We start from the raw sequence: 72,089 nt of genomic DNA on the forward strand, positions 1-72,089 counted from the left end.
GGTTTTTTGAAGAACTGTTTTCCCAAATTATAGATGGTACTCTGTCGAATTTTCTGTAAAAATTGTGGAGATTTTAAATTAATTAAAAATTTGATTATGACTTAACTTCAATTAAAGGTTTCTAATACCTGTTCAAAATTATCCACCACTTTAAAAAGGAACGGAAATTGGTTTAAAATCCCTTGTAGTGTATTTAATGGGTTATCGGTAGGCAAAGTTCGATAATTTATTAGGTATACTACGGGATCATGTTATGCCTTACAGAGGGGTAAGGTGTGACATATTTTAGTGGTATCAGAGCAAGATTTTGAAATGAGTTTTGACTATGAATTTGAAATATTTCATTGATAAGTACAACTGCTCAAATGTTTGATACATATAGTACATTTACATCATAAATATGAACTAACGAGGAGAAATCTCCTTGTGTAGGTTGTTCCGGGAATAGAAGATTTTGCGAATAGAAATGGAAGAGGGAGATAAGATAGTAGAACAGCCAGCTACAATTAAGACACAAGAGGAGGTCCCAGCTCCTCATAATGTTAGAGATCCAACTGCTCCAACCCCGCCTATTCAAATTTCTGCACAAATGGCCCAGCAGTTGGCAACGTATTTTCAACAAATGGCTGATAGTATGTTGGCTTAAGCTCAAGTACATACCCAACCCCCACAAAGGTCGCATGAAAAGGGTAAGGGTGTGAAGCCTACTGGCCAAAGTTCAGGCAGCAGTTTGGGGAAGAGAAAAGATTTTGGGGGACCCCAAACTCATAGATATGATAGGGATGAACCAGTAGGATAGAGGCCACCAAAATCCAATTGACAGACAACCATGAATTTCTTTCCTATCCATACCTGTGGCATTTGTGGTAAATTACACGGGGGTATTTGCTATAAGGCCACTGGAACCTGTTACAATTGTGGTAGAATTAGGCATTTTGGTAGAGATTGTACTAAAGCACGTAGACCTATGCCACATACTACACCGGAGGAATTAGTCCAAGGTTCTGAGTCTAGAGGTTCATTGATAGTCAGTAGGGGTAGAGATAGAAGTAGAGACAGCACTTCAGGTAATCCTAGCACAATGGACCAACCCGAACAGAGGAGTACACTAGACAAAGTGTATGCCATGCATTGTAGGGAAGAAGCAGAGACTTCAGATGCAGTTGCTGGTACATTCTCAATTTTGAAAAGAATAATTATGTACTATTTGATTTTCGGCTCAACTTATTTATATGCTAATGCTAAAATTTACATGTGCTGCTGCTATTTCCTTGCATGAAAATAAATTTTGATAGTCCTTTAGGATAAGAACTATGATAATGAGGGTGATTGGAATTAGTTTGGAAGAGTTTATTAGCGAAAAGTATTTTTCTAGCATACAATGAATTATAGGGCCAATAAGTGTGTCTAGTTAGTGTAAAACAAAAGAACCTAAAAATAAGTTATAATAGTATAGTTGCCCTAGATGAGGGCAAAGATGTTACTGTTAGTAATTGCTAATGGATATTGTAATCAGAATAAGTTTAGGATATTAGTAGATTCGAGAAGGATAAAATATTGGAAAAAATAGTCTATTGGGATTTAACTTAGTAACTATGTAATGTTTTTGATGTTTGTACTGTAAGCTGTAGATTATAGTACCGACTTGGGATTATTGTGTAGAGCTACGTATTACTCGATAGTACACCAAGATAAGAATAGTTGCAAACGGCTTCTATTTTGGTATAGTTATGACAATATAGAGTTTTTTTATTGTAAATGAGTTTGAAAATCCTAACTCGGGATTTAAAACTCTAGAATTAGAATATTGAAGTGTCACAGTTACAAAGTAGCGAGAGTCGATGACTCAGTTACCCTAGCATGAGTTACAGTACATCAGGAATTACTATAAGACTAGAGATTTCAATATAGTCATAAATTAAAGATAACACCTATAGGGCGAGGTCATTCGGTCTCTGATATGGGATTTATAGTTATTTTGGTATTGCAATGGACCTTTTGCCTAAAGTCTAGTGAAAAATAGTATTCTATTTGTGCAGCAGTAAGACACAAAATATGATTTTGTTCCCACTGAAGGAGATAGGATGCTATGGATGATAATTATAACTTATAAAATGATTAAGAAATGATGTTCTAATGAGAACAGTAGTGTGATAGAAAATCGTTAACTCATTTATTAATTAGGAAGAGCACAATTTTATTGTGCAAAACATAAGGATCAAATTATAGTTGGTGTATGGTAAGGGAAAAAGGAAAGCCTTGTAAACTCCCTTCTTAAGGTATTAGAGGGTCATTTATAGTTAGTAGAAAAGAATATTTAAAGATAAAAACTTGAATATCAGTGGAAGTGTCGGTTAGAGTAGTCCTCTAATCAATTCAGAGTAATATTGAAGTGTAAAGGACTTATTAGAAATGATAAAAGGTACTAGCTCTCGACACGACAATCAGTTCAAGAAGAAAAATGAGACTAGAGAATAAGGTAACCAAAGTGGAATTTGAATCGGTGCCTTAAATCTTTGTGCGTGTGGCATTTCCCCTATCCCATCAGCCATATTCTCCAAACTTTGAAAACTTGCTTGGTATCACGACTAAATCTCAATCTCTTTTGTCGAAAGAAATCCTAGGATAGGTAACCTCTTAGGAAATTCTCCATTCCACCTAAGGGGTAAACCGTGAGGCTCAGAATGGAGTGAGTCGAAGTGGACCATTCCTCTTGTAATTGGAACTTAGGCATGACAGATAGAATGGATCTAACGTTATTTATTCCCATCTTCAAAATGAAGTAGGTCGTATAGGGATAAGATCCATTTAAATTTATAACACTAAGAGGAAAGTTAGTTGAGAAATGCAACCAGAGCAAATAATAATATTAAGCTATACGACAATATCTTAAGTTGTTTTATCAAGTAAAGGAGTGAACTAATGAATAATAAGTTAAATGAAAGAAAAAAAAATATAAATGGTGGAAAATGTTACCTAGATCTAAATCAAGGTAGAGATAATGAAATAACAGTTGTGAAAATTGCAACCAGGCGTTAGGTAAGTATTTCTAATATGACAAATATGATCGTTTTATAAAGAAACATAAATGAAAATAATTGATAGAACAATAGTAAGAGAGATATCGAAGATAATACAAATAATAAAGTGTTTTTAAAGGGATTTCCTCTAAAGAAGATCACAAGATTCTAGGAAGAGTGGGTCCATTAGCACATAAGCTTGCTCTACCTAGAGAATTGAAGTAATTCAAACTTAACTTAGTATGAGGAACTCATAAGAATCTTAGCACATGGGGTGAAGCCATTAAGAAATAATCGCATACCATTGGTTAAAGTGTTATGGATTATCATTCAGACCATGAAGCCATATGGAATATGAGAAGGTCATGAGAAAACAACATGCACAACTATTTAAGGATTAACAGTGGGCAAAAATTTTGAGGACGAAATTTCATTTTAAGGGGGGGAGAATTGTAACACCCCTTTATTCATCAGTTTCGTACAGACTACTATTCTAGTGACTGATGTCTGTCTGGATAGCTGGAATGTTCAGAACCATAATTAATTCACCTAGAAAAGCCATGAACAAAAATTAATGGCAATTATATGAAGGTTGAATGGAAATGAGAAAAACAAAGCATAAAAGGTTAAATGAGCTGAGGCTACAGGGATGGGTGACCGAACCGGGAAGTGACTGCGAGGTCAGTCGCTGCCCTATTTTCGAGTGGGACCTTATGGCACCCCAGGCCTAAGAATTATTACAAAGCTAGTGGAACTATGACAACCATAGAAAAGAATTGAGAACAAGCTCAAATAATTGAATCAGGGTTTCGAAGCTGTTGTAAAAATGGATCAGACCGATAAGGGCAATTTGGTCAATTCACTCTTAGATGTGACTCTTGGCCTAAATATCCAGTAAAATGTAGGAAATTAAAACTATGAAAAACATATTAGAAATGAAGAGGTTGGTGGAAAAAGAAAGGAAAAGAAAATTAATTTAAAAGGAATTATGACATCATTATGGTGATGCAAGCATGACTTAATTAAGAATTTTATTTTAAATTATGAAAATTAAGAGATAAATATAAATAATAGAAATACAAATTAAAAAGGCAAAAAGTGGTCTTCTTCAAGCTTCCTTTGCCATCCCTCTCTCATCTTCTCTCTCCTCCATTTTCAAGCTCACCCAATCTTGAATCCCCCATCTATCTTTCACAAATTTTCCAATTAAATTGTAGAAAACCTCTAATCAAGCTTCAAAGTGAAGATTTGGAGAAAAAGAAACAAGAAAAAAAAAAGTGAAGGATTTTGAGAGTGGAAAAGCTCTATGAAAGGTAAGTTTCTTCCCAAGTTAAGTTAGTGTGTAGTCATTTGAATTGAGTTGAATTTTAAAGAAATAGCATGTAAAATTGATGAAATTAGGTAGGAGACACAAGTATAAATTTCAGCCAGCCATGGTATGGTGGAAAATTGATGGTATTTATTTAAATTAAACATGAAGTAGAGCTTAAATAATGTGGTATGTATGGTTAGTATGCTAAGTTACATAAAATTTCATGGAATGGGGAGAAATTAGGGTTATGGAGAATTAGGGTTTTGGTGTAAATTGGGGGTTTTGAGAATTATTGACCAATTGATGTGGTAATGCTTAAATTGGTCAATTGGTGTGTTTATGAGTGCATGTGAATGCATGGGAATTGAATTGAGATTGAATGTGATGCTGCCCCAATCTGGACAGATTGACCCATGTCCACTTAAACTGTTATAAGTTGAATTCTGTTACTCCAATTGGTGTGAGACAAACTGGAGATGAAAATACGGTCATAATGCAACAATTTTGATGAAGAAACCTTACCCTAAAACTGAACACAAATTAGTGTAAAATTAGGTCAAATCCGGATTAGGTATCCTGCCACTGGGCAAAACTGACCTTATGAATAGTACATGTTCAAATGGTCATAACTTTATGTAGACAAGTCCAAATGACCTAATTTTTATACCATTGGAAAGCTATGACATAGTAGAACAACTTTCATGCAGAACACAATCCCAAATTTTGACCATAACCAAATTAATTTGCCACCCAAATTTGGGTCACTAAATCTGCCAAAACCTAAAAATTGCCCAGAAATCTGGACTTTAGTCAATCCGACCAGTTATTGTTAAATAGCCATAACTTGAGCTACAAAACTCAAAATGGAGTGATTCAAAAAGGGAATTAAAGCTATGACACTAAGGAACAACTTTGATGAAGGGAAGTTAGCCAAATTCCTACTGTAGAAGGTCCAATGGAACAGTAGAAACAAGTGACCCAAAACTAAATTTTTGGCGTTTCACTTAAGGAGCTTAGAAATTCAATTGGCAATCAATGCCAACATAATTGTGATTCAAAATGTGGTATGTGGGTGTAATTAGAACTAAAATACCTATTAAGGATGAAAAAGTCAACATTTTGAGTTGAATAGATAAGTGAATAGTAACCATAAATACAACAATTGCAAAAAACTCAAAAGTTTATAAATTTTAGTGGATAAATTAAGTGTACAAAATTTAATTGTTGGATTTATTAGTTATAAATAAATTGAATAGATATTAAAACAGTTTAATTATGTGTTTCAGTGGGAAAGGAGCCTCCAAGGAAGGAAGAGGAATTGAATCAAGTCAAGTCTAGATAAGAGGTTTGTGCACAACTAGTCTATTTCTATGTTTTAAATTTATGATGGGTTTTGAATGAACTTGATAATTGTATTTTCTCTTGTGTACAAGAACTTTAATTCATTGAATGACTTGGTATGATTTAATTATATTTTCTCCTATGCATTTAAGGATTTATTGCATGGTGTTGAGAATTATAAATTGTGAATTTACAATAATTAAATATGTTTAGTGGTTTGTAAATACTTTTTTGTGAATAGAAGTTGTTTTGAATATGATTTGAAACCACAGTCGGCGTGGCAATGTGATTGAATTCCTCATTGGCTTATCTAATGGAATGAATTGAATTCCCTCTTTGGCTGAAGTGCTAATGTGTGTGCCAGTTGAGTTTTAGTGTAATCATGTAATTATATGTATGTAACCACATTCGAGCAGTTGTACAGAAACACTTGTAATATTATTTTGGGATTATAATCAAATGAAAAAAATTTGTACTATTATTTAGGGACTTAATTACATAAATTTCTTTTGTAATATATATTTTGTTACCTCAATGAATGCAAGTACTTAAGTTTCTTTCTGAGTATCGTATGATAAATTTTGGGATTTATTTTTTATCAGTGTAAATCTTTGTAATGTAAAACTATTATTTTTATTTAATGAAATAGTTAAGTTTTTTTTTTTATATTTTTCAAATAATGAATTGCCGAGATTGAGATTGTTGAAAAATTGAGTTGTGATGACAATAATGGAGTTTGGGATTGAGATACATATATTAGGAGTGTTTTCACAGGTTTTTGAAGAATTGTTTTCCCAAATTATAAACGGCACTCTGCCAAATTTTCTGTAAAAATTGTGAAGATTTTAAATTAATTAAAATTTTGATTATGACTTAACTTCAATTAAAGGTTTCTAATACCTGTTCAAAATTATCCACCACTTTAAAAAGGAATGGAAATTGGTTTAAAATCCCTTGTAGTGTATTTAATGGGTTATCGGTAGGCGAAGTTCGGTAATTCATTAGGTATACTACGGGATCAAATTATACCTTACAAAGGGGTAAGGTGTGACATTTCAAATGCTTCATTCATTAGAGATAATAAACTTAATGTTACAAAAACTACATTTACATGAGTCTCAAAATGAAATACAAATATTTACAATCTCGTAATGTTATAGCAATGGAATAATTTTTAATACAAATTGCTCAATGCCCGTACATCATACATACAGCTACAAAATACATCGAAATGAATTACAGGAGTATACCTACTATATATACCCACAGTCAATACAAAATGCTGCTCCCAAGTCTCTCACTCGGTATCCTTCTCCTTTCTCTTAATTGCGATAGCATAAATAAGCTATCGCTGAGTATATCACTCAATGGTGCACAACTAATAACTTTAAAATTTAAGGTAACGCACAACTTGTCAAAACATAATAAATCATATTTTCCATAAGTATGAAAACATCACAATAGTTTCTAAGTCCATAAGAACCATATATTGAAATCACCTTTCAATTGAGAAATCATACTTCATAAATCACAAATTACGAATCAAAAAGTATAAGCGTTGTAACATCCACACTTTAGCTAGTCCGTATGTTCTACTGTTCTGGTGACCAATGCCGGTCCGGGCAGCTAGAATATCTGGAATTATAATTAGACTAGAGTGAGGAGTTATAAATAAACCAAATAATGATAAGAAAAATTAAGGAAAATTTTTAGAAATGAAATACATTAAGGTTAAATGAGCCACAGCCCCAACGATGAGTAACCAAAACGGGAAGTGATGATGTAGGCCATTAGCAACCCTAGACCCGAGGAAAACTCCAAAAATAATTTTTGGGATTTTAGGGAAGGATTATTGGGTTTCAATGATAATAAAATGCTAAGAAAACACAAGGAAAATTAAATCAATCAGTACACACAATTTTTGCTCATTAATCGAAACGGAGGGCATTTTAGTCATTTCATCTTCAAAGATGATTTTTAACCAACTTGTCCAATTAAGTACATAAATTATATGATATCAAATATGAATAAACATTGCTAAAAATGAAATTAAAAATGAGTAGTAAAGAAAAGAAAGAAAAATAAACTAAATGGAAATTAAAATCAAATAATGACATCAAGTGATGCAATTAAAATTGTTCCAACCAATCACAACTAGATAAGCTTCATCTTAAAAGATAAAAAGAGATTAAGTAAAGAAAAAATCAGCTGCCTTCTTCTTCCTTATCTTTTGGCTGAAACTTGTTCCTCATCCCTCTCCTCCATTGCCATGGTTCCCAAAGCTCATTTCCTTGGTTTTTCTTCAATCAACCCCTAAGTTTCCAACACAAAACCTTAATATTTCATCTTATTGAAGCTTTTGGGAGTAAAAAGAAGTAAAAAGGAAGAGCTTTTACAAGCTTGGAAATTGACTCCATTCAAGGTTAGTGACCAAACTCTTCCTTTCTCTTTAAATTCATGTTGAGGGAGTGGAATTGAGTGGAAATTTACAAGAAAATTTAATAAATATCATGTGTATACCTCCCCCCAAATTTTGATAGCCTTGGACTTGGTAGGGTTTTGAAGATTTCTTTGAGTTAAAATGGCATCATAGCTGCCCTTAACACTAATCTTATGATTAGGATAATGAAATGTAAGTTAATGCATGAATTAAAATGGTAGAGTTAGGGTTTGGCCACAAATTTGAGATTTTGTTTATGTATTGGTGAAAGGAAGTTCTAATGATCAATTAGTGACCATTTGGCTATGTGTGATTAGGAAATGAAGTGAGTTGCTCCATGGGAATTGAAGTTAGGTATGCTGCCCTTGGTGACCTGTAGGACTGGGTACGAGTCTAGCAGATTTTGGTAGCTATAATTGGAGTTGTGTAGGTTAAATTGGTGTAGAGCCAATTGAAAATGAAACTAGATACATAATGGCACAACTTTGGTGAAGAAACCCTACCCAGAAAATCAAACCAAGTTGACCTAAAAACTACCCTAATTCGGATGACCAACATGCTGTCCCTAGAAAATGACCCAATGAACAGTGTTTGTTCAAATAGTCATAACTCAGTGTAGAAAAGTCCAATTGACCTGAAATTTATATCAATGAAAATCTTAGACAATTTAGAATAACTTTCATGAAGAACACTAAACCAAATTCTGACCATAACCCATCTAAATTGCTAACAAAATGTAGGGTATCAAAACTGCCAAAACCACTTATGCCCAGAAATTCTGAGCAAATGCCAATCTGCCCAGTCCTAAAGAAAGTAGCATAACTTGAGCTAGAAAACTCTAAATAGAGTGATTCAAAAAGGGAAATAAAGAAGACACATAAAGGAACAACTTTGATTGAGAACATTTGGCAAAATTCTCATTGTAGAATTGCCTAATGAAATAGTGAACTCTAGCACCCAAAACTGAAATTTTTGATTTATTTCCTATTGGTTTTAAGTATTGATTGGCAACTAATGCCAATACTTTTGTGAACCAAAATGTGGTATCTTGGTGAAATTAGGTTCAACAAATCTATTATAAATTAAAAATTAAACCTTTGAGTGGAAATAGTCAAGTGAATAGTGACCTCTACATTACAAAAATAAATAATTAAATCATTAACTATGTAAAATGCCCTAGTATGCCTAGAATGATTAGTTTGGATAGGTTGGCATGGCAATACGGTTCTGTTAGTAGTACTGCATATGGCTTTATACCATTCTGTGTTTTATGGTCTTACGTGCCATTCTGTGATATAATAGTCTTTGGCTATTTTGATTGAGTTTACTATACTTGGATTTCATGCCTAATAATTATTACAGCTTATTAGCTGTTCTGTTGCACACCGGGAGACACAATGTGACCGATGGTGTGATGGCCCAAGGTACTTGGTACCTAGTGCCAGTTTACCCGTTTATCTAGTTCAGTCGCCCATTTATCTAGTTCAATCGCCTAGTATAGGTTACTCGGGCAATCAAAATAAATCTTACCAAATTTTAATCAAATAATACTACAATAATTGCCAGGAACTTAGTCTACATAAAATGTCAGCATACATTCTACACATCCATTTTATTTTAACTATTTTATTTTATATTGGCACCACTAAGTTGAATTGTTTAGCGCGTCGCTTTTACCACGTGCAGGTACTGGAGACATAGCTGAGGAGTCCAGCAGACCTCAGACTGGGTGATTAGTCAGATCTGCATAAAGTCTAGAGTCACCTCTTATCTGCAGTGCACTTGGTAGGATATTAGGATTTTGGATTGTATTTTGTACTTTGCATTTTGTACTAGTTCTTGATTGTAATTACAAACTCATGAAATCATATAATAATGTAAATATATGAAATTACGTGTTACTGTAAATATCAGTATATTTTGTTAAAAAATAAAATGTTGGGGAGTTATTTATGAAATTGATTCGAATTGTGATATGAACAAAAATATGAAAATTGTGTTGAGATTTGGAGATTAAGTTGATATGTATGTATATTGGAGTTCTGGATCTGAAAACCATATTGGAAGTGTTTTTTTAACAGGTTCAGAAGAACTGTTTTTTCAATTTACAGCCGGCACTCTGCCGGATTTTTGACAAAATTTGTGAAAATTTAAATTAATCAAATTTTCTTTTTAAAGGACTTACATATGTGAATTTTACATAAAAGGCATTTTAATTAATAAAATCAGGAATGGTAATAAAATAAGATAAAGGAAGTGCTCCAACAAACTGTGTGGCATGTTTTACTCGGCTACACTGTAGACGGATAAGGGGTATCATATTTAGTGGTATTAGAGTATGGTTTAGGCATTTCTGGGCCTAGATAGAGTGCATACCATTGCATTGCATTTGTAAGTGTTGAGGTGACACTGATGCAGATCTGTTTGTTTTCTTATTTTGATTAGAATATGGATCCTACTTTTCAAAGAGCAGTTGATGAAGAGGTAGAGAGTCGTGCTCCACCAAGGGCTAAATCGGGAGGTAGGGGAGAACCTGCTCCATCGGCAGCTGAAGCACCTGCCCAACCTCAGTTTGCATTATTTCAGCAAATGACTGAATTTTACCGGCAAATGATAGGAGCAATTCCACCACCATAACCACAGCCACAACCTCCGCCAGCACCACAGAAGTCCCATCTAGAAAAACTACGAAAACATGGGGCTGTAGATTTCTTTGGGAAGAAGGAGGATGACCCCATGAAACAACTTCATTGGACCCCCGAGAAGAACCTGGAGGGTGTTGTGTCCTTACTTCAAGATGATGCATACCAGTGGTGGGACGCAGTATCCAGTGAGGTGCAGCCAGATCAGATCACCTAGGATTTCTTCCTCATAGAGTTCAGGAAGAAGTATATCAGTAAAGTGTATCTAGAAGAGAGAAAAAGAGAATTTATCAGTCTGAGACAGAGGCAGCTATCAGTGGTAGAATATGAGCGTGAATTTGTCAGACTGAGTCAGTATGGGAGGGAGATAGTCCCTACAGAGGCTGAGAGGTGTAGAAGGTTTGAAGAAGGGCTAAATGACAATATCAAGGTCATGATAACAGCATTGGAGATTACGGATTTTGCCAAATCAGTTGACGCTGCATTGAAAGTAGAAAGAGTCAGAATAAATGAGCAAAACAGAAGGGAAAGACAGTAGAAGAGGGGTCCAGGTCAGTCCAGTTCATTCTCTGCTCCCAATAAGAAGTTTAAGGGCCCTCCTGCTCAGAGTTCGGGTCAGCCTCAAGGTCAGGGTCAGTCCCAGGGGCCCAGACCACAATTCAAACCTAGGAGAGGCCAGTCCACACCATCAGTGGGCAGCTATCTAGGGATGGTGTTCAGGAGACGAGCCCCAGCATCTTCTGTCTGTCCATACTGCCAGAAGTGGCATAAGGGGGAGTGTTGGTGAGTGACTGGTGCTTGCTTACGATGTGGGTCTACAGAACATCAGATCAAAAACTGTCCGAATAGGACTACTACAGCTGCCCCAACACAAGCAGATAGGCCTGCCCCTACACCTAAAAGGGGTAGGAAGTCCGGTAAATCTGAGGTAGCTGGTCCATCACAGAGGCCTGCATCTAAGTCAGTCAAGAGGCCAGAGGCCAGAGTACCTGGTAGGGCTTATACCATGAGAGCCCAGGAGGAGCAAGATGCCCCAGATGTCATCAGGGGTACGTTCTTCCTCTACAATTTGCCTGTGCATGCATTGGTGGATCCAGGATCTACCCATTCATATATATGCATCAAGCTACCTGTAAAGAGGGGAGTCTCAGTAGAGGAGAGTGACCAAGACATTCTGGTCACAAATCCACTAGGCCACAGTGTGGTAGTGAATAAGGTGTATAAAGGTTGCCCATTGAGGATTCAGGGGTATGAATTCTCGGCAGACCTAATTGAATTGCCCTTCCACAAGTTTGATGTGATTTTGGGAATGGACTGGTTATCACGTCATCAGGCAATAGTTGATTGTAAACTAAAGAGGATTTCTCTAAAAACTCTTAAGGGTAATGAGATTTCAGTTGTGGGCGAAAGGATAGATTTCCTGTCCAATGTCATCTTAGCCACAGTTGCAAGAATATTGATGAGAAAAGGCTATGAAGCCTACCTAGCACACGTGGTTGATACTAGATAGGCTAAGCCAAACCAGTGTGATATACCCACAGTAAGAGACTTCCCAGATGTGTTTCCTAAAGAATTGCCTGGTTTACCACCAGAAAGGGATGTCGAATTTGCTATTGAGGTAATTGCGAGTACAGAACCAATTTCTATTGCTCCTTATAGGATGGCACCCACTGAATTGAAGGAGCTGAAAATCCAGTTGTAGGAGTTACTGGATAAGGGGTTCATACGCCCCAGTGTGTCACCATGGGGAGCTCCGGTGCTGTTTGTAAAGAAGAATGATGGAACCTTAAGATTGTGCATTGATTATTGGCAGTTGAACAAAGTAACTGTGAAGAATAAATATCTGTTGCCCAGAATTGATGATCTGTTTGATCAGTTGAAGGGAGCCGGTGTATTTTCAAAAATTGATCTCAGATCAGGGTATCATCAGCTGAGGGTAAAGGATGCAGATGTGTCTAAAACTGCATTCAGAACTCGGTATGGGCATTATGAATTCCTAGTGATGCCGTTTGGGTTGACAAATGCACCAGTAGCATTCATAGACCTTATGAACCGTATCTTCCATCCATATTTAGATCGGTTTGTAGTGGTCTTTATTGATGATATTCTGGTGTATTCCAAGACTAGGGAAGAACACAATGAACATTTGAGGATTGTATTGCAAACCCTGTGAGAAAAGAAGCTGTATGCTAAGCTGTCTAAGTGTGACTTTTGGATGAGTGAGATCTCCTTCCTTGGACACATAGTGTTAGCTGAGGGGATTAGAGTGGATCCCAAGAAGATAGAAGCAGTGATGAAATGGAAGCCTCCCAGAAATACAACTGAGGTCAGAAGTTTCTTGGGGCTAGCTGGGTATTACAGAAGATTTGTGAAGGGGTTCTCTCTTATAGCTGCTCCAGACCAAGTTGTTACACAAGAATGTGAAATTTGGCTGGAACGACAAGTGCCAAGCTAGTTTTGAGAGGCTAAAGGCTATGTTGACAGAGGCACCAGTGTTAACACAGCCAGTGACGGGAAAGGACTTTGTGGTCTACAGTGATGCCTCGCATAATGGGTTAGGGTGTGTATTGATGCAAGAGGGGAAAGTGGTCGCCTATGCTTCCAGGCAGTTAAGGCCACATGAACAGAACTACCCTACTCATGATCTGGAGCTAGCAGTAATTATCTTCGCACTGAAGATATGGAAGCATTATTTGTATGGTGAAAAGTGCTACATCTATATAGACCATAAAAGTCTAAAATACTTGCCAACCCAGAAAAAGCTCAACCTTAGACAGAGGCGATGGATTGAGTTCCTAAAGGACTATGATTGTGTGATAGATTACCATCCTGGGAAGGCAAATGTAGTTGCTGATGCCTTGAGCAGAAAGTCCATCACAGCTTTAAGATCACTAAATGCCCATTTGTCCCTAGCTCAAGATGGAGCTATTTTGGCTAAGTTATAAGTGAGGCCAAACCTACTACAGCAGATACAAGATGGGCAAAAGGCAGATGAAAAATTAATGGCTATTATGGGTAAAATCTCAGAGGGGAAGGAAATTGATTATGAGGTGAAAGTAGATGGGTGTCTGTACTACAAAGGGAGAGTGTGTGTACCAGATAATGGGGAAATGACTAGTGTTTATGATATGCACCCGGGAAGCACAAAAATGTATAATGATTTGAAGCCTCATTATTGGTGGCCTGGTATGAAGAAGGATATAGCTGACTATGTTACTAAGTGCTTAACATGTCAGCAAGTTAAAGCAGAACATCAAGTTCCATCAAGACTGCTGCAGCCTATAAGCATACCTGAATGGAAATGGGACCGGGTCACTATGGATTCTGTCAGTGGTCTACCTTTCACCTAGAAGAAGCATGATGCAGTGTGGGTAATAGTGGATAGATTGAAGAAGTCAGCACATTTTCTACCAGTTAGGACTGACTACTCACTAGAGAAGCTAGCAGAATTGTATATCAGTGAGATAGTTAGACTGCATGGAATCTCACTTTCCATCATATCTGATCGAGACCCAAGGTTTACATCGAGATTTTGGAAGAAGTTGTAAGAAGCCTTGGGCACACAACTCCACTTTAGCACGGCTTTTCATCCTCAGATGGATGGATAGTCGGAACGAGTAATCCAGGTAAACCTAAAAAATAATTGAATTCTTACGAATAATAAATTGAAATGATAGTAACAACATGAATTATGTGATAGGTCCTTGAGGATATGCTGAGGACTTGTGTCATTGAGTTTGAGGGGAGTTGGAATAAATATCTTCCACTGGTAGAATTCGCATATAACAATAGCTATCAAACTAGCATTCAAATGGCCCCGTATGAAGCACTGTATGGAAGAAAGTGTAGAACCCCAATATGTTGGACTGAATTGGGCGAAGATAAGATGATAGGACCAGACCTGGTGAAACAGACTGAGGAGAAAGTAAAGATAATCAAAGCTAATTTGAAGGTTGCCTCAGATAGACAGAAATCTTATACCGACTTGAAGAGAAAAGAGATAGAGTATGCAGTTGGCGATAAAGTGTTTCTCAAAGTCTCACCGTGGAAGAAAGTAATGAGGTTTGGAAGGAAGGGTAAGTTAAGCCCTAGGTTCATCGGCCCATATGAAGTCATTGAACGTGTGGGACCAGTGGCCTATCGGCTAGCATTATCGCCAGAACCAAATAAGATCCACAATGTATTTCATGTGTCTATGCTAAGAAGATACCACTCAGACCCTTCACATGTCATCTCCATGGACGAGATTGAAATCCAACCGGACTTGACATATGCAAAAGAACTCATACGGATACTGGCTTGGGAAGTGAAGGAACTGAGAAATAAACAAATTCCACTAGTGAAAGTGCTTTGGAGGCACCATAATATCGAGGAGGCAATTGGCAAAGTGAAGAGATGATAAGGCAGTAGTTCCCACAACTGTTTGTATCAGGTAAATTTCGAGGACGAAATTTTTATTAGAGGGGAAGAGTCGTAACATCCTCACTTTAGTTAGTCCGTATGTTCTACTGTTCCGGTGACCAATGTTGGTCCAGGTAGCTAGAATATCTAGAATTATAATTAGACTAGAGTGAGGAGTTATAAATAAATCAAATAATAATAAGAAAAATTAAGGAAAATTTTTAAAAATGAAATACATTAAGGTTAAATGAGCTGTAGCCCCAGCAAAGAGTAACCCGAACAGGAAGTGACAGTGAAGGCCGTTAGCAACCCTAGACCCAGGAAAAACTCCATAAAATAATTTTTGGGATTTTAGGGAAGGATTATTGGGGTTTCAATAACAATAAAATGCTAAGAAAATACAAGAAAAATTAAATCAATTGGTACACACAATTTTAGCTCGTTAAGCCAAACTGAGGGCATTTTGGTCATTTCATCTTCAGAGATGATTTTTGACCAACTTGTCTAATTAAGTACATAAATTATATGATATCAAATAAGAATAAACATTGCTAAAAATGAAATTAAAAATGAGTAGTAAAGAAAAGAAATAAAAATAAACTAAATGGAAATTAAAATCAAATAATGACATCAAGTGATGCAATTAAAATTGTTCCAACCAATCATAATTAGATAAGCTTCATCTTAAAAGATAAAAAGAGATTAAGTAAAGAAAAAAAATCAGCTACCTTCTTCTTCCTTATCTTTTGGCCGAAACTTATTCCTCATCCCTCTCCTCCATTGCCATGGTTCCCAAAGCTCATTTCCTTGGTTTTTCTTCAACCAAACCCTAAGTTTCCAACACAAAACCTTAATATTTCATCTTAGTGAAGCTTTTGAGAGCAAAAAGAAGTAAAAAGGAAGAGCTTTTACAAGCTTTGAAATTGACTCCATTCAAGGTTGGTGACCAAACTCTTCCTTTCTCTTTAAATTCATGTTGAGGGAGTGGAATTGAGTGGAAATTTACAAGAAAATTTAATAAAAATCATGTGTATACCTCCCCCCAAATTTTAGCAGCCTTGAACTTGGTAGGGTTTTGAAGATTTCTTTGAGTTAAAATGGCATCATAGCTGCCCTTAACACTAATCTTATGATTAGGATAATGAAATGTAAGTTAATGCATGAATTGAAATGGTAGATTTAGGGTTTGGGTATAAATTTGAGATTTTGTTTATGTATTAGGGAAAGAAAGTTCTAATGGTCAATTAGTGACCATTTGGCTATGTGTGATTAGGAAATGAAGTGAGTTGCTCCATGGGAATTGAAGTTAGGTATGCTACCCTTGGTGACCTACAGGACTGGGTGCGAGTCCAGTAGATTTTGGCAGCTATAACTGGAGTTGTGTAGGTTCAATTGGTGCAGGGCCAATTAAACATGAAATTAGACACATAATGGTACAACTTTGGTGAAGAAACCCTGCCCAGAAAACCAAAGCAAGTTGACCTAAAAAATACCCTAATCCGGGTGACCAACATGCTGTCCCTGGAAAATGACAAAATGAATAGTGTTTATTCAAATGGTCATAACTCAGTGTAGAAAAGTCCAATTGACCTGAAATTTTATATCAATGAAAATCTTAGACAATTTAGAACAACTTTCATGAAGAACACTAAACCAAATTCTGACCATAACCCATATGAATTGCTAACCAAAGTCAGGGTATCAAAACTGCCAAAACCATTTCTACCCAGAAATTCTGGGTAGATGCCAATTCGGCCAGTCCTAAAGAAAGTAGCATAACTTGAGCTAGAAAACTCCAAATTGAGTGATTCAAAAAAGGAAATAAAGAAGACACATGAAGGAACAACTTTGATTAAGAACATTCGGCAAAATTTTCATTGTAGAATTGCCTAATGGAACAGTGAACTCTAGCACCCAAAACTGAAATTTTTTATTTATTTCCTATTGGTTTTAAGTATTGATTGGTAACTAATGCCAACACTTTTATGAACCAAAATGTGGTATCTTGGTGAGCTTAGGTTCAACAAATCTATTATAAATTAAAAATTCAACCTTTGAGTGAAAACAGTCAAGTGAATAGCGACCTTTACATTACAAAAATAAATAATTAAATCATTAATTGTGTAAAATGCCCTAGTATGCTTAGAATGATTGGTTTGGATAGGTTGGCATGGTAATAAGGTTCTGTTAGCAGTACTGCATATGGCTTTATGCCATTCTGTATTTTATGGCCTTACGTGCTATTCTGTGATATAATAGTCTTTGGCTATTTTGATTGAGTTTACTACACTTAGGTTTCATGCCTAATAATTATTACAGCTTATTAGCTGTTCTGTTGTACACCGAGAGACACAATATGACCGATGGTGTGATGGCCCAAGATACTTGGTACCCAGTGCCAGTTTACCCGTTTATCCAGTCCAATCGCCTAGTATAGGTTACTCGGGCAATCAAAATAAATCTTACCAAATTTTAATCAAATAATACTATAATAATTGCCAGGAACTTAGTCTACATAAAATGTCAGCATACATTCTGCACATCTATTTTATTTTAGCTATTTTATTTTATATTGGCACCACTAAGTAGAATTGCTTAGCGTATCGCTTTTGCCACGCGCAGATACTGGAGACATAGCTGGGGAGTCCAGCAAATCTCAGACCGGGTGATTAGTCAGATCTGCACAGAATCCTGAGTCACCTCTTATCTGTAGTGCACTTGGTCGGATATTAGGTTTTTGGGTTGTATTTTGTACTTTGCACTTTGTACTAGTTCTTAATTGTAATTACAAACTCACGAAATCATATAATAATATAAATATATGAAATTACATGTTACTGTAATTATCAGTATATTTTGTTGAAAATTAAAATGTTGGAGAGTTATTCATGAAATTGATTCGAATTGTGATATGAACAAAATTATGAAAATTGTGTTGAGATTTGGAGATTAAGTAGTTACTATTCACGTGGGCAGATTCTGACAGATTTGTTAACCTAATTTTACCCAACAATTTGATTGAGTTAAGTTCATAATTTGGCCTTAAGTTCTTCATATGAAGTGTTCTAATATATTTCAGGTTTCCATCGGTTCTATAATCACCTAAATTGGAGTTTTCTAAAGTGAGTTACGATAGTTCAAATTTTATTGTTTACGTAGTTCAAATTCTGCAAATTCCAGGTTCTGGCAAATTCGTTAACCCAATTTGGCTCTTTAATTTGATTGGGTTAAGTTCATAATTTAGCCCCAAGTTCTTCTTATGAAATGTTCTACTATGTTTCAGGTTTCCATTGGTTCAAGAATCACCTAATTTGGAGTTTTTTAGAGAGAGTTATGACAATGCAAAGTTTACTGTTTACGTGAGTTTACTTCATTTGAGTATCATATCGATAAATTCCTAATTTCTATGCAAAACCCTAACCTCTATAATCACATTTCATGCAACCTATACCAATTCAACATATACACACCTAATACCATTTCTAAGCAATTTTAATATTAATTAAACTCATCATACTCTCATACATCAAGGCTGTCCAATTTCACCTTCCCTAAATACTTATCATTTTCTTAAATTTTTATGGAAATTCAACTCAATTTCACATGCTTTAAAAGGTGAAAAAAGAGAGCTAAGTAGAACTTGCACTAACCAATACCAAATCAAATTTAATTCACCCCAGTTGACTATAATTTAACATTAATACATCCTTAGCACTTCATTTTCTAAAACTCCCAAATTTTCCAAAACCCTAGTTTACTATTTCGACAATCCATACCATTTCATTATTTCCATTCATATTATAAATGTCAATTCACACTCAAAGAACTTCAAATGAACATAATTAGGTCTTATAACCCTCAATTGTATAACATAACACAAAAGCTCTAATTTCTCATGAACCCTAATTTTTCATTTATCAATTTATATAAATCCCATGTAATTTCACTACCCCAAACATGTATACTAATTCAATTAAACTTGAATTCATCATCAATTTAGCTAAAACACATCAAACCCTAATTTTCCCCAAGTTGACCAAAAATCACTCCTCTTCATACATGCATGATTCTCATGCTTTCTCATGAAATTTTATCATAATCTAACTTGATTCAAAGCTTGTATAACTAATTAAGCATGAAAGAAACTTACCTCTTAATGATTTTTTTCCCAACTTCCAAATTTCTTCCAATCTCTTGTTCTTCTTGCTTTAATCCCTCAATCAAAGATTTCTTTGATATTTTCTATTAATTAGATAGAAAACCCATGGAAGGAAAGTGAGAATTGAATTTTGAGAAGGTGTTAATGGAGGAAGAAGGAAAAAGAAGAAAGAAAAAGAGAGGGAGAGAGGGAATGTGGGGCGGCCAAATGGAGAGGAGAAAAAGGTGTTTTTTTTCTTTTTTATATTTATCCCAAATTTTAATTTCATTAATTCATAATTTTTATTATATCCTGATTATGTCATAATTGTAAGTAAAAATTTGGAAATTTGTATTTCTTTTCTTTTCACACTTATACTTGAATTTTTCCAAAAAAAATTACTCCATAATTCAATTCATTAATTTCACTTAATTTAATTGACATTTTGGTCAAAAATCAATTCTTAAAGTGAATTGACCAAAATGCCCCTCATCGGGTTATAATCCATCTTTTTCATAATACCTAATGAGTCCTTAGGTTTTTGGTTCACTTAAATTTTTATTGTGTCTATCTCAATTAATTTTCCCTTTATTTTTGGGTCCTCAAGGTGTCATTGAATAGTACTAGTCACAGACCAAAAATGGTATTATTCAGAGTTCGTAGGTCCGAGGTGTTACACATAGGAAGTCCCCTGGGCACATGGCCAGCCATGAGACATAATAAATAGGCATATGAGGCGCATGAGAGGGTGTGGATTAGTGTTAAATGCATCCATGGCCATGAGAAGTGTTTAGGCACACCATAAGCCATGGGAGGCTCACCATAGGTCATAAGACTTGCTATTTGGTTTTCTTTTAGTGCTATTATGTATGTGACTTTTAATGTTCCTAAGATTTTAGTTCATTTTGACTTTGTATTAGGAGAGACATACAACTCAACTCAACTCAACTCAACTAAGCCTTTATCCCAAAAATTTGGGGTCGGCTATATGGATTCGCTTTTTCCACTCTGAACGATTTTGGGTTAAATCCTCAGAAATGTGTAATGCTTCTAAGTCATGTTGTACTACTCTCCTCCAAGTTAATTTAGGAGAGACATGTAAATAGATTATTTTAGGGCTATAAATATAACTTTAAGATATTAATCAATTGATTATTGAGAGAATTTTCTCCTCTATGCTTCTTCATTAAACTTCTCTTATTGACAAGTTTAATTAACTTATAAGAATTAATACATTAATATTCATTGTCCTCTACCACAGGTTGGTAATGCGCATTAAATCCTTTATTTTTCCTATTTAAACTATTCACTTGAGTCTCTACCATAGGGTTAGTTTTGGGTTAAGTGATTTCAAGTAGAAGAATCTGATTATGAGCGTTCTAGGGAATTGATTCATTATGATAACCCTAACGGACTTGCCAAGGAAACCCAATGCGCATCCCAAACCTCTTCCCATGGCTAAATGTGAGCTTCTTATGGTCGAGTGTGAGATATTTTATTCCTTTTACTAATAAGGATGTTATTGGCTCTAACTCATGGCTGAGGGTGAGAATCTCTTGGCTAGGTGTGAGATGTTCTATCTCCTTTGGAAAATAAAGGTATTTTGGCTCTTTATTACCATTTGTTAAAGAAATTATTACCATTGAACACCACCAACTCCATCCATGCACACTTGCGCTAGTATGAGCTATTTGAACTCCTTAAGAAGACTAAGCTTGCCATATTCATACTTCTTGCCAATATATTCTTGAATTAGCCCATATAATTCTCTTGCCTTTGCCCTTGTGAGTGGACCTTTGTAAGCCTCAATAGTATTACTGCCATGATTTCTATCAAAAGTGACTCAATTGAAGGTGCAATGGAGGCACAATTTATGTAATTAGGCAATTTTAATTTTATTAAAGCTAAGTGTCATGAATCCTATTGTTACACTCATTTCATATAGACATTTTAGGGTAGTTTTGCATCCGTTTTGCCCTTATATTTTAGTATATTTTATGTTTTTAGCTTTATTTTAGCTTATTTGTTAAATTTAAATACTTTATATTTGATTTTCCTTATTTTGTTGTTTTTGATAGGATTTTGTGGCAAATCAAGGATCAATGAGTGCATTAGGAAGTGATTTGAAGAAATTTGGAATCCTTTAAGCATAGAGGAAAGTTGAAGAAATCAAGCCTTGAAAGAGCAAACCAGCCGAAATTTGCTTGAGACCTTGCTTAAGGTCATGCTCAGGGTAAAGCGGCAATGCTTAAGGTGCAACACAAGTCAAGCATGAGCAGAAAAGTCCATTTTACTATAAGTCTGCCGAGATTTGCTGAAGGTCTGCTTAACCTTAAGCAGACAGTGCGACCAGAGGCTAAATTTGCTAAAAAGCTGCTTAGGGTTAAGCCGAACCCTAAGCAGAATGCCCAAAACGTGAAAGTGCTGCTGACTTGGATAATTTTTACACCTCATTTCCTATCCACTCCTTGTCTTTTATTTACTTTTAGGGTAACTTTTAGGGACCATATAAATTCATCATTTCCTTATTTTTGCCATAAGAGGAAGGGGAGGAAAAAAAAAAAAGAAAGAGAATTATATAGAAAGAGGGAGAGAAGACGCCATTCTCTGGAGGAAGAGGAGCTGCACGAGTTTGGAGCTCCAGAAACCAGAGACCTTGGTTCTTCCACCTGGGTTTTCCTATTTCAGTCCTTTTATCATGTTTTTCTTTGTTCTTCCATCTATATTTCTTGTAAATACCATAATGAGTGAGTAATTTCTTTAGATTTCAGAGTTGGGAAATATGTTTTAGATTAATTTGTGGTTTTGGATTGGGTATTTCCTTATTTTATATGAATATGAGTTTTGATTCCTTCCTTGTGTGCTTGATTTACTTGCCTAATGTTGGTACCCATTAGGTATTGTGTTAATCTTTGATTGAAGGACCGAAAGGTGAAAGTCATTGATAGTTAATCAAGGATTGGAACTTAAAATCACCTAGATTTAGAAATAAACTAGGACTTTAAGAGGAATTAATTATTGGTTACGAAACTTAATGGGTTTTAAAGTAATCAAGTACATACGAAAGTAGGTTTGGTTATTTTAGAATACACTTTGATTTGCTTGAAAAAGATATTAAAGGGATTTAGAATCAATTTCCTTCAAACTCTATTTTTCCCTAAAAAATTGGAATGCCCAAGACAAATCCCAATTAATTTATGCATAAATCCCCAACTCTGGAATCACTTTTACCATAATTAGACTTTCGTTTAAATTACCCATTGTTAATTTCAGTTTAATTGCGAACTAGAATTAGAATTTATTTGTTTGCTCTTTACCCATTTCAATTAGATTAATCAGTTTACCTTGCTCATTTACATTTACCATTTATTCATTAATCATTAGCCCAAATAATCGCTTCATCCATAGTTTAGTAATCAAACAGCAAATCCTCGTGGGAACGATACTTGATTCATCACTTTATTACTTGAGACGACCCGTATACTTGCGGATTAGTCACATCAAGTTTTTGGCGCCGTTGCCGGGGATTTGATTTTTTTTGTTTGATATTAAACAATTGTTTGTTTGGTTAATTTGGGCATTTTATTTTATTTCTTTTTACAATTTTACTTTGAGAATTTGTTTATTTTTGTTTTTCAGGTGCTTTATTTTATGAGAAGGACAAAAAGTGAAGAAATCAATCTATTCTTTGACCCAGAAATAGAGAAGACAGCAAAAGCTTTAAGAGCAGAATCTAAGAGAAGAAAAGCTGAAATTAAAGCTCAGCAACAACAAGAAAGAGCACAAGAGCAAGAGCAATTACAAGAAGAAATGGCTGACAACAACAACAACAATAACAACCGCTCTGTGAAGGATCATGCCTATCCTAACATTGGAGATTTCATGCCAAGTATCACAAGACCAAGGGTAGAAGCTAATAATTTTGAACTGAAGCCTGCACTTTGTCAAATGGTACAACAAGCACAATTTGGAGGAAATCCAAGTGAAAGTCCACATGTGCATCTGGCACACTTTCTTGAGATCAGTGATATGTTGAAGATAAATGGAGTTTCTGATGATGCAATTCGACTCAGATTATTTCCTTTTTCTCTGAAGGACCGAGCTAGAGAGTGGTTACATTCTTTGCCACCGGGTTCTATCACAACATGGGATGAACTTTCTCAAGCATTTTTGGCTCAATATTTTCCACCAAGCAAGACAGCTAAGCTGAGAAATGAGCTGACTTCTTTTAAACCTAGAGATGATGAGAGCTTGTATGAAGCATGGGAGAGGTACAAGGATTTGCAAAGGAGATGTCCACATCATGGGATTCCTAAGTGGATGCTTGTTCAACACTTTTATAATGGAGTTTCACCAGCTATTAGGAGTACAATTGATGCATCTTCTGGAGGTGACCTTATGGAGAAATCTGAAGATGAAGCTTTTTCCGCTCTTGATAAAATTGCTTATAACAACTACCAATGGAGTTGTGAGAGGAATGAGATCAAGAAACCAGCTGGTATGTTCGAGCTTGATGCCATGAATATGATTAATGCTAAGTTTGATGCTTTGACAAAGAAGATGGACAAGTTAAGTATGAAAGTAGATTCTTCAGCCGGAGGTTCTAGTAATTCACTAGAAATTGGAGCTGCAAATGTCAATTGTGCAGCAGATTTTTCTGCACTTAATCAAGATTTTTCAAGTGAGCAAGTGGATTATGTGGGGAACTACAATCAAAGACCAGGTGGTAACCCATTTTCTGCAACTTATGTAATTAGGCAATTTTAATTTTATTAAAGCTAAGTGTCATGAATCCTATGCAACCATTTTAATTACTACATTAACAATTAATATGCCTAACATATATACCTAACATATAGGGTTACAACTCTTCTAACACCAAATGGTTTTTAGCCTATTTTGCTTTTAGAAAACTTAAGAAGAAGAACAATCATAAACTAGGTTTAGGGATGTCTTACACAAGAGGCACTAAATCACATTCTGCCCTTTGGGAAGTAGATGACCAAGTGTAAGTCCTTTAGTCTAACCACACAAGCCACAGTGATCATGAAAAACCCAACCAAGGTCTCTCTTATGTATCTCTCTTGGTTAGCCACCAAAACCACTCTAGAGAATTGGCCAAACTTTGGGTATTTCTACGGGTTGTTAGAGAAACAATTTCTTAACTTTTAAATCTCAATACTAAGCATATGTCAAGATTATTCATAACAATTTGGAAGCAATTAGGATATTAATCTTGGTAAAAGGAGAAAGTAATTTGCAACTAATAGAGGTTGCAGATTCTTTCTAGTCAAATGGTAAGGATATAAAGTCTATCTAATGTAGGAAAATGTGACAATCACATAAGACCGAGTAAAAGTTACACGAAACCTTGTGATTTTTGCATAGGCTAGTGTGATAGTCACAAATAAGACTGAGTAAAAGTTGTATGAGATTGTGTGATTGTTGCATAGGCTAGTGTGACAGTCACACAAAGCCATATAAAGGTTACATGTCTCTATCTAAAGGTTTTGTGTCTATATGTGGTAGTTGAAGAGTTAATTGGAAAGGTTCTATATGGGTAACAACTATGGATTTCGCTACATAAGCTAAATATTTTGCCACAAGTGATGTTACAATTTGGTTGTTTAGATTCAGAAATTCCTAACTGAATTTAAAACAATTCCTTTGATTGTGTTATTAGTCTTTCTCAACTGTGACAATAATAGTGCTTTTTGCATGTATAAGCTTATATAGTTTAGGGATATGAAAATCTATAACTTTGTGGAAATATCTAGAATTTAGAGATTTTAAATCGCTAAATGGAGGAATCATATTCTCCACTAAGGAGACAAGCTTGATAAATAGCAAACTCTTTTGCCATTTGTCTCCTTATCAAGTCAACTTCAAGATGTGTCACCACCTTATGGTGCCATATGGCACCTCATGCCAACTCACCACTAAGCCCACTAAGCCATAGTTCCTCTCATGACTTCATAAGCCGTATTAATTCTTCTCATAATACAATATAAATTATATCATAATTAAATCCTTTAATTATAAGCTTATATTTAACAATTAAATATAAGTTATGTTTCTTCTTATTACCCATTCTTTTAAATTTAGTTTCAAAACATACTAGGGACTTTGCAATCTAAAACAAATTAAATTCATTAATTTAATTAATTAATCAAATTAACATTATCTTGATCACTTAAGCTCTATTGTGTGCAACTTCTTAAGTTCATAAGTAACTGGCAATGAGAATATGATATTAACTTTTTAATATCACTAGAACTCTTTCATGCCTAGAGTGAAATTCCCTATCCACTCCTTGTTCTTGTAAATCATGGTTAACACCTAGCATGGTGTGCCATAACTACCCAATCAATGATAAATAAAATTCATCTCATTCTGTAGAACTTTGATCATAAATATCATACACTAAAATATTTTCATTACAAAGTCCAGATCCCAAGTAGGGCTGCAATATATGTCAAACCCTAATTGTTCTGAATCTATGTCCTCAACAATGGGTAACTTTGAAGTCAAAAGCTAACCAAAAAAGTTTTGATCCAACCATTTAGCCAAACATTTTTGGTTATTAAAACAGTAATGGATGAACAATAAAACGCTGATAATCAAATGTTATTTACTAAATACCCTAGATTAAAATGCTGGTGCCCGATGCTAAATCACTAACCTTAACGCACAAACGGAGCTTGTGAATATTCCAATTATAGTTTGTTGAGATCTAGGGAAATACCTAAATGAGGGTATAACATATTTTATTCATGCAATAATTATTCGCATTAGAATTTTAAAAATAAATTTAACGATAATATCATATCATTATTACAAACAAAAAACAAATAGAATGTTCATAAATCATTTATATAGAACCAATGCAGATATGAAAGGAAGTAATCATTACAAGATATTACGATTAAACAACATATTTCTGACAAGAACGGATTACAAAACATTATAGAACAAACAGGATGATACAAACGGAGCTACTTTTTGAATTTAAGCAGATTTTTTAATTTCAATGTGAACTTTGATCTCCTCCTGGGAAAGAGAGTATTTTTTCTGCACCTGAAAAGTAGGAAAGACATATAAGTTGAACCAATTACTTGGACAAAGAGACGGACGTGCTGAACAAAGAACAAAAGGATTGGAATAGCAGCAATTCCAGCAATTGGAAGAGCAAACCGGTGTAATCCATGTTTGAAAATAATGAAATATGTTGCAACGAACGCTACCATCATTGCTAAAATTGCTACAAAAAGGAAAAAGAGTCCAAAAACTAATTTTGTAGGCAATGAGAAGCGAAAATCTTCTATTGAGAATCGAGAAGTAAGAAGGGACAGGAAGCATAATACCGAAGAAGCTGAGAATATTAAGGATATTGCATCCGATATGGCAAAAATTTTAAACCAAATCCGGTTGAGTAAAATAGGAATCCCATTATCTGGTCCAATGCCACCAGGTACAGTAAAAGCTGCTGTAAAAACCACAGTGGCAATAAGTGTTGCAACAAGCATGCATGAATTTGCAGTATTTCTCAACCAATTCTCCCCTTGTTGCATTAATCCTTTGTGTTGTTTCAATAATACATCTCTTGGAGTGTCCCCTTTTTTATTTTTTTCTTCCATTTCACGTAGACTAACAACCTCTTTCACTTCCTACAATTTGTACATATAAATCATGTTAATTAGAGAGCAAATCCCTAATGGGTTGTAACATATATTCATAAATTTAATAGAACAGGAAATAGTATAATAATAAATAATTTTGTTTTCATGGAGAACTAGGAAATAATAATTACCTCAAACCACAATAGCTCACGCTGCAGTTGAAGAGCTGCTCCTGGTACAACATTTAGTTGAGATGCCGGTGCCAACATTCCAGCTAAATGTAACATGTTATTCCCGTTCCCATCTCTGTATACGTTTATTACGTCCGTAATTGAACCAATCTCATATATCAACTTGAAGATTTCGACATGCCGATGCTTTACAGCTATATGAAATATGGTATATTTATTCTTATCCACTTTCAATACTAAATCAGGGTATGAACTTATAAGGGTTGCCAGGAACTCCGCATTTCCTTGTCTTGCTGCGATAAATATTAGTTTCTGACCAGAATTTCCGACCATCAAACCAGAAATTCTTTGATCATCCAACAATACTATTTTCTCCCAAATAAATTTAGCTAGCTCAAGGCCTTCTTTCTGCAATTGATTTTTTTTCCCAAATATGTTCAAGCCTGAAACTGATGATGAGAAACATATACAGTGAATTTCCCTCTAATTTATGACATTATTTATAAATAATACAGTAGACTAGATGAAACAAAAGTTAATTAAATAAGTTCCAAGAGGAATTAGTTGAGATTAACTTAATTATAATAACGAAAATGTGGGAGAATACTAACAGAGCCTCATCAATGGAGAACTTGGAATTGCGTGTTTATGATTACAAGGCTTTCGGGCAAATGCATGTAATGCTGTCTCATTTTGGCTGTCTTTTTCAATCGCTAGCTCTGGCTTCGCCTTTACCAATTTCATCGCAACATCTAATTAAAACAAAATATTGAAGAAACCAATTCTTTAAGTTTGCAAACGATCAAACTATCACTTGTGTGTAGTGTTTTTTTTTTTTTTTTTTTCAATATACGAAATATAAATAAGAAACTATATATATGCACTTAATTTAATTTCACTCACTCAAATTACTTGTGAGCTACTTAAACGATACCTGTAAATTATTCAAATTTTATCAATGAGAGCTAAAAACACGAATAATTCAAGTAATAAGAAGAACTAAATTTGAATATTACAATATTCAGTTTGATTATTAGTTAAGAAGATTAATTATTTGATTTTTTATATAATTTTAAATATATTATATTATATTACATGTAAGCAATAAATCATGATATTCACCATTTTATTTAAAATATATATAAAAATTAAAAATGTCAATTTGAATTCAAACTAAAGCTTACTCGATTTTTGATTTGAAATTAATGAAATATAAATATTTATTGTCTTACACAATTAAGCCACCTCTATTAAGGTGTTTAAAAAAATTTCATGTAATTATATATATATATATACACGTGACATTTTTTTTCTTTATTTTTAAATTTTTTATGTTAAAAAATTTAATTTATTACAATAACCACAAATTTTTTATTTAAATGTTTTCAAATTTTAATTACTAAAATCTTATTTCAAATAAAAATAATAATTATATAAATTTTTTTCACCACATCTTTTAAAAATTTTAAAAATCTCAAGTTTACTATTTTGGCATTATAAAACTTTGCTTATCATATTATATATATCTAAAAAAATTATTTTTTAATTAAATTTTTATTAGATAGGAAAATGATGAATTTTTTAATAAAATTATAATAATATATTTTTAAATAATTATTCACTAAAAAATTATTTATAAAATTTAAACATAAAAAATTATTTATAAAATTTATATATATATATTACTTTAAAATCTAAGAATTTTAATAAAATACTTCAAAGATCGTCATATGAAATATGTATTTTTCTTTTCCTAATTTTTATGTCCTTTTATTTGTGTATGTCAACTAATTTAAAAAGTAATAGAAAATAATTTATAAATCAACTTATTTTAAAATTTAAAATTAAATATTTATATTTTTATATTTTTAATTTTTTATATTTTTTATCAAATATAAATTATACTATTTATTATTAAAAAATTTATATATAAACACTTGGTATAAAATTATAATTAATAAAAAAAATTTATCGTTAATAAAATTTTATAGAATAATTTTGAAAATATAAGATATAAAAAATATATATTAAATTATATTATTAAAATAAAATAATAAATAATCCATATAACACTAGGTAAAGCGACTAGTTAATAGTGTTTACAAATATATAGATTACGTCACCTAACTTAATAGTAGTATTTAAAAAATTGACAAGTGGCATATAATTAAAAAAATTTATTTTTTAAAATTCTTTCAAAATTTCAAATTTCAGATAAATAGTATATTCAAATAAATAGTATATATTTTTAACTTGTTTTTTAAATATCTTATGTTGATGTATACTTTTTAAAAGGAGTGAATTATTTTTGAAATATATATATATATATATATATATATATATATATATATATATATATTCATTAAAAAATTATTTATAAAATTGAACAATTTATTTTAAAAACATTTCTTATATTTAAAATTAAATCTAAGTCATTTAAAATTAAAAATCAATTTATTTAAATTTAAAAAAATTAAAATTAAATTTAAAATTAAAATTTAAAAATTTATTTTAAAAAATAAATATTTTTTATATTTAATTGAATTTGAGCACTCGACACCATCATATTGGCTCAACTCAACTCGATGGTACTTCTAGAGCAATGACATCCATGCGTGTAATATACTAACACATGTACACAGAAATAAAATATTGCTTACCATATATATCAGCGTTGATCAAGGCCACGAGGAAAGCAATGAGATCTTCAATTTGAGTGGCCTGTAGCTCATATTTAGTTTCCTTATAAAGGTAGCGCACCATCTTCCCACGGCCAAGCAAAGCTGCAATATGAATAGGTAAGACATTTCCTCTGCCTTCGATCATTGCCAAATCCTTGTTCTTTTCCAGCATTATTTGGGCAATTTTCACATTTCCTGATGCGGCGGCATAGAAAAATGCTGTATTTCCCGTTGCTGCGTTTCCTTCATCATCAGGCCGCACGCTTGTGTAAGTTTTGATATTTAAGTACCCAGATGTATTTTCTTCATCAGGGATCTTATTAATCAGCTGTTCAACAAAATGAGTGTGGCTTGCTGCAGTTCCGATATGCAGAGCAGTCTGCCCTTCTGTATTCATTCTAGTCTTAACTTCTTCGGGATATTTGTCAAGAATTCCTTCGGCTGTCTCCCAGTCTCCACTCATTGCAGCTTTATACAACTTCAATTTCCTCACTCTCTTCTCTATCAAAGTTCAAATAATTAATTGAGAAGACGAATTCAATCCAACGATTTTTATAATTTGACCAATTTATGTTAACTTGATATGATGAATTCGAATTTTACTGGAGAAAAATTACTTCATTTTCTTTTATTTTGAAATTGAAAAGTTTTTAAAAATGAAAAGTTATAAGAAATTGGATTTCTTAATGCTTTATAGACATTTCATCATTATATGTAAACGATATTTTTCTTCTGAGTATAATTAAATTGTGTATTGAAAGTATATAAATTTAAATATAAATATTTAATTTAATAGTTGTTAAGTTTATTTTCGGATTTGATGTTACTCGTAACCATACTATATTTTTTATGTAATATTGCAACATTGTTAATATAATATTGCACATTTTATATAATATTAATAATTTTATGTATAAATCTAATTGTAAATAAGCAATACTTAAATAACAAAATTAATTATTTAATTTTTATTGTTTAAAATATAATTAAAACCTCTTCGTATTTAGTAAAATTAAACTTTTTAATCTTTCGGTAAAACAATGCATTAGTCAAATTTATTTTATTTTCAAATATTTATACTTTTAGTATTATAATTTTAATTATCATGTTATTTAATTTTTATAATTTAATTATTTATATTATTTAGTCTTTTTGATAATACTAAAATAAATTGATTAAATTTTTTTATAAAAGTCTAATAAAAAAATTAAAAGTTAAAGTTGACATAAATATAAGAATATTTTAATTAAATTTTCAAAAAATAAAGATAAAATAATTACACCCTCCGTCTATAAATAATAGTCCTATCTGATTTTTTATTTTGTCTAAAATTATTTTTCATATTTAAAATATTAAGGAAAATTAATTTTTTTTATTGTACTTTTCATTTCTATAAAATATAATGAATATTTATATAATTTTTTAAAATTAATATTATCATTTTCTTTCTAATTAAATCAGTTATTCATCACATTAATATTCATAAATCACTTAATTTAAATAAAAAATTATTAAATAAATTATTAATTTTTTTTATAAGAAGGAAGTTATTTAATTATTTATTTAATTACTATAAAAATTTTAAATGAAGCTATTATTTACAAATTAATAATTCATCCTCCTATATTGGATAAACAGCTCATACCTCGTGATTCCCCGCCTTCAATATCACTCATGATTCCCAAAACTAATTAACGAATTAAAAGACCTGCAACAAAACAATAAAGCATGTTAGAATTGAAATTAATTACTTTTATTGATTAATAAATTTTGAATCTCAAGTAGCAACACTCATCTGCGATGCCTTTTCACCTAATTTTAATTAGATTAATTCAAGGCTTCTCAAAACAATAATTAAACAAAAAAATCAATAAATTATAAACACGATATAATTATTTTTTTCTATGTAAAATAAAATCATCATATAAATGGATAAAAACATTTTTAAAAAAATTAAATAATATTAATAATATTTATACCCAAAAAATAATATTAATAATATATAAATAAAAATTTTAATTAAATAGAAGATTGTGTTTAGTTAAAAAGAGTCCTCTGTATTTTTATTTTTAGCATGAAAAGATATTTAGTCATCTTTGCATGTATTGATAGATATAAGATCAAGCAAGACAACATTACAAGAAGGTCAAAACACACCGCATTTTTGGGTAAAAAACACCTCCAACTATATGAACCAGAATTATAACATTCACTTATATCTATAAATACACTAGCCACATTGGTCAGTTCCAGGTCCTCAACTAGAATATGATATTGGACATAAAATGTGTTCTTGTTCAGCTGCAAACCAAATAAAATTAGATAGGCATTTGGGCATGTGATTGCCATGTAGCAGAGCTCCCAAGACCAAAAACCTGCAGATGAAGAAGAAACAAAGAGAAGAAGAACAGAGGGGAGAACAGGGAAATCAAGACAGAAGAAGACAGAGGGGGAATGAGAGAGAGAGAGAGAGAGAGGAGTAATTTTTGTAATATTGAATTCTTAGCTGACCTAATTAATTACAATGCTACCTTTTTTAAATAATATTTTCCTCCTATACACTCTCGCAGCTCCTATTCTCCTTATTATCATAACAGCAATGCATTGAAGCTAAGCACTTGCCATATAGAACATGAGAAAGTGCAAAAGTTTCAAAAACAATTGTGGGTATAAGAGCAATACAATCACAATAGAACAACAATAAGCCAACAAATATAGAAAAAATTATCAAACTATATGACTATCTGGTTTCAACAGAAATTTGAGGTCACAACAAGAGTATTGAAAACAAGCAAACATAAGCCAAGTATTAAATAAAGGAAAAAAACACACACACACACACACCTCCAAACTTGAATTTCCATCATGAAACAAGCGTCATGAACTTTCATTAATATGCCAAAAGAAACAACAAAATCAATGTAAGCAAATGAATGAAAGTATATAAGAGAGAGAGAGAGAGAGAGCATTTTTACCAAACAAAGCAATTAGGTACCTAGTATTTTTGTGTTCATTTGTGCTACATTTGGTAGGGCGCAATGGGATATACGTAATCAAATATTCTATTTAATTTTAATAAAGTATCTGATTACATTATATAACGTAATCAAATATTCAAATACTCAATCATCTGTTCCAATAAAGCTTGTTGGGGTTGTGCAGACCCTACTGGCACTAGTGGAGCAGGATCTTCCCTGTCTCCAACATCACTCCCAACTGGATTACAGCTTTCTACTTCTTTCTCTACTACCCTCTGCGACTCTGAGTCCATATTTTATCCTAGAATAACAAAAAATAAACAAATTTGCATTAGTGTCACCTCGACTCTTATGAATGCAGTGCATGTTATGCACACTATCTTTTTTTATTTATCTATGCCTAGGAATGCCTAAACCGTGCTCTGATACCACTAAATATAACACCCCTCACCTGTCTACAGTGTATCCGAGCAAGGCATGTCACACAGTGTGTCGGAGCACCTTATCTCATCTTATTTCACTTCAGTTCTTGATTTGTTTTCAAAAATCTCTAGGTAAGGTTTAGGCCATTTACGCTGTTTATTAAAATCTAACTAATTTGGTATTCTGAAAATTTTTACTGAAAATCCAACAGAGTGCTAGCTAAAAATTGGAAAAATGCGGTTCTTCTAACCTTTAAAGAACAATTCTCATATATTTTTACAACTCAATCTCAACAGTGTCAACACAATTCTCAAAATTTCAAAACTCATATTCATATATTCATAATATTCTCAGCTCAATTTCATTCATGTTCATCATGATCAAATAATTTCAAATGTCATCTCACATTCAATTTCATACATTTTCATGTTGCTCAACTCATATATCAGAATTCTTAAATTTCATTAATTTACATAATTTGCCAACTAATTTCATAAGTTTATCATGTACATGATATATAAATTAATTACAATTTGCTAATTTACATTACAGCATAAGAAATAATTATAATGCACAAAACACATAATATGCTTAATGTGAGCCCTATCTACATGCATTGCTGAGGATGTGACAACCTTGAACACTTCTGACATTACTGTAGATCTGGACTCCAAAAATCCCAATCTAATATTCACTGGATTTTATCTTCAGTACCTACGCGAGAAAATAAATCCATCGCGCTAAGCATTACTACTTAGTGGTGCAATAATATAACAAAGGAATAATATACAAATAAAGGTAGAAATAAAACATAATTTGGATAATTAATATTTATAATTAATTTAATTTTGTTTGAAATTTCTAATACTAACCATCCTTTATCCTACTATATTCTTCTTTAGAGGTGCTTAGTTCATAAACTTACAGTAATAATATACAATATAAAAAAATAATCTAAATATTAAGTCTATGCTTATATTATTATGTAAGTCACATTTGTAATATTTATTTAAGTTATAATTATTCTGCTAATCTTTTTATCACTTCCTCAATACTTTTTAGGTTGTCTTAGAACATTTCATAATACTTAAAATTTTTAGAACTAATCTAGTTCATTTCAGGTCCTTTTAATAATCAAATTCTTAGATCTAATCTAATTTATTTCAATGAATTTTACTGCCCAAGTAACCTATGACAAGCTAACTAAACTAGATAAGAGGGTCAATCAATATGGCTAAAAGCCATGCTAACAGATACAGAACGTGAACGACGTATGCAATCAATATGGCTAAAAAGCCATGATAACAGATAAATAGATAATCGGGCATTCAAGCCATAAATGTGGGCATAAAGTCATAAATACAGGCATAAAGCCTTAAATATAGGCATAAAGCCTTACGCAGTACTGCTCAAACAAAACCTTATTGGCATGCCAATCTATCCAATCTGACACACGTGTCTAAGCAATACATAAGCACATAAGTACCATTAAACATTAATATGTATTAAAATATCATTATTTAATTATAAGTTCAATTACAATTTATAACAATTGATTCTGTTCCTAGTGGGAATATAGATTCCTAAATCACAATTATATATATTTATTGCATTCCTCATAATTTATACATTCATTATATCATCATAATGATCACAATTCACATCAGTTGTTCTGAAGTACCATTGCACTCAAAGCATTTTTCCTTTCTCTGATGATGAGGACTAATGTCCCATTCACACATTCATGTGATTCATTAAGTCATTTAGGTAAATTACCATTCCTATTCTAAGTAATCCATGAACATTTCATGGATTTCAAATTTCATATCTTAATTTTTCCCCTAGCAATTTAATTCTTGCATTTTGTGTCATTATGTTTACTATTCACATTACTAGTTAAATATAAATGTTGACTTTTTCATACTTAATAGATATGTTAGTTCTAATTGCACTATGATCCCACATTTTGAGTTTAAAACTTGTTGGCATTAATTGCCAATCTTAATTCAAGGATCATTATATGTTATTTCAAATTTTCAGATTTCATAGCCAATGTTTACTATTCCGTTGGACCAAGCTATATTAGGAATTTGGTAAAATTCTCTTCATCAAGTTGTTCCTTATTGTGTCTTCTTTAATTCTCTTTTTCAATTACTCCATTTGGAGTTTTATAACTCAAGTTATGGTCAAATAACAATAACTAGGTCAATTCTGAATTTCTGGTTTCCTTACTAGGCAGTTTTGGTATCGAAGTTTACCAATTGTTTGGACAGGTTATAGCAACATTTAGGCCTAGTGTTCTTCATAGGATTTGTTGCCTTATGTCTTATGGTCAATCAAAAGTTTTAGTTGTAATTTTTCAAGTCTTGTAGAACTACTTATAGCCAACTTATTATACTGGACTCAATTGTCCTATACTAACATGATCCTCAATTAGGTCAGTAGCTTTGACCTATAATTTGAGCTTCTTACATTCATAATTTGAGGAAGGTGTTTAAAACAAAGTTGAAGATCTGTTTCTTAGCTTTCCAGAATGGTATGGCTCATTACAATTGAAGATTTCTAGTAGGTGATATGCTTAAGACACTATTCTGAAGTTAATGGTCATTTATACCATTTCCAGAATCGGTATGCCAACTTAATCAAGTTAATTAACCTAGTTCTTTAAATTTTTGGGTTTTGATCAAAATACCATTATTGTAGGCCTACGTCTTATTGAAATTTTGGCACTAATTTCATGTCATGTGGAGTTCTATAGACCAAGATATGGTCTTTTTATCAAAGCTGGATAGATTGCATATGTATAGCAAAATTTGGGCAATTTTGGTATTGGACAGTTTTGGTAACCCAACTTGGGCAAGCAATTTGACTTAGTTATTGGCATTTCTGGGCTTTGTGTTCGCCACAAAAGTTATAGCCCTATGTCTAAGCTTTCCAATGGTATAAAATTCAGGCCATTTGGACCTGTCTACAGTGAGATATGACCAAATGAAGGAACACTGTTCATTTGGTCAAAATTCTAAGTTCACAATTTGGTAATTCGAATTAGGTCAAACTTTAGGTCACTTTTTAGGCAGAATTAGGACATGACTTCTACATGGAAATTGGAGTGTTTTGGGTCAATTTTCACCTCCAATTGGCTTCATACCAATTGGGGTCACACAAGGTCAGTTATGGCTCAAAATGTATACTGATTCCAACAAATACTCAACCTATAAAGAGATTACACTTCCAATTTTTATTTCTCCATCTCCCAAACTATCATTTTGGCATTCATAGCACTTCTAATATCACCAATTCATTTCAAAACATCCAAATTCCAGCAACATCAATCAAGTCTCAATTAATTAATTCGGAACCCTAATTTAAATGATCAAAGCCAATAATTCACATTCAATTAAATTTCTATCACATGTAACTTCAACCCTCAACCTATAACTCATTCATCAACCTCACAATTCACCTTTTACATACATGACATTATCAATCTCTCATGCTTTCAAGGCTGCCAAAAATGAAGTCATTACACAAGTCTCATCAACCAATCCCAATTTGCCAATTTGAAACAATTACACAAAATCCCCAAATTATCATCAAACCCTAATTCAAAATTTCCCCAATTTGTACATATCACATGCAATTAAATTCTAATACATGTAATTAACTTAATCAACATCACTACCCATCATTTACATGTAAAAATAAATAAAACTCCTTTAGTTTTCATGGCTGCCGAATTCAAATCTCCTAAATACTTATCAATTTTCATCAATTTTCTCATCATAGTAACTCAATTAAACCTCAAATCAAGGATTAAGGAAGAATGGTGGGAAGATTAAGCACTAACCTTGAATTAAGACTTTTCCAAGTTTGTAATACTTTAAGATTTCCCATTCTTTTTACTGCCTATATACTTCCCAAGATGTGAGGATCAACTTTAGTGAAGGAAGTCATGAGAATTATGGCATGAAAATGGAGAAATGAAGCTTGCATGAAACAATTTCCATGGAGGATTTGAGGAAGAGCAATTTGGCAATTTGAGAGTGAAAATGGAGAAGAAGAAGTGAGTAGAGTGAGTTGTCTTCTTATGCCATTTTATACCTCCACTAAGTATTAACTTAATTATTGTAATATTCAAAGTTTTAATTATTTCAAATTATCCCCCTATATTTCCTTATTTACATTACACATGTAATTTCATTTTTCATGGGATTTTCAAAATTTAATACTACTCATTTTTAATGGACATTTAGGTCAAAAGTCAACTCTAGGTGCTAAATGACCAAAATGCCCCTCTTCGGGTTATAGTTAGACTTTTTTCAATAATACCGATTAAATCCTTGATCCGACGGTTCCTTTAATTTTTGTTTTTGTCTATACCGATTCACTAAATTTTCTTTGACATTTTTAATGTCAATTATACCTCAGTAGACTTTTAATTAAGTCCCGAAAATATTTTCTAGGGTTCCCCACAGTCCTAGGATCGTCAACTATCTACGCAGTGACTTCCTGGTATGATCACCCATTGCTACGGTTTCGGCTCGTTTAACCTAGTTGCATTTCATCTCTTTTATTTTCTTTTAATTTTTCTTGTATTTTATTATCATTTATTTCATCATTTTATGTCTCCTCACTATTATTTACGTGTAGTTCCAGACATCCTGACGGTCTGGATAGCCATTAGTCACCGGAACAGTAGAACATACAGACTACGTAAAGTGAGGGTGTTACAATTCTTCCCCTCTAAAAAGGAATTTCACCCTCGAAATTCATTGGATTCAAATAACTAAGACTATCATTATCTCATAATTTTGTTCACTCTCCCATTATTGTTTCCTTTGCCTTTAGTATTCCCACTCATGAAATTCTCTTATTCATTAGTTCCTCGATTTCTCATGCTAGGATCTTTACTAGTCCTTCAGTCTCTTTTACCAATTCCAATTCTGTTAACTTACCCTTATCTAGGTATTCTGCATTTATCTCATGCAAGACCTTATATGCTAATATCTTTATGCTTATTTAATAACTATTACTATATGCGAACTCCATCAATGGAAGGTATCTATTCTTGCTCCTTTCGAGAGCAGCACTACAACTTCTAAATATATTCTCAAATACCTAAATCATTCCTTTTTGACTAAAATATCAAAATCACTATAAGACCCCATATCGAGAACTAGATGGCCTTACCATCAAGGTGCTGTCACACCCTACCCCTCTGTAGGGCATAACATGATCCCGTAGTATACCTAATGAATTACCAACTTCGTCTACTGATAACCCATTAAATACAATACAAGGGATTTTAAACCTTTTCTTACTTCATTTTAGAGTGGTGAGCACTATTTACAAGTGTTAAAAATTTTTTTGAACTGAAGTAAAACAGCTAACACATTTGAAGAATTAACAATTTCTGCAAAAATTTTGGCAAAGTGCCATCTGTATTTTAAATAAAGCGGTTCTTCAAAAACCTGTAAAAAAGCACTTCAATTATTTTTTTTCAATCCCCAAACTCCAATATTAAATCAACACAATAAGTTTCTCAACAATTGTCAACTCAAATCCGCAATAATTTTCCAGTGTTTTCAAAAGCTGAGATAAAAGAAATATATCACAATTTTTACAAGCTAAAATAATTTACAAATTTAGTTTACAACTTCAATGTACAATTTTAATTTACAATTGCTCAAAATCAAGAACACTATATACATACAATGAACATACATTACAATACAAAATGCAAAATAAGGTATACTCAATATACCCGATAAACTCTCAATGAAGCGCTAGCAGCCTAGTCTGCTGCCCTGTCAGTCAGTCTACCTGTGACAGCAATAAAAAGCTATTACTGAGCCAATGTCTCAGTGGTGCACAACATTAACAAAATACAACTTTAAATCACAAATCATAAGTCATATAAATAGTGGATACTTAAAACATAGTTAAATTCAAAAGACAGTGAATGTTAATAAGAATTTAAACTCTATTTCACAATATCACAATGAATATCAATAAATCACATGCACACACAGCTTAATCATATTGCCAAAGTTCAATTCATCTCAAAAGCCGATGGCTAGTGAGGAATTCAATTCATCCCAAAAGTCGATGGCTAGTGAGGAATAACATAGCTAGCTAGCAATAATATAAGTACTCATTCTATTCGTCCTCAACAGGCACACACTTCAACACTTCAGCCAGAGAGGGAATTCAAAGTCAATTCATCCCAAGAGTCGATGGCTAGTGAGGAATTCAATTCATCCCAAAAGCCGATGGCTAGTGAGGAATAACATAGCTAGCTAGCAATAATATGAGTACTCATTCTATTTGTCCTCAACAGGCACACACCTCAACACTTCAGCCAGAGAGGGAATTCAAAGTCAATTCATCCCACTAGACAAGCTAGTGAGGAAATCAATCAATATACATGATAATTGTGGTTTCAAACCATTTACAATGCTTTTCAATCAATAAGTATCCATCAAATATCATTCAAACAAAATTTCACAATTTAAAATAATAATATACAGATAGTCATAATTTATTTCAATTGAAAAATTCAAAAGAAATAACTGTTGTACACAAACCTCTGATAAAAGTCTCTTGGCCCTGACTCAGTGTTTCCTTCCCCTTCCCTGAGTCTTTGCTAATTGAAACACACAATTTGAAGTATTTCAGTACTCATTTAAACTGTCTCCAACAATAAGGCTTAATAATTAATTTATTGAATTCTATTCTTTTCCTTAGTCAACCTAAATTGTTGACCTTCGATGCACTCTAGGTGAATTAGGTTTAATGTCACCAATATGTCACATTTTATAGCCTTTTAGTGTTGGTACATGTTATCCAATTCACTTTCAAGTATATTGCATTTTATTGCAATTTGCTGGATTTCGGTATACTAATTTTACCTAGCTAGACGACCTAGTTTCCTCTGTTTTCGGGTTTGGGTCTAAACTACAAACTTGTAGCTCTATGTCTTATTGCACGCGGGGCAAAATTTCAGGTCGTTCTGAGTTGTGTAGACCAAGTTATGGTCAATCTACCAATGCTGGACAGAATGTACCAAAATGGTAACTTTAGGTCATTTTTAGGTCACTTTTGGTTCGGCTAGTTTTTGGACCTGAACTTGTGCAAGCTATTTGGCTTGGTTCTGGCCATTTCTGGGCTTTAGTGTCTTCATAAGAATTGTAGATATATGTCTCAACTATTCATGGTAAAAATTTTAGGTTAATTGGACCTGTTTTGAGTAAGTTATGGTCAAAATACTAACTACTGCCCAAATAGTCAATTTTTAGGCTTTCAAAGCACTAATCTGGATTTGGTCATTTTTCAAGTCACCTTTTAAGCAGAATTTTGGTAAGCTTCCTTCATGAAAGTTGGCACATTTTATGCCTAGTTTCACCTCCAATTGGTCTCATACCAATTGGAGTCACACACTTAAGGTTCTAAGCTAAAACACACATTGCCCTGCTACACACTCTTCATCACATATCAAAGGACACATTCAACACTTACCAAGTTACTTCCTTCCTGCCAATTCTGGTTTGTACCATAATATTAATAAATTTAGCAACACATTTTTGGTCATTTTGGCAGCTTGTAACCACTCTTAACATACACACTATAGTATAGAATTTTCCAAGTCCCATTTATAACAATTAAAGTCCCATTTACCATAATTCAACCACATGAACATACCTCATTTCCATGTCCAAATTCTAACAATTAAACACACACACATGCTACCATCCATGAAAACATAATTCAATAATATTTCATGAACTCAAACACTCAATCTTCTTCATGAGGTTGCCACAAATTTACACATATCCATCAATTGCCATTTTCACTTTTTAAGCTTCCAATCATACCTTACACATGGAATTCAAGTATAATACAATCAAATATTTAAATCATCATTCAAACCACTATTTACATGCAAGAATAAGCTGTTCTTATTGAGGTTCCATGGTTACCAAAATGTACATTTCCACTAATTCATCAAACTTCAAAAATCCTTCCACAAATCAACTACCCACAACACCCATTCAAAGTTTAATGAAACAAGAATTAAAATACATACTTATCACTTTTGAAAATCTTCAAAACCTCACCAAAACTTAACTTTCTTGCTGCCTATCTACTGCCCAAGTTGTATAGACAAACTTTAGTGAAGAAATCAAGTGGAAAAGGGGCTTACTTCATGCTTGCATAGAGGTTAGGAAGCTTTGGCCATGGTTGGCCATCCATGGAGGTTTTGAGAGTTTTTTTTTTTTTTAATTCGGCAAGGAGAGTGAGGTTGAAGAAGATGAGTGAAGTGGCTATCCATTTTATGTTTAATGGTCTACTTTAGTGGTGTTAGTGGAGCACTAATAGGATTAAAAATAATTTTTAATGTTAAACTTTCATAATTTAGTTTTTATCCCCCATTTCTTTCACTATTCTTATAATGTGTCACAATTTAATTTTTCATGACATTTTCCAAGTGTAATATCATTTATTTTTAATGGACATTTAGGTCAAAAGACAACTCGGGGTGTCAAATGACCACAATGCCCCTGTTCGGATTGCATTCCCGATTTTTCGGTAACACAGAGTTTTGTCATTTTCTCGATTTCTCGTTTTTCTTTGTACTAATTGATTAATTTTTCTTTGATATTTCTAATGATATTTATACTTCAATAAGTCTTTAATTATGTCTTAAAAATATTTTCCAGGGTTTCTCGCAGTCCAGGGCTAGTCAACGGTCCACGCCGCAACTTCTCGGTGCGGTCACCCATCACTATGGTTCTTGGCTCGTTTAACTTGGTTACATTTCGTTGCTATTATTTTTACTTTATTTTTCTTGTATTTTCTTTTCTTGTATTTCATTATTTTATGTCTCCTCACCAATATTTAAGTGTAGTTCTAGGCATTCTAGCTGTCCAGACAGCACTGGTCACCGAAACAGTAGAATGCACTACCGAACATAGGGGTGTTACAGGTGCTCTCTCTAATTTATAGCTATACTAAAACCTCTAAATTTATAGAATTCCTATGGTAATGGTAGTTCACGTTAGTGTATTCGAGTCATTGACTCTAGCTACCTTACAATTGTAACATCCCTATCTGCATAGCCTGGTATATTTCATTGTTTCGGTGATCGGAATCGGTCTAGACAATTAAGAGAGTTAGAACCACGCTTAAGACAACCAGATAAGCCATAAACACAAATAATTAGTAATTGTCAATTAGTTAAGTATAAACAAGAAAAACTGAACATAAGAAGTTAAATAAGCCGAGAGTCACAGCGATGGGTGACTATCTTCGGAACGACTGTGAAGTCGATTTAAACTCAAATTTCAAACCGTAAAATGTGATGTCGCGGTCCTTAGGACCCTTATAAACACAGTGGAAAAGAGAAAATCACGAAAAGAACTGTTAAGCCAGTCAAATAATTAGTTCAGGGAGCCGGAAGAAATATTGAATTATTTGCAAACCGGGATGAACCGGCGAGGGGCAATTTGGTCAATTGACCCCGAGAGCTGACTCTTGACCTAACTGTCAAATAAAATCAGAGAAAAAAAATTTTGAAATCGAAAATTAAATTAAAAAACTAATAAAAAAATAAATAAAAAAAAAGAAAATGGAAAAGTAAAAGGGTAATGACATCATACATGACCTCATGCATGATGCCATCAAGAATAAAATTAATTTATTTACTTATTTAGATTTTTGGGTCTTCCATAAGGATAAAAACAAAACAAAGAAAAGAAAAACAAAAGAAACTAAAAGCCTTCTTCCATTCTTGGTTGCCGCCTCACTCTCTCTCTCACCTTCTCCCTCACTTAAACCACCATTAAAGCTCATTTTGAGCTTGAAGAACCCTAAATCCCAACCTAGAAAATTTACTTACCAACCTTAAACCTTGTTGATTTCACTTGAAAAGAAGTTTGAGCAAGAAAAGGAAAGAAAAAAAAAAGAAGAGAATTGAGGAAGAGGAATTTCAAGTGAGGTAAGCAATCTAAATTGAAAATTTTAGTTTATTGGTTATGTTGTGGTTTGAGTAACCTAGAAATTTATTTAAAATCAAAAGAAAACATTTGTAGAAGACCAAAGGGAATTTCAGCCAGCCATGGATGTATGAGAATATGATGTGTTTTGAATGAATTAAATGTGTTAGTAAGCTTGTATGAAAGTGGCAGTAAGATTGAAATGCTTAAATGTGATTAAATGCAACAATTTAGTGTGGTTAGGGTTTGGACACTTAGGGTTTAGAGACCAAAAATGTGAAAAACTTGTAAATAATGTCTTTGACCTGATTTGAAGTGAGAAATGGTCATTTGTGACCAAATGAAGTGTGTTGGAATGGTGGGAGTTAATGTCAAATTCGGACTCAATGTGGTCATGCTGCTGGCAGCATGACCAAGTCAATTTTGAAGGACCAAAAATGAAATTTTACAAGTCCAATTGGTATGGGACCAATTGGGAATGAAAATAGACACTAAATGACACATTTTTCATTTAGGAAGTATGTCCAAAAAGTGACCAAAACCTAGTGAACAAATTGACCAAAGTTAAAAAATCTCAGTCTGTCCCTGTATAAACTGACCAAATGAACAGTGTTTGTTCATTTGGTCATAACTCGAGCTAGGCAGGTCAAAATGACCTGAAATTTTATCAGTAGTTAGATGAGATATATACCTAAAACTTTATGAAGGATACAAACCCAAATTATGCCATTAACCCAATCAAATCACTGAGCAAAGTTGGGTCACTGAATCTGCAGAACTGCAGATTTGCCATATGAACAGTAAAGTTTCAATGGCTATAACTCTCTCTAGAAAACTCCGATTTAAGTGATTCTTGAGCCGATGGAAACCTAAGACATAGTAGAACATTTTGTATAATGAAAATTAGACCAAATTATGGACGTAACTTGATCAAATTGCTGAACAAATTTGGATCGATAATCTACCATAACCAAAATCTTGATCAAATTGCTGAACGAATTTGGATTGATAATCAAGCCCCAGCACTCCTCCTCAAGCACCGCAGTTCCCTGCTTAGTTTGCACAGCAGATGGCTATATTCTTTCAACAAATGGCGGGAAATGTGCCACCTTAAGCACAGACATAACCACCTGTAGCACAAGCACAGCCTCCGGCTCGGCAATATGAGAAATTAATGAAATTTGGGGCTATAGAATTCAAAGGAACAGTGGATCCACTAGAAGCAGAATACTGGTTAGAGAGGATGGAACGGGTTTTCAGAAAATTATAGTGTGCTGAAGAGTTGAAGTTTGAATATTCAGTATCACTTCTGCACGGAGATGCATATGAGTGGTGGAAGACCATCCCTTACAGTCTGGTAGAGCCACCAATCCTCACATGGGCAGATTTTTTAAGGGAATTTTGGCAAAAGTGGGTCCCCGATACTTATGTAGATATGAAGCTGCAAAAGTTTTTAAGTTTGAAGCAAGGGGATAGAACTGTAGCAGAGTATAACCGGGACTTTTCAAGGCTAAGCCATTATGCTGGAAGCTTAGTTTCCACCCCAAGAGACCGGTGTAAGAGATTTGAGGCTGGGTTGAGGCCTAGCTTGAGAATGCAAGTGGTAGGGTTCTGACACCAGAATTTTTCTAAATTGATTTCACAAGCCCTGGAACTGGAAAGGATAGAATCAGAATGGGCAGTGAAAAAGAGTACATAAGAGAAAGAGAAAACTGAAAAGGTTACTAGCCAAGCTACTGAGAGTGGCTCTGGGAAAAGAAAACATTTTGGAGGGTCTAGCTCGCGCCAATTAGGTAGAGGTAGATCTTTTGGATAGAAACCATCCCAATCCGATCAGCAAACTCAACAGACACGCAGAAAAACGCTGTCAGATCGACTTTGCAAGACTTGTGGTAAACCACATAGTGGAGTATGTTATAGAGCTATAGGAGCATGTTTTAATTGTGCAGGGACTGGTCATTTTGCTAAGGATTGCATAAGTCCACGCCGTTATGGATCATTCACCACATCAGAAGGATCAGCCCAAGTTTCTACCCTGAATAGTTTACTAACAGTTGGTAGAGGTAGAGGCAGAGGTAGGGGTAGTATACCTGGAAGTCAGAGTACTGTGAATCAACCAGGACAAGGTGATGCTCCAGTGAGAGTATATACTATGCGACAGAGGAATAAGGATGAAACTTCTAACATGGTTGCTGGTATTTTCTCGATTCTTGACTAAGATATGACTATGTATTAAAAATAATAATAATAATAATAATAATTTTGATATGTTAGTGACTAGTCTTTTTAAAATGAATTTTGGAAGAGTTTGTCAGTGAAAAGTATTTGCTAGCACACAAGAAATTGTAAAATTAATTAGTAAGCCTAATTATGTAAGGAAAGAGAACCTAAAAGTAAGTTATAGTAATATAGCTACCTTAGATGCGGGTAAAGGTATTACTGCTGATATATGTCAGTGGGTACCATAATCAAAATAAGTTTAAGAAATTAGTGGATTTGAAAGAAATAAGATATAGGGAAATTTAATCTATTGGGATGTATCGTAGTAACTATGCAATATTCTTAATGTTTGTGCTGTAAGCTGCATATTACAGTACTGACTTGGGATTTATTGTGTAGAGTTACGCACTACCCAATAGTACACAAGAATAAGAATAGTTGTAAACGGCATCTGTTTTGGTACAGTTATGATAAGATAAAGTTTTCTTATTGGAAAGGAGTTTGAAAATCCTAACTTGGGATTTAAAACTCTAAAGTTAGAATATTGAAAGGTTATAGTTCAGTACAAAAGAAAATAATAACTACACATCAGTGCAAAATAAGCTATAGAATATCGATAGAAAAAAATAAATAGAACAGTAAGAAAAGAGAAAAATACTAGATGAGGAATTGCCAAAGAAATGAGAAAAATACTAGATGAGGAATTGCCACCAAGGCAAGCAATTTACTTAAAATGCGTAACAATATTCCGAACTATTTTACCAAGAAAGAAATAAGTTAAACCAAAGCAAACAAGATAATGCAAAATAGCACATAGGCTTTGGTCATAAATGGAGATAGTAAGATAATGGTTATGGACCTATGGCCAAGAAAGAAACGACCACAAAAGAAAATAATTGCTAAAACAACAGCAAGAAAAGACTAAAATATTCTAAACTAAACTGAAGGTTACATCAAATGATTAAGAGATTTGATAAGAAAAGAGTCAAACTAAGTTCTCACCCATAGGATCACACGAGGTCCTAGAAAAGTGGATCCACTAGCACACAAATTTGTTTACCTCTAAAATTGAAATGAATTTGAATCTAACTTATGACAGAAGCTCATAAGAAACTTGGCACACGAGGTGAGCAATCGATGAGTGAATAGTATTGGTTAAAGTATTAAGGAATCATCATTCAGGCCAGGAAGCTACTTAGGAGCGTGAATAGGACATGAGAAGACAACACCCATAACTGTTAAGAGACTGATACCAGGTAAAATTTCAAGGACGAAATTATTTTAAGGGGGGGGGGGGGGAGAATTGTAACATCCCTATCTGCATAGCCTGGTATATTTCATTGTTTCGGTGATCGGAGTCGGTCCGGACAATTAAGAGAATTAGAACCACTCTTAAGACAACTAGATAAGTCATAAACACAAATAATTAGTAATTGTCAATTAGTTAAGTATAAACAAGAAAAACTGAACTTAAGAAGTTAAACGAGCCGAGAGTCACAACGATAGGTGACCTTCTCGAGAACGACTGCGAAGTCGATTTAAACTCAAATTTCGAACCATAAAATATGATGTCGCGGTCCTTAGGACCCTTATAAACACAGTGAAAAAGAGAAAATCATGAAAAAGAACTGTTAAGCCAGTCAAATAATTAGGTCAGGGAGCTGGAAGAAATATTGAATTATTTGCAAACCAGGATGAACCGGCGAGGGCCAATTTGGTCAATTGACCCCGAGAGCTGACTCCTGACCTAACTGTCAAATAAAATCGGAGAAAAGAAAATTTCAGAATCAAAATTAAATTAAATAACTAATAGAAAAAAAAAAAAAAAGAAAATGAAAAAGTAAAAGGGTGATGACATCATGCATGACCTCATGCATGATGCCATAAAGAATAAAATTAATTTATTTACTTATTTAGATTTTTGGGTCTTCCATAAGAATAAAAACAAAACAAAGGAAAGAAAAACAAAAAAACTAAAAGCCTTCTTCCATTCTTGGTTGCCGCGTCACTCTCTTCCTCACCCTCTCCCTCACTTAAACCACCATTAAAGCTCAATTTGAGCTTGAAGAACCCTAAATCCCAACCTAGAAAATTTACTTACCAACCTTAAATCTTGTTGATTTCACTTGAAAAGAAGTTTGAGCAAGAAAAGGAAAGAAAAAAAAAAAAGAAGAGAATTGAGGAAGAGGAATTTCAAGTGAGGTAAGCAATCTAAATTGAAAATTTTAGTTTATTGGTTATGTTGTGGTTTGAGTAACCTAGAAATTTATTTAAAATCAAAAGAAAACATTTGTAGAGGACCAAAGGGAATTTCAGCCAGCCATGGATGTATGAGAATATGATGTGTTTTGAATGAATTAAATGTGTTAGTAAGCTTGTATGAAAGTGGTAGTAAGATTGAAATGCTTAAATGTGATTAAATGCAACAATTTAGTGTGGTTAGGGTTTGGACACTTAGGGTTTAGAGACCAAAAATGTGAAAAACTTGTAAATAATGTCTTTGACCTGATTTGAAGTGAGAAATGGTCATTTGTGACCAAATGAAGTGTGTTGGAATGGTTGGAGTTAATGTCAAATTCGGACTCAATGTGGTCAAGCTGCTGGCAGCATGACCAAGTCAACTTTGAAGGACCAAAAATGAAATTTTACAAGTCCAATTGGTATGGGATCAATTGGGAATGAAAATAGACACTAAATGACACATTTTTCATTTAGGAAGTATGTCCAAAAAGTGACCAAAACCTAGTGAACAAATTGACCAAAGTTAAAAAATCTCAGTCTGTCCCTGTATAAACTGACCAAATGAACAATGTTTATTCGTTTGGTCATAACTCAAGCTAGGCAAGTCAAAATGACCTGAAATTTTACCAGTAGTTAGATGAGATATAGACCTAAAACTTTTATGAAGGATACAAACCCTAATTATGCCATTAACCCAATCAAATCACTGAGCAAAGTTGGGTCACTGAATCTGCAGAACTGCAGATTTGCCATATGAACAGTAAAGTTTCAATGGCTATAACTCTCTCTAGAAAACTCCGATTTAGGTGATTCTTGAGCCGATGGAAACCTAAGACATAGTAGAACATTTTGTATCAAGAAAATTAGACCAAATTATGGACGTAACTTGATCAAATTGCTGAACGAATTTGGATCGATAATCTGCCATAACAAAAATCTGGAGCATGAATAGTACACGTGAACAGTAATTATATTTTAGCTATAACTTGAGCTACAAAACTCCAATTGGGGTGATTCAAGAAGGAGAATAAACTTAAGACAATGGGGAACATTTTCTATGGAGAAAGTTTTGCCGAATTCCAACAATAAAGTGACCAATGGAACAGTGTAACTTAGGACTCTAAAACTGAAATTTACCAAATTTGCCTAAAAGACTTAGAATTTGAGTAAACAACCAAAACCAACAAGTTTGGTGACCAAAATGTGGTATGTGGGCGAAGTTGGAATTTCCCTACCTATTAAGCCTTAGAAAGTCAACAATTTGACTTGAATAGTATAATAAATAGTAACTCCGAAATGAAAATTTCCAAGAACGTTAGTTTAAGCATATTTGGGCTAGAATTAAGTATTTATGAATTAATTATTGGATTTATGCTAAGTTATGATATTGAAACACTGTAAAACTGTGTGTTTCAGTGGAAAAGAACACCGAGAAAGAACCCGAGAAACTGAGTCAAGGCCGATAGGTGACTCGCATCAGGTTTGTGCACAAAAATTTATAAATTATAGTCTTCACAATGAAAATTGATTTGTCATACATTGTGAATATGTTTATTTTATTATGAATTTTGAGAATATTGTGCTACCTATTTTACAATGGAGATTTGAAATGAAGCTTGTTTAATTTTCTGCATTGTGAAATTTTTGTGTTAATTATGGGTTTTAAGTACTACGGTGTTGCCACTTGTGAATGAAAATTTAACTTTAGAAATTGATTGTGTTTCACATAAAATATTTGAATAACTTGATTTAAATTGTTTTAATTCGCACTTGGCATGGCAATATTAATATGTTCCTCATCCACTTGTGGGGTGAGTTTGATATTTGATCAGTTTCCTCCCTCTCTGGCTTCCCGGTCTCAGGGGCGAGTTTGGATGAGTACTCATTAGCTAGTTAGCCACCTCCCTCATTGATTTTGATTAGTGAGGGTGTTTTCCTTGTCGTGATGTACACATGGCATGTTCGGAAATTTTGTGTCATGGCCTAAGTTGTGTTGTTGATTGGCAACACTATCTTTATTGAATAATGTGATCAAAGTTGTGTTGTGTTAAGCTTTAAAAATTATGATTTGTTATAAATGTGATTTGAAAATTTGAAATATGATTGTGAAATATTTGAATTATGAATTCTTCATGAATGTTTTAAATTATACATTTTACGTTTTATTGTGCACCACTGAGTATCTTTATACTCAGCGATAGCTTTAACTTGCTGTCGCAGATAGAGAAAAGGATACAGCAGTAGAGTGAGCTCTGATCGAGAGGAGCACGGTTGAAGAAATTGCATGCAGGTATTGTCTATATTTGGTAGTTTAGTTTGATGTAAATATGATAGTATGCATATGTATCTCTGTAGTTTGAGCATTATCTGAGATAAAATTGTAATAATATTATTTTTGAGATTTTGTGTTTGTAAATTAAATAGTGAATGTAAATTAAATATTTAAAATGCAATGTGCATGAGTTTATGAAATGTTTTGAGTTATTAATTTTTGATTTGAAATTTGGATTTTGAGTTGAAATGTTGCCAGGGTTGTTGATTTGAAGTTTGGTGGTTGCAAATGAAGTTGTGATTGAGTAATATATTGGAAGTGTTTTTATTTTCAGATTTTGAAGAACTGTTTTCTCAAAATACAGACGGCACTCTGCCGAAATTTTTGTAAAAATTGCGGAGATTTTAAATATCCAAAAATTTGATTTGTGTTTGGACTTTAAATAAAGGTTTTTAATAATTGAAAAAAAAAAATTTACCCAACAATTCCATAATGAACGAAAATTGTTTTAAAATCTCTTGTAGTATATTTAATGGGTTACCGGTAGGTGAAGTACGGTAATTCATTAGGTGTACTACGGGAACATGTTACATCTTACGAGGAGTAGGGTGTGACAACAATTGTGACCTTTCGATATGCTAGTTCTAAAGTTTTAAATTTCTAACTAGAATTTCCACATTTATTTGCAGTAATAATACTCTATTTCTGGCGTAACTGTACGCAAGCAAAGACCGCTTACAAACATCCTCATCTTGGTGTACCACGAGGAAACACGTAGCTCTATATAATAATTCCATGTCGGTACTGTAATCTGCAGCTTATGGTATAAACATCTGGATCATTACATAGTCACTACGATATATCCTCATGGACTAGATTTTCTAACATCTTATCCTTCTCGACTTCACTTCTTAGGGCTAACTTAACTTTTACTATTCCACTCAACTTAACATTCTTAAGTGGCTTTCATTCAACTATGATTACTATCTTCTTAAAATCCACTCGAATCCTATCATACTGTGGTCTAAATGGTTAATAACCAGAATATTTCATTCAGATTTATCCATTTAAACTCCTCTCTTCACATATAATGTAGTACATATATAATAATGCATATGTCTTTAATATCATAAAGAATAAATACTTTGCCTCAAATTTATATCTGGAGCATCTTACTCCTCTCTGGCTTGGGTAGCTTTTGCAGGTAATGTTACACTTGCATCTGGTCCTTCTATTGTCTCAATTGTAGGCTTCACAATACTCTCAGTTGCCTCAAATCCCTCCAAACTGCTATCACTCTGTGCAGTGGAAGGTAGTTTCTCTGTCTGTGTCTGTGATAAATTTCTCTTAGGACAATCTTTTAGATAATGGTCCATAGCCCCACATCTGTAACAAGCTCTAGTCAACCCCCTACATTCACCTTTATGCCACTTTTTACAATGGCCACATTTTCTTGGGGTAGAACTTTTCATTGTTAGTCCTGGTGTGCTCACTACTGGTGTCTCTGGTTGACCCCTTCTAGATATGGGTCTGGGCCTTTGTCTCTTACTCTGATCAGATGTCTGACTTAATGATTCTCTAGGCCTCCTATTACTAGATTGTCCAAATACCCTCTTTTGCTGGTCGCCACTCCTATTCTGTTCCTTTTTATGAGCACAGCTAATATATTCCTTTCTGAATTCTATCAAAAAGAAATCCCAAGTCACCTTAGCTGGCGGCACTATTTTAGTTATAGCATCCCACCATCGATAGGCAGTTTCTTATAGCAGTGAAACTGCACACTCCAAACTCTATTATGGTGTGCAATGTAATTGCTGCAGGACTCTTTCAGTCCTTTCTAACCAATATGCAGCAGCTGAAGAATTATTTTCCTTCTTACCCTTGAAATCTACAGCCCCATACTTTCTGATTCTTCCCAAAGGTGACTTCTACTGAGGCTGTGGTGGTGGAATTACCCTAGTTATCTGTCGGAAGAACTCAGTCATCTATACTAATAAGGCTTGTTGGGGTTGTGCAGACCGCACTAGCACTAGTGAAGCAAGATCTCCCCTGTCTCCAATATCACTCCCAGCCGGATTACGGCTTTCTACTTCTTTCTCTACTACCCTCTGTGACTCTGAGTCCATATCTTATCCTAGAATAACCAAAAATAAACAGATCTGAATTAGTGTTACCTCGATTCTTATGAATGCAATACATGTTATGCACACTATCTCTTTCTACTTATCTATGCCTAGGAACACCTAAACCGTGTTCTGATACCACTAAATGTAACACCCCTCACTCGTCTATAGTGTAGCCGAGCAAGACATGTCACACAGTGTGTCAAAGCACCTTATTTTATCTTATTTTATTTCACTTCAGTTCTTGATTTGTTTATTCAAAAATCTCTAGGTAAGGTTTAGGCCATTTACGCTTTTTATTAAAATCTGATTAATTTGGTATTCTGAAAATTTTTACTGAAAATTCAGCAGAGTGCCGGCTAAAATTGAAAAAATACAGTTCTTTTAACCTGTAAAAGAACAATTCTGATATATTTTTACAACTCAATCTCAACAGTCTCAACACAATTCTCAAAATTTCAAAACTCAATTTCATATATTCATAATATTCTCAGCTCAATGTCATTCATGTTCATCATGATCAAATGATTTCAAATGTCATCTCACATTCAATTTCATACATTTTTATGTTGCTCAACTCATATATCAAAATTCTTAAATTTCATTAATTTACATAATTTGCCAACTAATTATATAAGTTCATCATGTGCATGATATACAAATTAATTACAATTTGCTAATTTACATTACAACAAAAGAAATAATTATAATGCACAAAATACATAATATGCTTAATGTGAGCCTTATCTACAGGCATTGCTGAGGAGGTGACAATCAAGAGCACTTCTGACACTTCTGCAGATCTGGACTCCAAAAATCCCAGTCAAATGTTCATTGGGTTTTATCTTTAGTACTTGCGCGAGGAAACAAATCCATCGCGCTAAGCATTGCTTCTTAGTGGTGCAATAATATAACAAAGGAATAATATACAAATAAAGGTAGAAATAAAACATAATTCAAATTATTAAGATTTATAATTAATTTAATTTCGTTTGAAATTTCTAATACTAACCATCCATTATCCTACAATATTCTTCTTTGGAGGTGCTTAGTTCATAAACTTACAGTAATAATACCCAATATAAAAAATAATATAAATATTAAGTCTACACTTATATTATTATGTAAGTCACACTTGTAATATTTATTTAAGTTATAATTATTCTGCTAATCTTTTTATCACTTCCTCAATACTTTCTAGGTTGCCTTAGAACATTTCATAATACTTAAAATTTTTAGAACTAATCTAGTTCATTTTAGGTCCTTTTATTAATCAAATTCTTAGAGCTAATCTAATTTATTTCAATGAATTTTACTGCCCAAGTAACCTGTGATAAGCTGACTAAACTGGATGAGTGGGTCAATCAATATGGCTAAAAGCCATGCTAACAGATACAGAACGTCAACGACGTATGGAATCAATATCGCTAAAAAGCTATGATAACAGATAAACAGATAATTGGGCATTCAAGCCATAAATGTGGGCATAAAGCCATAAATACAGGCATAAGGCCTTAAATATAGGAATAAAGCCTTACGCAGTACTGCTCAAACAATACTCTATTGGCATGCCAATCTATCCAATCTGACACGTGTCTAGGCAATACATGGGCACATAAGTACCATTAAACATTAATATGTATTAAAATATCATTATTTAATTATAAGTTCAATTACAATTTATAACAATTGATTCTGTTCCTAGTGGGAACATAGATTCCTAAATCACAATTATATATATTTATTGCATTCCTCTTAATTTGTACATTCATTATATCATCATAATGATCACAATTCAAATCAATTGTTCTGAAGTACAATTGTACTCAGCATTTTTTTTCTCTGATGATGAGGACTAATGTCCCATTCACACATTCATGTGATTTATTAAGTCATTTAGGTGAATTACCATTGCTATTCCAAGTAATCCATGAACATTTCATAGATTTCAAATTTCATATCTTAATTTTCCCCTAGCAATTTAATTCTTGCATTTTATGTCATTATGTTTACTATTCATATTACTAGTCAAACATAAATGTTGAATTTTTCACACTTAATAGATATGTTAGTTCTAATTGCACTATGTTCCCACAGTTTGAGTTTAACACTTGTTGGCATTAATTGCCAATCTTAATTCAAGGCTCATTATATGTCATTTCAAATTTTCAGATTTCATGGCCAACATTTACTATTCCATTGGACCAAACTATAGTGGGAATTTGATAAAATTCTCTTCATCAAGTTGTTCCTTATTGTGTCTTCTTTAATTCTCTTTTTGAATCACTCAATTTGGAGTTGTATAACTCAAGTTATGGTCAAATAACCATAACTAGGTCAATTCTGAATTTCTGGTTTCCTTACTATGCAGTTTTGGTATCAAATTTTACCAATTTATTTGGATAGGTTATAGCAACATTTAGGCCTAGTGTTCTTCATACGATTTGTTGCCCTATGTCTTATGGTCAATCAAAATGTTTAGTTGCAATTTTTCAAGTCTTTTAGAATTACTTATAGCCAACTTATTGGACTGGACTCAATTGTTCTATACTAACATGATCCTCAATGAGGTTAGTAGATTTCACCTATAATTTGAGCTTCTTACTTTCATAATTTGAGGAAGGTGTTTAAAACAAAGTTGAAGATATATTTCTTAGATTTTTAGAATGGTATGGCTCATTTCAATTGACGGTTTCTAGTGGGTGATATGCTTAAGAAACTATTCTAAAGTTAATGGTCCTTTATACTATTTCTAGAATTGGTATGCCAAATTAATCAAGTTAATTGACCTAGTTCGCTTAATTTATGGGTTTTGGTCAAAATACCATTATTATAGGCCAATGTCTTATTAAAATTTTGGCACTAATTTCATATCATTTAGAGTTCTATAGACCAAGATATGGTCTTTTTATCAAAGCTGGACAGATTGCATATGTATAGCAAAATCTGGTAGTTTTGGTGCTGGATAGTTTTGGTAACCCGATTTGGGCAAGCAATTTATCTTGGTTAATGGTATTTATGGGCTTTGTGTCCATCACAAAAGTTGTAGCCCTACGTCTAAGCTTTCCAATGGTATAAAATTCAAGCCATTTGGACCTGTCTACAGTGAGATATGATCAAATGAAGGAACACTGTTCATTTGGTCAAAATTCTTGGCTCATAATTTGGTAATCCGAATTAGGTCAAACTTTAGGTCACTTTTAGGTAGAATTGGGACATGACTTCTACATGGAAATTGGAGTGTTTTGGGTCAATTTTTACTTCCATTTGGCCTCATACCAATTAGGGTCACACAAGGTCAGTTATGGCTCAAAATGTATACTAATTCCAACAAATACTCAACCTACAAAGAGATTGCACTTCCAATTTTTATTTCTCCATCTCCCAAACTATCATTTTGGCATTCATGGCACTTCTAATATCACTAATTCATTTCAAAACATCCAAATTCCCGTAACATCAATCAAGTCTCAATTAATTAATTCAGAACCCTATTTTAAATGATCAAAGCCAACAATTCACATTCAATTAAATTTCTATCACATGTAACTTCAACCCTCAACCTATAACTCATTCATCAACCTCACAATTCACCTTTTACATACATGACATTATCAATCTCTCATGCTTCCAAGGCTGCCAAAAATGAAGTCATTACAAAAGTCTCATCATCCAATCCCAATTTGCCAATTTGAAACAATTACACAAAATCTCCAAATTATCATCAAACCCTAATTCAAATTTCCCCCAATTTGTACATATCACATGCAATTAAATTCTAGTACATGTAATTAACTTAATCAACATCATTACCCATCATTTACATATAAAAATAAATCAAACTCTTTTAGTTTCCATGGCTGCTGTATTCAAGTCTCCCAAATACTCATCAATTTTCTCATAATACTAACTCAATTAAACCTCAAATCAAGGATTAAGGAAGAATGGTGGGAAGATTAAGCACTAACCTTGAATTAAGACTTTTTTAAGCTTGTAAAACTTCAAGATTTCCCTTTCTTTTTGATGCCTATATACTTCTCAAGATGTGAGGATCAACTTTAGTGAAGGAAGTTATAAGAATTATGGCATGAAAATGGAGAAATGAAGCTTGCATGAAACAATTTCCATGGAGGATTTGAGGAAGAGCAATCTGGCCATTTGAGAGTGAAAATGGAGAAGAAGAAGTGAGTGGAGTGAGTTGTCTTCTTATGCCTTCTTATACCTCCACTAAGTATTAACTTAATTATTATAATATTCAAAGTTTTAATTATTTCAAATTATCCCCCTATATTTTCTTATTTACATTACACATGTAATTTCATTTGTCATGGGATTTTCAAAATTTAATACTACTCATTTTTAATGGACATTTAGGTCAAAAGTCAACTCTAGGTGTCAAATGACCAAAATGCCCCTCTTCGGGTTATAGTCGGACTTTTTCGGTAATACCGATTAAATCCCTGATCCGACGGTTCCTTTAATTTTCATTTTCATCTGTACTGATTCACTAAATTTTCTTTATCATTTTTAATGTCAATTATACCTCAGTAGACTTTTAATTAAGTTTCGAAAATATTTCCTAGGGTTCCCTACGGTCCTGGGATAATCAATCGTCTACATAGTAACTTTCCAGTACGGTCACCCATCGCTACGATTCCGGCTCATTTAACCTAGTTGCATTTCATCTCTTTTATTTTCTCTTAATTTTTCTTGTATTTTCTTATCATTTATTTCATCATTTTATGTCTCCTCACTATCATTTACGTGTAGTTCTAGACATCCTGACGATCCGAACAACCATTAGTCACCGGAACAGTAAAACGTACGGACTACGTAAAGTGAGGGTGTTACACAAACACAATATAATAAAAGTATAAGCACATAAACCAATCTAAAAACTAAGAACAAAAGAACCGAAAGGAGATTCTGCAGCTGTGAACTTGTGGAACTTTGGCTGAGAAGTCTGTCCTTGGTATTGATGTAATCCTTCTTCAAGATGGCTAGGGTTCCTTGGGAAGGTTTCTTTCAAAACTCTCCCCTTTATGTGTGTGTCTCTCCAAAAAGCTCCCCTCCTATTTTCTGCTAGCTCATATTTATATTAGGTGTCCTAGGGTTAAGCTTTAGAGTTCCAAAGGCATTAGAAGTTTAATTGGTACACCAAAATAGGAGTTGGAGAGCTAAGAAAAGTTGCTAAATTGTAGTACACGGCCCGTGTGTCACTACACAGCCTGGGGCATGTAAGTTCCTGGAGTAGATGGTTTCTTTCGATTGGAAGGCAGTAAGTTACATGGATCTTAGAGGTTTACACGGGTCTTCTTACACGGCCCGTGTACTATGCATGCTCTGCTTGCTCCTTCAATCCTTGGCACCAGAAAGTTACACGGGTCTCCGAAAGTTACACGGACCATGATAAACGGCCCGTGTGCTTTGGCTTTTCTACATTTCTTCAAGTTTCACCAGGAAGAAGGTTACACGGGTCTGAGTCTGATTTTACACGACCCGTATAAGTTGCATCAGTAGTTTGCCTTGCTCCTTAAGTTTTTCCAAGCTTCCTCCTTCACTCCAATGCCTTGAATTTCCTCCAAAACACCTAAAAATATGTAGAAAACATAGATTTTAGAGTGCATCAATGAATTTTACAAAAACTAATGAAATAATCAAATATGCATGCAATTTCCTATCTAAATGCTATGAAATGTTGTACAATTGTGCTTAAAAACATCTATATAATACAAGTGTATCAGAGAATTACATAGGCCAAAAGGCATTCTTCTATATACAAAAGTGCCATAGGTGCATGTGAAAGTGGTAGTCTTCTGAGTGAATTAGAATTTGGAAAAATCCCATGTACCCATCTAAGTAATAGAAGTTTGAATGCTTGGCTAGTCTTTCAAGCATTTGGTCAATAAATGGAAGAGGGAAATGGTATTTCCTAGCTGCACTATTCAAATTCCTATAGTTAATGCAAATTTGCCAATCGATGACTATCCTAGAAAGGATTAACTCATTATTTTCATTTTTAATTATAATCATCCCACCCTTCTTCGGTACTATATATACTAGACTAACCCATTTACTCTTAAAGATAGGATAGATTACTGATGACTGTCGAATCCACTAGAAATTAAATTAACTGAAATTACTAGTTATGAAATATTTTTCTATAGTAAGTGGTAAATCCAGGTCGAACCCTAGAGACTAAATTATTAAATTTTGTGCACTTGTGTAAAGGAAAAAGAAACAATGGTTGGGGGGGGGGGGTAATTCGCAATCCAAAGAAGAAATAAAAAATAAAAAATTAAGATATAAAATTAAATAAGAAACTCTCAAATTAAACAAACTTTAGTCCAAGGTAATTCGCATTCCAATGCATTGATTTGATCATAGACAAAAGAAATACAATTATCTCCTATTGAATACTTAACGTAGATTTATCAAACAGCGAGGTAAAATCCCTAACTTCCCTATACTCATCAATTCGAGCCCAACACTCTTGTTGACTCTAATTATTAACTGAATTGGTATTAAGCAATCCTCATCAAATTAATAACTGCTTTAAGAATAGGAAGTAGTTAAGCTGAACAACAATTTATGAAACATAAATCATTAAATTCACCCTATTGTTTCCTTAGGTTATTATTGAAAAGTATGATCATAATCAATAAAACCTAATTGCTACTCATGTTTAATCTTACACAATAATTACGGATTATGAAGATGAACTAGCAATTGATCACATCAAATAATTAACTAATAGGCCTTTTTAGCAAATCATTCAATAGATCAAAGACAATGAAATAAAAAAACAATAGATATTCAAAAAACATAAATTAAATTAAGAACCAGGTCTCCCAAATCACGCAAAAGAACTTGAATCCCTTGAACTGAATTAAAAACTTAGTCGCTCATGTTCATGACTTATTGAAAATTAAAGAAGAAAATTGAAGAAATCTAGAATGTATATCGAATGAAGGTGTTGGAGGCCTCCTGTGTCGGCTGCTGCCTCTTCTATTTATAATAAATGGCCTAGGGTTAGGTTTTTAGAGTCCCTGAGGTGTTAAGAGTCTTTCTCTCTGTCAAAAACTGCAACTGGAGCAAAATCAGGAAACTGATTGTCGACGGATACACGGCCCGTGTATCACTAGGCCGTGTAACTTAATGGAGCTGAATGGGTATGTCTTGCATTGGCACAGAAGGTTACATGGGTCTCTAGGATTTACACGGGTCAAGTTACATGGCCCGTGTATTTTATTTCTTCCTCGGTTCTCTGGATTTCTTCTGGTAGAATGTTACACGGGTCTTTGGTTGTGCTTACACGACCCGTGTACTTTGTATCAACAACGCTTCTCAATCCTTTGACCTTTCCAAGCTTCCTTCCACACTTCTATGCTCTGGAACTTACCAAAACCCTGAAAAATATAGCAAGAGTCAAATTAATGCCAATGCTAAAAATTTCTCCATTTAACACAATTATTCCAACAACTATCTAAAATTATATCTAAAAGATAAATATACTTTAATCAATAGAATTATGCATAAAAACACACTAGAAACACTAAATGTGATGGAAGTAAAATTAATAAATTATCTACTTATCAAATTCCCCCACACTTATTCTATGCTTGTCCTTAAGCATGACTTAAACTCTCAATCAACTCCACTTAGAAGTTCACTAACTTCACCTTATCATAACATTCTCTAATAAAAGATTAAAAGTTTGAAAGAAGAGGCAAGGTAAAAACCATCACAATAAATTCCATCAACACCATACCAATATATCAGCAATCTTCCAACATAAAACAAAAGGGTTGAAATCAATTAAACTCACACAATTAAAGTTTCATAAAATTTTAAATTAATACATACCAAAACACAAGGATAATTTATCAAGGCACAACAATTATAGCTCTTTGCAATTCTTAGGGGAGATAGAAATGCCCTTTTTTTATTTATTTTTTTTATTTGAAATTGGAACTTCTCGCTTGTCACAGTTTTTTTTTTTTATTTCAACCGTCACCTTCAGAAAAGTACGTTGCTCATATCTTAGCTAGCTTTTAGCCTGAGAATAGACATGGGGTTCATGAAGACCCCTGGTTACTTTGCTTAACTAAAATAGCGGAGCAATTTTCAAGTTCAGCCTTTTATTTCCCCTAATTTATGCATCTACATATTATAAAGTGCCCTGATAAATTAAACAAAGTTCTGAAATATGCATGACATTAGTTTAAAGCGCACATAACTAATCATTTCACCATTAAATCAAGCCTAAATGATTTATACAGAAAAAAAAAATTGCTCTATGGTATGGAGAAGAGGGAAAATCCATCATTAAAGTTATTATTACCTTGCATAAAATCTCAAAAATTCAACCTAAAATAGAAAAGTCATTTCAAGGACAAAGCACTTCTCTCCGAGAGTTAATATAGAATCATGAATCAAGCTTATGAGAACAATTTTTTTTAATTAAAAAAAAAATTTACAGCAACAAATTTCTCCTCCGCCACACTTAAAACTTACATTGTCCCCAATGTAAAGTCCAAATATAAAAGAAAAGAAAAAAAAAGCTAGAAAATAAAATAAAATAAGGGAAAGAAAATGAATCTGATTGTGGCTAACAAGCCAACCATGGGTTGCCTCCCAAGAAGCGCTTTTATTTATCGTCGTTAGCTCGACATGGCAAAGCTCCTTAATCCACATAAATTGGGTTACTCAATTTGAGCTCCTCTACTGTATGCTCCTAAAACCCCTTATAAAATGGCTTGAGTCTATGACCATTAACCTTGAACACCTTATTAGTTTCTAAACTTTGAATTTCAACTGCACCATAAGGAAACACGTTAGTAACAACAAAGGGTCCAATCCAATGAGAACGCAACTTGCCAGGCATTAGCTTCAATATAAAATTATGCAATAAAACTTTTTGTCTAACCACAAACTGCTTCCTTAGAATTAGTTTGTCATGGAATGCCTTGGTCTTTTCTTTATAGATCTTAGAGTTCTCATAAGCCTTAAGTCGAATTTCCTCTAATTCCTGTAATTGTAATTTTCTTTCCACACTAACAGTATCCAAATCCAAATTACAATTTCTAACAGCCCAATAAGCCTTATGTTCTAACTCAACAGGAAGGTGACACAACTTACCAAATACCAATCTACAGGGGGACATACCTATAGGTGTCTTATAAGCAGTCCTGTAAGCCCACAAAGCATCATTAAGTCTAAGGCTCCAATCTTTTTCTATTTGGCTTCACTATTTTTTCCAAAATAGACTTGATCTCTCTGTTAGACACCTCTGCTTGCCCACTTGTTTGAGGATGATAAGCTGTAGATACTCTATGGAAAACACTATATCTCCTCAACAATGCCTCAACAGTTCTATTACAAAAATGTGTGCCCCGGTCATCGATCAAAGCTCTAGGAACTCCAAACCTGCTAAAAATGTTTGACTTGATAAAACCTACAACAGCTTTAGAATCATCAGTCCTGGTGGCTTTGGTTTTCACCCATTTCGAAACATAATCAGCAGCAATTAATATATAAATAAAGCCAAAAGAAGAAGGAAATGGACCCATAAAATCAATACCCCACACATAAAAAATCTCATAAACAAGTATTGGATTCTGAATCATCTCATTCCTATGGGTTAAACTTCCTATTCTTTGACATTGTTCACAATTTTTGCAAATTAAATATGAATCATGAAATATAGTGGGCTAGTAAAAACCACAGTCTAATATTTTTTTATCTGTTCTCTTAGGTCCAAAATGACCTCCACATGCATAGGCATGATAAAAAGCAAGAATAGATTGAATCTCATTATCAGGAACACATCTCCTAATAATTTGATCTGAACGAAATTTCCACAGATACTGGTCATCCCACACATTATACTTAGACTCACTTTTCAATTTCTCTTTCTTGGCTCTACTCAAATCAAAAGGCACAACCTTAGTAACCAAATAATTCACCAAATCAGCATACCAAGGGATCATACCTTGCAATTTAAATAATTGCTCATTAGGAAAAAATTTCTGCAAAGGAATTTGCTCTTCTTGTGTTACTAACCTACTCAAATGATCTGCTACCAGGTTCTCAGCTCCTTTCTTATCCTTGATTTGAAGATCAAATTCTTGCAGCAGAAGGATCCATCTAATCAACCTTGATTTTGCTTCCTTCTTTGCCAAGAGATACTTCAATGCTGCATGATTAGATAAGATAATTATTTTAGAACAAAGCAAATATAACCAAAATTTATCTAAAGCAAAAACTATAGCTAAAAACTCTTTTTCAATCGTAGAATAATTATGCTGAGCTGAATTGAGTGTTCTGGATGCATAATAAATCACATGAAAGAGCTTCCCAACACGCTGCCCTAAAACTGCTCCCACTGCATAATTATTCGTATCACACATATTTTCAAACGGTATTGTCTAATCAGGAGCTTGGATAATGGGAGTTATGTCAATTCAGATTTCAATTTGTCAAAAGCCTCCTTGCACTCTTCACTGAACTCAAAAGAAACATCTTTTTGCAAGAGTCTAGACAAAGGCAATGCTATCTTAGAGAAATCCTTAATGAACCTGCGATAGAAACTTGCATGACCAAGAAAAGAGCGTACTTCCCTCACAGTTGTGGGGTAGGGTAAGTTCACAATTAAATCAATTTTAGACTTATCCACCTCAATACCACTATTAGAGACAACATGACCCAAAACAATCCCTTGTTCCACCATAAAAGGACACTTCTCATAATTCATAACAAAATTTTTCTCAATGCATCGCTTAAGAACAGAAGTCAAATGATGTAAACATACATCAAATAAATCACCATACACAGTAAAGTCATCCATGAACACCTCAATGCAATTATCAATGTAATCTGAAAATATGCTCATCATGCATCTTCGAAATGTGGCAGGTGCATTACAAAGCCCAAAAGGTATCCTTCTAAAAGCAAAAGTTCCAAAAGGGAAAGTGAAGGTAGTCTTCTCTTAATCCTCTGGTGCAATCACAATTTGATTATATCCAAAAAAGCCATCGAGAAAGTAGAAATAAGACTTACCTGCTAATCGCTCAAGCATCTGATCAATGAATGGCAGTGGGAAGTGGTCCTTCCTTATTGTTGAATTTAGCTTGTGGTAGTCTATGCATATTCGCCATCCACTCTGAATCCTTATTGGAACCAGTTCATTATCTTGATTTGCTACCACAGTGACTCCTGATTTTTTGGCACTACCTGGACTGGACTTACCCATTTGTTGTCTGAAATTGGGTAAATAACTCCTGCATCAAGTAGCTTTAAAATCTCCTTCTTAACAACCTCCATCATCTGTGGGTTCAACCTCCTTTGAGCTTCTCTACTTGGTTTAGCCTCATCCTCTAGTAAAATCTTATGCATGCACACTGATGGACTTATACCTTTGATGTCAGCTATTGTCCATCCAATTGCTTCCTTGTGTACCCTCAGAACCCTAGTCAATCTTTCTTCTTGAATCTTTGTCAAATTGCTTGAGATGATAACTGGAAGTGTCTCATTGTCTCCCAAGTAAACATATTTCAAATGCTCAGGTAAAGGCTTGAGTTCAAGAATTGGTGCCTGCACCACAGAAGGTAATAATTTTGTGTGAGATACAGGTTAGTCAATCTTTGATACTCCATACCTTTTTGGAACAGGAGGTAATGACTGCAATGCCATTACTGCATCTTGAACCTCTACACTTAATGGCTCATTAGTACTAATTTCTTGAATTCCTTGACTAATCACCACTTCTAACTCATCCTCTATGCTTAACCCAAAAACATCATGCACAAATGTACCAACAACATTAATAGAAAAAACATAATGGTCATCAGTAGGATACTTTATGGCATCAAAGATATTAAATTTGACAGTCTCTCCATCAAACTCTATAGTTAAGGTACCATCACCCACATTAATTTTTGTCTTGGCAGTTTTTAGGAAAGGTCTTCCAAATAAAATCAAAGCTGACTTTGATGTGGAAACACTATCCTCCATATCCAGAATGTAAAAATTTGCAGGAAAAATCAATTCTCTAACTTGCACTAACACATCCTCAACTACTCACAATAGGTAAGCATTAGAACGATCAGCTAACTGAATAATGACAATGGTTTCTTTCAAAGGACCCAAATTCAAAGTTTGGAAAACTGACTTTGACATAACATTAATAGATGCTCCTAAATCTGCCATTGCAGGTTTAAATTTAGAATCACCTATTCTGCAGCGAATAGAAAATGAACCTGGACCCTTACACTTAGGGGGTAATTTTTGCTGAATTAATGCCGACACATTTTCCCCCACACTGATCTTCTCATTATTCCTCAACTTGTGCTTTATAGTGCATAGTTCCTTAAGGAATTTAGCATACTTGGGAACTTGTTTGATCGCATCAAATAAAGGTATATTCACCTCCACCTTTATGAAGGTCTCCAAAATTTCTTTCTCTTGTTCTTCGTTCTTAGTCTTAGCCAACCTGCAGGGAAATGGAGGAAGAACATAATTATTAACCTTATTTAGTTTAGGTTCAGTGTTTACCTCAATTTCAGGAACTTCAGACTCTTTTGCTCTTTGCTTCTTCTTTTTCATTGGCTCATGTGGAGTCTGGTTATCAACTTCTTTCCCACTCCACAACACTATAGCACTCGCATTTTCTCTAGGATTCATGACTGTTTATGATGGAAGCTTTCCAGAACCTTGAGCTTCAAGGTTACTCACAAATGAGGCTAACTGACCAATCTGCCTCTCTATGTTTTGAATGCTATTTTTGGTCTCCTATTAAAACTATTGTGTATTGCTGCTGGTATCACTTTTGCACAGGTTGATTCCCACAACTTAGATTAGGATGATCTCGCCATCCTGCATTATAAGTATTGGAAAAGGGATCATACCTGTTTGTGGTGTCCATAATTTCCTACTACATTAACATGTTGCATTGATTCATCCTCTTATAATGCAGAACACATGTCAGTAACATGACCCGAACCCGAACAAATTCCACATACCTTAACAGTTTGCATATTCCCTACAGCCAATTGCCTCACCAAAGAAGTTAAATCAGAAATCTATTTCTCAAGGTTAGATGTACTTACCTCATTAACCTTCTAAGGTGTGTGATCCATTCTCATTCCAAACTGTTGAGAATTTGCTGCCATGTTAGCAATCAGCCTCCTTGCTTCTTTTGGTGTCTTATCAACCAAAGCTTCTCCACTAGCAGCATCTATCATACTGCGGTCCATTGGTAGAAGTCCCTCATAGAAATACTAAATCAAGAGCTGTTCACTTATTTGATGATGGGGACAACTTGTACACAACTTCTTAAATCTCTCCCAATACTTATACAAACTCTCTCCATTGTACTATCGGATGCCACAAATTTCTTTTCTTATGTTGGCAGCACTAGAAGCAGGAAAATACTTCTCCAGAAATATCTGCTTCATCCCATTCCATGAGTTGACAGATCCAGAAAGAAGGTAATACAACCAATCCTTAGCTATGCCTTCCAATGAGAAAGGAAAAACTCCAAGCTTGATTTGATCCTCTAAAACTCCTTGAGGTTTCATGCTGGAACACACAACATGAAATTCCTTTAAATACTTATGTGGATCCTCACCTGCAAGACCATAAAACTTAGGTAACAAATGGATTAGTCTAGATTTCCACTCAAAAGCAACATTTAAAGCAGGGTATTGAATACACAAAGGCTATTGGTTTAGATCAGGAGCAGCCAATTCTTTCAAAGTCCTAGAGGCCATGGTTTCATTTTCAGAATTTGAATCCAAATCGAAATCCGAACTTAACTCCCTTAGAGATTGGACTCCTTCAGATATACTCAGAATCTGTTTAGCCTACTTAGCCAATTTTCTCAACCGTTAAGCTGTTTTTTCTACTTCTGGGTCAAAGATCAACTCACTAGATTTAGAAGTTCTTGTCATAAACAAAAAGAAATCAAAGTAAAAACAGAGAAATACCTCAAAACCCTAGAAAATGATAGAATTTGGCCTCAAGAAGGTGGGGCCAATGTATCCTATAGATTAATTGTTCTTGATAAGAACATTATTTCCTTCAAAATAGGTATCGGCCGCCCTCCTAATTAAACAAAAAATCTGCCGATAAATTGTAACAGCATAATTTTTTTTTTTTGAAATCCTAAAAATAGCAACACTTCATAAACAAAAGTTATAACAGAATATCCTAAAACTAAAAACACGAAATCCAATAAATTTCAGTCCCCGACAACGGTGCAAAAATTCTTGATAGCTGTCGAATCCACCAGAAATTAAGTTAACTGAAATTACCAGTTATGAAATATTTTCTATAGTAAGTGCTAAATCCAAGTCGAACCCTAGAGACTGAATTATTAAATTTCGTGCACTAGTGAAATGGAAAAAGAAACAAAGGTTGGGGGGAGGGGGGGTAATTCGCAATTCAAAGAAGAAATCAAAAATAAAAAATTAAGATCTAAAATTAAATTGAAAACTCTCAAATTAAACAAACTTCAGTCCAAGGTAATTCGCATTCCAATGCATTGATTCGATCATAGACAAAAGAATACAATTATCTCTCATTGAATACGTAATGTAGATTTACCAAAAACAACGAGGTAAAATCCCTAACTTCCCTATACTCATCAATTTGAGCCCAGCACTATTGTTGACTCTAATTATTAATTGACTCATCAAATTAATAACTGCTTTAAGAATTGGAAGTAATTAAGCTGAACAACAATTTATAAAGCATAAATCATTTAATTCACCCTATTGTTTCCTTAGGTTATTATCGAAAACTCGTCTCACAAATCACGCAAAACAACTTGAATCCCTTGAACTGAATTAAAAACTTAGCCACTCATGCTTATGGCTTACAGAAAATTAAAGAAGAAAATTGAAGAAATCTAGAATATATTTCGAATGAAGGTGTTGGAGGCCTCCTATATCGGCTGCTGCCTCTTCCATTTATAATAAATGGCCTAGGGTTAGGTTTTTAGAGTCCCTGAGGTGTTAGGAATCTTTCTCTCTGTCAAAAACTGCAACTGGAGCAAAATCAGGAAACTGATTGTCGACGGATACACGACCCGTGTATCAATACACGGCCCAAGGCCGTGTAACTTACTGGAGCTGAATGGGTATGTCTTGCATTGGCATAGAAAGTTAGACGGGTCTCTAGGATTTACACGAGTCAAGTTACACAGCTCGTGTATTTTGTTTCTTCCTCGGTTCTCTGGATTTCTTCTAGCAGAATGTTACATGGGTCTCTGGTTGTGCTTACACGAGCCATGTACTTTGTATCAATAACGCTTCTCAATCCTTTGACCTTTCTAAGCTTCCTTCCACACTTCTATGCTTTGGAACTTACCAAAACCCTGAAAAATACAGCAAGAGTCAAATTAATGCCAATGCTAAAAATTTCTCCATTTAACACAATTATTCCAACAACTATCTAAAAATATGCCTAAATGATAAATGTACTTTAATCAACTGAATTATGCATAAAAACAAACTAGAAACATTAAATGTGATGGAAGTAAAATTAATAAATTATGCACTTATCAATTACACCTACATCTAATAGTTTTAAAATTTCTTTCTTAACTACTTTTTTCATGTTTGAGTTAAGGCTCCTCTGGTGCTCTATGGTGGGTTTACTATTCTCTTCCATAGGTATCCTATGGATATAAATGGAAGAGCTAATCCCTTTTAGGCCCTCTATTTTATACCCAATACTCTTCCAATGGGTTCTAAGTTTCCTCAGTAGTTTTTCTTCCTCTTGCTCAATTAGACTAGCATTAATTATCACAGGATAAGTTGAGTTTGAATAAAGAAATGCATACTTGAGAGTGGAAGGAAGAGGTTTGAGTTCTACCTATTGCGTAACCTCCTTTTCATTGGATGTTGACATAGTTAGAGTTTGCTTCAACATCCCTATTTGATGTGCTTGAGCAAATCGCAGAAGTGGGCTAGCTTCAAGTGATTATGCAACTGCTACAATTTCTTTATTTTCATCCTTTGTAGTACCATTATGCATAATACAAGCTTCTAAAGGGTTTTCTGGGTCACACGTTACCCTTCTGTAAGGCATAACATGATCCTGTAGTATACTTAATGAATTACCGAACTTCGCCTACCGATAACCCATTAAATATACTACAAGGGATTTTAAACCAATTCAATTCTTTTTAAAGTGTAAAGTGATATTGAATCATTATTAAAAAGTCTTTAAGTGAGTTTGTATCATGAGTTAAAAATTTTCATTAATTTGACATTTCAAAAATTTGAAAAAAATTCGGCAGAGTGCCGGCTATAATTTGAGAAAACAATTCTTCAAAACCTGTTAAAAATACTCCCAATATGTATACAATATCCACAACTGCATTTAAATCAACAATCCAAACTCAATCAGCACATTTTCAACAAACCTCAATATCATTTAACTCAATTCAATCTACATATGAAATTCTCAATTCCAAAGAAAAGAAAACAAAATTAATATTAATACAAATTTTATTGTACAACTGCTCATTATATTCTACAAATACATGTGAACAACTAGTTTACATCAAAAGAAATTTACAAGGGTATAAAATATTATAACAGTACAAAATCCAAAAATACTTTAATTGCAACTAGGAGCAGCTCACTCTACTGCTTTATCTTTCACCCTATCTGCGACAGCAAGAAAAAGCCATCACTGAATAATTTACTCAGTGGTGCACAATAATAAACTTTTAAAGTCATTAGAAATATAATCATTCATCAACAAACAGAAATTTGAAAATTTTCACAATCACAGTTCACAAGGCTAATGTCAATAATTTTAATAACACTTTATTGAAATAAATTATAAACCGTAGTGTTGCATTTGAATAACACAACTTAGGTCATGACAAAAAATTTCACGATCAATGCCCTGTTGTACACCACGACAAAGCAATCTCTAAACTCACTAATCCAAATCAATGAGGGAGGTAGCTAGATAACTATATGAGTACTCATCTAATCTCAACCTCAAACTGGCAAGCCAGAGAGGGAGGAACATAATCAATCTCAACCCCATAAATAGAGGAGGAACACAATAATATTGCCATGCCAAGTGTGCTATCAAAATACAATTTAAAATCATATCATTCAAATATTTCATACAAATCACTAATCATTTTTCATTCCAAATTCCTATTTACAAGGTAGATAACACACTATTTTTCAAATAAATTCTCAAGGTCATAATAACCAAAAATTGTTCACAACACTTATTCAAGCAGTTTTTCAAATAGAAACAAAGGATTTTAAGTTTGTTGTGCACAAACCTCTTATGCTTACCTTAAATCAATCCGCTCTACCTTCTTCCTTAGAAGGCTCTTTTCCCACTGAAACACAAAATTAAAGTGTTTCAATACCTATCCAAACCATTTCTAATAATATTTCTAACAATTGAATTTTGCATATTAAATTTACTTATAAAGTCTCCTAAAGTTGAGTTTTTTGTATTTATGGCTATGGGGTTACTATTCACATTACTAGTTATGTAAAATGCTGACATTTTCATAAATAATAGGTATACCAATTTCAAACACATGGTCATACCACATTTTGGGTCACAAATTTGTTGGCATTGGTTGCCAATTATAATTCAAAGCTTCCTAAGAGAAATTCCAAAATTTCAGTTTTTGTCTCCAAGGTTTACTGTTCCATTTGACTAATCTACAGTGGAAATTTGGCTAAACTTTCTTCATAAAAGTTGTTCCTTAATGTCTCTAATTTAATTCTCTTTTTCAATCACTCCATTTAGAGTTTTTTAACTCAAGCTATAGCATTTTTACCATAACTGGCCGGATTTGTCAAATTCCAGAAATTCTGGGTAAATTGTGGTTGTGGCAGTTTTGGTGAGCTAAATTTGGTTAGTAATTTGATTAGGTTATGATTAGAATTTGGGTATCTGTTCTTCATGAAAGTTGTTCTACTATGTCTAAGCTTTCCATGGCCACAAGAATCAGGTCATTTGGACCTCTCTACACAAAGTTATGACCATTTGAACATGTACTATTCATTTGGTCAATTTTGTCTAGAATCAGGGTACCAATTCCGGATTCAAGCCAATTTTAGGTCAACTTGGGGTCATTTTTTGGGCAAGATTTCTACAACAAAAATGTTGCATTATGACCCTAGTTTCATCTCCAATTGGCCTCACACAAATTGGAGCTACAGAATTCAACTTACAGCCTCTGAAATGGATAGAGGTTAGGCTGTCCAAAATTCAGCCATTCCACATTCACACTCATTTCAATTCCATTTATCAAATTGCACTTATAAGCGCACTAATTGACCAAATTCAACATTACCAATGCCAATTAGTCAACAATTTTCAAAAATCTCTAATTCCATTCAAAATCCTAATCACTATGAACCCTAAGTTTCCAATTACCACAATTCATGCAATTCAGGTATACTAATCACTTCTACTTATTCATTTAAGCTTGGATGCACATTTAATTCCATCAATTTCCATCAAACCATAATTCCCATGGCTGGCCGAAAATACTAGGTTTCCCATATAGCATGATCTTCATGCTTATTCATATGAATTTTCTATATACAACTATAGGCCATGCATTTGAAGTTAATTTAAACTAGAAAGAGAAGTCACCTTCATTTGATGATTTCCCACTTTAATTTCCTTCTAGTTTTCCTTGAGTTTCTTCCTCCAATTCTTCAATTCAAGGCTTAACTTGGAGTTTTTTTCTAATTTGGTGGAAGGTTTATGAAGGAAAAGTGAGGAATTAAGCTTAAATGTTGGGTGAAAATGGAAAAAAATGAGAGAGTTAGAGAGAGAAAGTGGGACGGCAATATTAGGGAAGAAGACCAATATTTGCTTTTTGATTTTTATCTTATTTTTATAATATTTATCCCTTAATTTCATAATTTAAAATTATAAATTATTATTTGGTCATGCTTGCATAATGATGATGTCATATTTCACTTAATTTAAATTCCTTTTCTTTTCTTTTTCCTTTCCTTCCATTCACCTCTTCATGCTTTAATTCTTTTTTCAAAATTTTTATTTCTTATATTTTAATGGACATTTAGGCCAATAGTCACCTCTAAGGGTGAATTGACCAATTTTCCCCTTATCGGTCTGATTAATTTTTCTAATTGCACTAGGTTGCTTCCTGAACTCTGATTCAATTATTTGGACTTATTTTCTATTCTTTTCTATGGTTTTTACATTACCATTAGTTTCGCAATTATCCTTAGGCCTAAGGTGTCATAGGGTCCCACACAAAATTAGGATAGCAACTGAGCTCGCAATCACTTCTCAGTTCGGTCACCCATCGCTGAGACCTCGGCTCATTTAACCCATTATACTTTGTTCTTCTTATTTCCATTTTACCTTTATGTGATTGCTATTTATTTTTATTTATGGATTTTCTAGGTGACTTAAATATGGTTCTAAACCCCTGACTGTCCAGACCGACACTTTTCACCGAAACAGTGGGATGTATGGAACTAATGAACATAGGGGTGTTACAATTCTCCCCCCCTTAAAATAAATTTCGTCTCGAAATTTTACCTGGTTTATTCTCTGAACAGCTGTGGGTGTTGCCTTTTCATGTCCTCTTCATGCTCCCAAGTAGCTCTGAGCCTGACTGGTGGTTCCATAGCACCTTCACTAGTGGTATCTGCTTGTTCCTTAGCTGCTTTACCTCATATGCCAAGATCTCTATAGGCTCTTCCTCATAAGTGAGGTCTGGATTCACCTCAATCTCTTCTACTGGTAGAATATGAGAGCGGTTTAATTGATACCTCCTTAACATAGATACATGGAAGACATTATGTATCTTTTCCAATTCTGGAGGCAATGGCAATCTGTATACTAAAGGACCCACTCTCTCCAGAACCTCATACGGTCCAATGAAGCGAGGACTTAGCTTCCTCTTTCTACCAGATCTCATAATCCTCTTCTAAGGGGAAACCTTGAGGAATACCTTGTCACCCACCGCATACTCAATATCTCTTCTTTTCATATCAATGTAGGACTTCT

General features: G+C 33.6%; 1 protein-coding gene and 2 non-coding genes across 3 annotated transcripts; 1 reads left to right on the forward strand and 2 right to left on the reverse strand.

The window, feature by feature from the left end:
* Positions 1–23,497: 23,497 nt before the first annotated feature.
* Positions 23,498–23,604, reverse strand: LOC131175693 (small nucleolar RNA R71). The gene has a single exon (XR_009145885.1). It is a non-coding gene; the product is annotated as a small nucleolar RNA R71 (small nucleolar RNA).
* Positions 23,605–26,221: 2,617 nt separating this feature from the next.
* LOC110647048 (ankyrin repeat-containing protein At5g02620-like) lies at positions 26,222–30,296 on the reverse strand (the record flags this gene model as incomplete). Its single annotated transcript, XM_058139016.1, has 4 exons — positions 26,222–26,961; positions 27,105–27,553; positions 27,716–27,856; positions 29,765–30,296. Coding segments are annotated over 4 exons (1,794 nt in total), but the record flags the coding sequence as incomplete, so codon positions are not given.
* A 35,043-nt stretch (positions 30,297–65,339) lies between these two features.
* Positions 65,340–65,446, forward strand: LOC131175623 (small nucleolar RNA R71). The gene has a single exon (XR_009145818.1). It is a non-coding gene; the product is annotated as a small nucleolar RNA R71 (small nucleolar RNA).
* Positions 65,447–72,089: the final 6,643 nt, after the last annotated feature.

Source organism: Hevea brasiliensis, chromosome 17 (assembly GCF_030052815.1).
Source record: "Hevea brasiliensis isolate MT/VB/25A 57/8 chromosome 17, ASM3005281v1, whole genome shotgun sequence".
Taxonomy (NCBI): domain Eukaryota; kingdom Viridiplantae; phylum Streptophyta; class Magnoliopsida; order Malpighiales; family Euphorbiaceae; genus Hevea; species Hevea brasiliensis.